The sequence below is a fragment of the Symphalangus syndactylus genome, chromosome 6, assembly GCF_028878055.3.
Source record: "Symphalangus syndactylus isolate Jambi chromosome 6, NHGRI_mSymSyn1-v2.1_pri, whole genome shotgun sequence".
NCBI lineage: Eukaryota > Metazoa > Chordata > Mammalia > Primates > Hylobatidae > Symphalangus > Symphalangus syndactylus.
The window spans coordinates 96546354-96618442 of NC_072428.2; the positions used below are offsets into that span (position 1 = coordinate 96546354).

The window sequence follows — 72089 nt, forward strand, 5'->3', positions numbered from 1 at the left end:
TCTTCATTACTGTAGCTTCATAGTTAAGTCTTGAAATCAGGTTTTGCGAGCCCTCCAACTTTGCACTTCTTTTTAAAAATTGCTTGTCTATTCTAGAACTATTGGCTTTCTGTATAAATTTTATAATCAATCTATGAATATATACAAAAAAGCCTGCTTGGATTTTTATTAGAATTGCATTGTATCTATAAATCAATTTTGGAAAAATTAACATTTTTAACAGCATTTTAGCAGTTCTCTATCCCATGAACACAGGATATCTCTCCATTTATTTAGTTCTTTTTCCTCTCAGCAAGGTTTTATAGTTATGACGCATATAAGACTTGCATATAGTTTACTAAATTTATTGCTAAACCCTTTGTTTTTTTGATGCTCTTGTAAATGGTTGTGATTTTTAATTCAATTTCCAATTGTCCATTGCTTGTATAAAAATATGCAATTAATTGGCTGGGTGTGGTGGCTCATGCCTGTAATCCCAGCACTTTGGGAGGCCGAGGCAGGCAGATCACGAGGTCAGGAGATCAAGACCATCCTGGCTAGCATGGTGAAACCCCGTCTCTACTAAAAATACAAAAACAAAATTAGCCTGGCATGGTGGCGGGTTCCTGTAGTCCCAGCTACTTGGGAGGCTGAGGTGGGAGAATGGCGTGAACCCAGGAGGCGGAGCTTGCAGTGAGCCAAGATCACACCACTGCACTCCAGCCTGGGCTACAGAGCGAGACTCCATCTCCAAAAAAAAATATGCAATTAATTTTTGCATATTACCCTTTTATCCTGAGAGCTTAATAAACATTAGTTCTAGTCACTGGGTAGATTGTTTGGATTTTTCTATGTAGATAATCACGTCATCCACAAACAAATAAAAAGACAAGCCACAGACTGGAAGAAAATATTTACAAACCACTACTGAACACCTATTAGAATGATTAAAATTTAAAAAGCTGACCATACCAAGTGTTGGTGGGGATGTGGAATGCTGGAATGCTCGGACATTGCTGTAGGGAATGTAAAATGGTACAGCCACTTTGGAAAACAGTTTGGCAATTTCTTTAAATTTAAACACATACCTAGATATGATCAAGCCATTTCACTCAGAGGTATTGACTCAAGGAAAGTGAAAGCATATATCCATGTAAAGACTATAGATGAATGTTCATAGCAGCTTTATATGAAGTAGTCATAAATTGAGACAACTCAAATGTTCATCACCAGGTGAATGAATAACTGTGGTACATCCATATAATGGAATATTACTGAGCAATAAAAGAGAATGAACTGTTGATATATGCTACAATATGGATGAATCTCTAAATAATTAAGCTGAGCAAAATAAGCTAGACAAGAGAGACAAAATACTTAATGATTTCTGTAAATAAAATTCTAGAAATTGCAAACTAATCTGTAGTGACAGAAAGTAGATCAGTGGCTGCTGGAGAGGGGGTAGAGCATGTGGCCAGAGGTGGGAGAAAGGGATTACCAAGGGGCATGAGAAACCTTTTTGGAGTGACAGATATGTTCATTGTCTTGATTTGGTGATGCATTCTCAAAACTTATGAAATTACATACTTTAAATATGTGCACTTCATTTTATTTAATATCTCAATAAAGCTATTAAAAGGAACAAAAAATGAAAACAAAAACATCTCAATACCATACAACTTTTTATTAAAAATGCCTTTTTTCATGATTCTTCATACAACTTTTCAGAGCCTGACTTGTGTTGAGTAAATTCTGTAACCCTACCTGGATTACAATAAATTATTTTACTACCTAACTTTCACTGAAGAGAATGTACCCTCTTTTTCTGTCTCACGCGCCACCGTTCTACTTTAGATTTACTGACTGAGACAGTGAAGAAAAGGACAACGGGGGATGTGTAGAGGCTGTTTCTAGAATCAGCCCATAAAATGCAGAACATGTGGCAGATGGTGATACACAGTTTTTTTCATCCAGATTGTGAAGTTCTTCCGTTGGGTCCAGTATAATAAACATTCAATGAGAATCTTCTACTTGCTCACGCCACAAGTTTGGTCCTCAGGATGCACTGATGAAAAGACAAGTTTCTGCCTTTATTTCTATACTCTCAAGAGTAGAAGCATATAGGCAAAAAGATCATATAATTATCACATGGTCAGTGCTATGATAAAGTCAGCAGAGAAGGACACTTAAGCTCATAGGGCAGGGGATGAGGCTTCCTAAAGGGCAGAATGCCAGGGCTGAGTCTTACAGGATAAGTAGGGATTGGTCACATGGGGTGGGATGGGTCTGTTGAAAAAGAGGGGAAGAGCAAACATCTGATGCAAAGATACGGAGGCATGAACAAGATGGGGTGGGCAGGATTGCAACCTTAAACATTCTATCCTGATCCAAGGGTCAATAGCAAGGCAGAATGTGATAGTGTCAGAGGTGTGTGAACCAGAGCAACTGCATCTTGAATAGCGCTGGGTAAAATAAGGCGGAGACCTACTGGGCTGCATTCTCAGACCGTTAAGGCATTCTAAGTCACAGGATGAGATAGAAGGTCGGCACAAGATAGAGGTCATAAAAACCTTGCTGATAAAACAGGTTGCAGTGAAGAAGCCAGCTAAAACCCACCAAAACCAAGATGGCCACAAGAGTGATCTCTGGTTGTCCTCACGGTTACACTCTCACTAGCACCATGACAGTTTACAAATGCCATGGCAACATCAGGAAGTTACCCTATGTGGTCTAAAAAGGGGGAGGCATGAATAATCCACTGCTTGTTTAGCATATTATCAGGAAATAACCGTAAAAATGGACAACCAGCAGCCCTCGGGGCAGCTCTGTCTGTGGAGTAGCCATTCTTTTATTCTTCTATTTTTTTTTTTTTTTTTTTTTTTGGGACAGAGTCTCGCTCTGTCGCCCATGCTGGAGTGCAGTGGCATGATCTTTTCTCACTGCAACCTCCGCCTCCCAGGTTCATGCCATTCTCCTGCCTCAGCCTCCCCAGCAGCTGGGACTACAGGTACACGCCGCCATGCCTGGCTAATTTTTTGTATTTTTAGTAGAGTTGGGGTTTCACCATGTTAGCCAGGATGGTCTTGATCCCCTGACCTTGTGATTTGCCCACCTCGGCCTCCCAAAGTGCTGGGATTACAGGCGTGAGCCACCGTGCCCAGCCTATTCTATTTTCTTAATAAACTTGCTTTCACTTTACTGACTCGACCTGAATTTTTGCAGGAGATCCAAGAACCCTCTCTTGAGGTGTGGATTGAGACCCCTTTCCTGTAACAATAGGAGGTGGCAGGACTTAAGGGTGCAGAAAATGCTGGGGATAAATTATGGGGGGCATTTAAGTCATGCCAAGGAGTTAAGAGGCTTGGACTTTATAAAAGGTGAGCAAACTATTGAATCGTTTTAAACCATAAAGCTCCATATCAAACTGTGTTTTAAAGAATACACTGATGGTTATGAAGAGAATAGATTTGCCTGGAAGAAAGTAGGAGGGTGACAAGAAAATGTTTGAGACAGGAAGATTATTTAGGGACATTGTTAAAATAATTCAGGACAAAAGATAAGGCATGCACTAAGGAGGATGAGGGATGGAAAGCTGGGAGTAGATTCCTGACACATTTGAGGTGGAATCAGTTGGTTTTGGTGTCTCTGCACTCAGCTGCCAGTCTCTCCTTATTACCCAAGAGGACCCCATCCACACATACACGATAATATCAACTCTCCAAAACCTCACTAATTTTCATAATTCTCTGTTGTCTGTAATCTTCTTTTAAATATTTTAGCATATGCACTGAGTCACATATAGGTGGGTACACTGCTTTTAATTCAAATCCTAGGGATAGTTGGTTATCATTTAAAGAAACCTAATCAGAAATAAACACTGCAAGGGGATTAGTTAGCATTTGAGAGATTTTAATCAAGAGTCAACTCTTCAAATGAAATGGCTACCTCAACACTCTCCTGGTGAATCTACATTCTAACTAAAGGGAATTAGATATACTGTTTCAGGCCGGCTGCAGTGGCTCACGCCTGTAATCCCAGCACTGTGGGAGGCTGAGGCAGGTGGATCATCTGAGGTCAGCAGTTCAAGACCAGCCTGGCCAACATGGTGAAACCCTGCCTCTACCAAAAAAAGACAAAAATTAGGCAGGTGACTGTAATCCCAGCTACTTGGGAGGCTGAGGCAGGAGAATCACTTGAACCCGGGAGGTGGAGGTTGCAGTAAGCTGAGATTGTGCCATTGCACTCCAGCCTGCGCAACAAGAGAAAGAGTCTGTGTCCAAAGGAAAAGAAAAGAAAAGAAAAGAAAAGAAAAAAAGACTATTTCATTGGTGAAACTTTAGTACTTAAGCTTTGGCTAGAATCTTGCTCTTATATGAATTAAGAATTTAAGAATTTGGTGAACACTAGCCTAACGCTCTTTGTGAGGGACATTCCTGGGCTAGGACTCCCTTTGGGTTTGTATTTTATCACTTAACAGAGAGTTCTGTCTCCTGATTCAACTAAAAGTCCAACATATTCTCCTGACACTAAAATGCTGTTACATCTATTTTGAGTGACCCTTTCATGCAATGCACTTGTCAAGTACCCGAATATTAGAGAGCTGGAAGTGTTTACCAGGAAAGGTGTGGCCATGGTTGTCCTGCCTGGTAAGACAGGCTTGTCTGTGAGGCCAAACTCCCCGCTGCACTTTCATCATAGCCCAATAGTGAGTTTGGGGGAGAAGGGACCTAGAATTCTGATTCACCTCTAAGCACTCCATGTGTATAATCTAAGCCCAATCACCTTAGATCACTTACCAACACTTCCCTTCCCTCAGAAACCTTCAAACTCACAATACTGTCCCCGCCAAATTCTGCCTGAATGGTTGGTCCCCTTGACAGCCTTTCCTGGACAGAGCTTTGTGGCCTTTCAGTCCCCAGGCAATCCATTTCCAGCTCACACCAACTCAGCTTCTGTGGGTATCTTGAGATCTCAGAATGTTACAGCTATCACTTTAATTGCCTCTCATTCTCAGATTATTTCATATGTGCTAATCTGGCCTCCCCAGCTAGATGACAAGCTTTTAGAGGATCAACATTCCCCCAGTCCCTCCTTTCCCTCCATATTTTAAATACTTACTGATCTGGCACTACCCCTTGAACTGGGATGCATAGTACTGGTGAAGAAAGCAGACACAGTTTCTGCCTACAGAATGCCCAGTTGAGTTGGGGAAAACAGACAAGAAAATGGGCAATTACAATAGACCATTATAAGTGGTAGAAATTCATCCATGCACGTATTCACTCACTCATTTGCCCATACCATAAATGTATGTTGAGTTTCCACTATGTTAGCCATTGAGGGACACAACTACTCAAGATGGACCCAGTGCTTATGGACTATAGTCCAGGAAAGAGGAAACACCGGATAAGAGAGCTCAAGGTGGATCAACTGTGACATGGACAAGAAGCCTTGCAGGAGGGGTAAGGTTGATGCTGAGTAACTCTTACAGCTGCTGGGAATCTGCAGCTCCCCCTTCTCTTTATATAGCTCAGATTCATGCTTTATTACTGGAGAAAAATAAAACCAAGAAACAAATGACACAGCATTAGCATAGATGTCATGTTGCATCCATAGTGAGAGGCACCTCCCTCTCCAGGCTGGAGTTCCCCCAGGAAGCAGCTTCTGATGTCAGAAATCCCCAGGGAATTGGCCACCTTGATGAGGGGCAAGATCCAAGTTTTCCCTTGAATAGCTGGGTGTTATTTTTTTCCTGGAACCTGCTAAGAAGCTGCAAACTACATTTATATTTAACCCCTGAGAACCCCTTTCTCTCTGAAGAACCTATTGGACAAAACATATTTCTCAGTGGGGATGAACTAACACAGAAAAATGTTACAGGACCAGTGGATTACCCCCCAAGTACCCTATCACTATTGTTAAAATAAAAACCTTAGGCAAATTAAATTTAACATCATTTAATTGAGCAAAGAACAATTCACAAATTGGGCAATCCCCAAATGAGAATAGTTCAGAGAGGCTCTGGGGGTGCCACATGGTGGAAGAAGATTTATGGACAGAAAAAGGAAATTGACATACAGAAAAAACAGCCAGATTGGTTACAGCTCAGCATTTGCCTTATTTGAACCTGTTTGAACAGTTGGCTGCCTGTGATTGGCAGAAACTTAGTGACTGGCACAAGAGCAGGTTACAGTCTGTTTGCACATCCAGTTAGGTTACAGTTCACTATGTACAGAGAAACCTTTAAGCCAAACGTAAAATATGTAAGAAGGCAGCTTTAGGCTAAACTTAATCTAACACTATTTTGCAGCCAAGTGGCTCCATGCTCCTGTCATGTTATAAGGTGGGGGAGGGCAGGGTGAACAAAGCCTGTATTCAGGCCCTAACCCTGACCACTGGCCACCCAGAGGCTAGGAGCTCTGCTCAGCCTTCTACCCAGCTCCTTCTCCCTCAGTAATCTGGCTGTTCCCAGAACCAAGTAAGAATTCTGCTGTGTGAGGATGAATCGGCAGAATTTTGCCAAAGACTGAAGTGGAAAGAACTGCTCATGCCACTTCTGTGTTATGCCTGGGGAGCCGGGGACTCATCTCCCCACTTGGCCGACTCTCAAGGTCCTTGGAGCTCTTTGCCTGTGAATTGCCTTCTGGAGGGGCTGAGCATGAAGGCTCCATCCCAAAGTACCTTGATCCAAACCATCTTTCATCTCTGCCTTAACTGCAGGCACTGCTCAGGAGAAAGGGTGGGGCAAGCTCTTTATTTAGAGGAAAGGAGTTGCATCACCAACTTGACATCTACAAACCTACTCATAAAATGACGGGTATGGAAACATGTAACTACCCAACACCAAATGAACAAATAAATACCTTACTTACATTTTCCATAGAATAAAAATGAATTTTTAGAGGTGGTGACACCTATTTAGAGAGGGTGAAGTTAGCTTGAGGATACAGTACGGTGGCCTAGTTTTACAACTCTGTGGCTGATCTTACATAACTTAACGCGAAGTCTTTGTGCTTCTGCAGTTTAGTAGTTCATCTTCTGTTTTTGCTTTATGTAGAATACATTTGGAAGGGCAATGAAAGCCACTGACAATCTTAGCATCTCACTGGAGACCATAATTTCAATCTTCTCTCATCAAGGTGGACTATCAAGTAGATATTTTAATTCCATCTCCTTTATTTTATTTTCCATTTCCTCCTGGTGGTGGTACTAGCAAGCCAATAAATTATGCTCTTAAAAATACATAATAAAAATAAAACCACCATCTATTGGTATGACACTGAATACTTAATAGAGTACTTTTAAAAACGTGTTTCTCATGTTAGGCCTTGCAGCATCCCCACTGGGGTAAGCAAGGCCAGCATTACCTCCATTTTTCAGATGATGACACCAAGGTTCAGAGATGTTGCATCTCTTAACAAAAGTCACACAAGTTGAAAGTGGCAGAGTCAGGTCTCAAATAGTTTTACTCCATGCTCCAGATATGTTTGGCTAAAATGAACAACAAAAATGAAAAACTGAGTGCCTGAATTATTCACAGTGAGATCATTAGCCCACTAAAGAGGTTAATAGTTTGTTCATTTTTAGTTTTTGATGTTTACTTCTATTAAAATCACAATGGTAAGTAACCATTTGTATTTGTCCAACCAATGACTTTCCACACCCAAAGCCATTGTTTCCCATGCATTCCCTTACAGCCTTGTGGGTGACTGGCCTGTGCACCAGTGAGACACTATAGCTCCTCTCTTGATGTTTTCTAATCATTTATTTGGAAAATAATATCCTACCAGCCATTCATTCCATTCCCTGAACATTCAAAAAGATTACATTTAATGGGAAAGACAGACATGTTGTAACTGCTCAGTGGGCTCACCTTGTCCACTGTCTAGACAGAGCCAATTTATCAAGACAGGAGAATTACAGTAGAGAAGGAGTAATTCACCCTGAGCCAACTGTGCAGGAAACAGGAGGTTTATTATGACTCAAATAAGTCTCCCTGGGCATTTGGGTTTCATAATTTTTATGGATAATTTGGTGGTGAGTTGGGGTATGGGGAGACAGTGAGTCAAGAGTGCTGAATGGTTGGGTTGGAGATGAAATCATAAGGAGTGAAAGCTGTCTTGCACTGAGTCAGTTCCTGGGTAGGGGCCACAAGATCAGATGAGCCAGTTTATCAATCTGAGTGGTGCCAGCTGATCCATCAAGTACAGGGTCTGAAAAATATCTCAAGCACTGATCTTAGGCTTTACAATGCTGATGTTATCCCCAGGAGCAATTTGGGGAAGATAATTTCTAATCTTTTGGCTAATTTGTTAGTCCTACAAAGGCAGTCTAGTCCCCAGGAAAGAAGGGGGTTTGTTTTGGGAAAGGGCTTTCATCATCTTTGTTTTAAACTATAAACTAAGTTCCTCCCAAAGTTAGTTTAGCCTACATCCAGGAATAAACAAGGACAGCTTGGAGGCTGAAGCAAGACGGAGTTGGTTAGGTCAGATCTCTTTTACTGTCTCAGTTGTAATTTTGCAACGGCAGTTTCAATCATTCCCTTTGGGTTTTATAACACCTTAATCTTAAGGTGTTGGCTAATGAAGATGGAAAAAGGACAAAGACCACTCTAACTTCTTCCCACTGACCAGGAGCATAATGGGGGTAGGTGTTGACCCCAAGGTGAGGGGTAGAACTGCTTTGCAACTATCTGAGTGTACTCACGCAGGCCTGGCTGGGATTTCCAGGCCTGTATGACAAAGACATTAGTATTGTCATCTATAGTTTTAATACCACATTTAAGTGAACCGTGTACTATAAGGTAAGTAATGAATACTAGGATAATGAGTGCAATTCCCAGTTTTAAAGGTAAAGATTTGAAAGCATTAGTCTGGGGTCTTGTAGCCCACCAAGAATTAGGATTTAGTCCAAACTGCAGAATAAAACTCAAGAACAGCTAACAACAGGTGTACTATAGTTTTTTGGAAAAATAACTTTTCTCTCTCCAGTATCCATTTTTATTAAAAGCAAATCATGATAGGACTGATTTGTATGCAAAATAAACTTTAGTCTTATAATACTTGACCTGATTACTTGCATAAAGGGCAGCAAGAATAATTATTTTTCACATAGGCTTTTTAATTGGCTTGGATGGAACTCTGTTCCATAAGAAATCTCAGATAAGACTTTTTTTAAAGCTGAGCACAGCCATGGGTTTGTACCCTCAAATACCTATGAGTTGAGTAAATTCCTTTCCTCTGGAGGTCCCAAGGTAACTTGGGGCTCCTGGGCCTGTCAGAACATGATATTATTTACTTATCACTTATCAGGAACCCTGTGCAGGGACTGTATAGACAAGGTATGAGGTCACTTTTCCCAAGGGGCTTTTATTGGCTCTACAAATCAAGTTTGATTCCTTAAAGGAAAGCAAACCATTCCAGTCAAAGCCTTGGTAAAATAACCAGTTTCTCCAATTGTGTCCTGTTACAAAAGAAAACAGATTCTTACTGCATTGAAGCAAATAACTACATTGCCATAAGTTAAGAATACTCACAAATAATTTCCAAATTCTGGAGAAATCAGGTAGAGAGAAACAAATATGCTCCAAATTTTGTTCACAGGTGTATACATTGCTCAATTGTTAAAAGCTGTAAATAGCTCAGAAGAAAAGTTTTCTTGACTCTGAAAAACAAAACAAAGGATCAGCAACATTTTAAGCAAAAAGTAAAAAAGATTATTTCAGTTTTCTATTAGTTCAGTCCGTGCAGTTAACTCCTGTTCTGTTTGATATTCATGAACGTTTCAGCTCTCCATCAGAATCCTGAAAGTTTTTTCCTCTATTCTAATGTCACAATTTCCAAAGTTATTAGAAACCTGCATTCAAGAGCATCTATTAAAGTCCTAAAGCTGATTATAAGCCGCCTTTTGAAGAGGATCAAAACCAGACAATAATTGTCTGTGGATGACAAAAACTCTTAGGACAGCCATTATTAAAACCGCAATTGACGAGGAATTTTAGTTACTTCTGTGGCATACAATAATTTTATGTAACAATTATAATTATTAATAACACACAGTAAGTCTTATCAGAATTATAGGAGTTTCTCATAATTTTGGAACACATACCAATAACACATTTAGACAAATTCAGCCCAAAGAAAGCCAAATACCATTTCATATTCAACAATGCTTCCTATATGATTTTTATACCAAATAAGCAAAATATGTCTCTTTTGGAATTCAGGGCATCAATATAAAAAAATTAATGTGGACCCAAGTTAGAATTTGACTTTGGAAAGTTTGTCAAATATAAAAAGTTTAAAATGCTTTATATCACAAAATAGGATCACAGGTCATTATAAAATAAGTCATTCATTTCACCAAAGTGATAACTCAAAAATGTCCCAAAAAAGATTAAAACCTTGACTCACTGAGAGAGGAGAGACTTAATTTACCAAATAATAAGCCCTAATAAAAACAACATGAGGCCAATTAAATTTGTTTTTCAAAATTTTATAAACAACCTATAAAATTTTAATCACATTGACCATAAGATATAATTTCAATAAGCCTTTTTATAATCTTTATAATCTTCATTAAGGAGTGGATTAATGCTCCAAGAAAACCTTGTTAATCTGACACAGGGGCTCATATGCTGGTCTTGCATCAGTGTGCCTTTGACATTAATGGTTAATTTATAGAGAAACTGAACTTATTTTATCTCTCAAAATCAGCCCTTACAATCTCACGTGCCCACCTCTTCTGCAAGGTGCCTGGGCCTTGAGGAATTGAAGAGTTTTAATTTCTGCCCCTGTGTCTCATGAAGGCAGTTTATTTTGACTGCCCTCTTCTACCTGGCCTGAAGATGAGGCTTTAATTGCTGTCAGTGTTTAAGGCTTAGCAGGATTTGGTGTCCTTTTTAGACCCAGCAGTCGGAGCCCTGTAACTCAATGGCACAAGGTCTTTAAAAGCACATGCAGAAAGATACATAGATGTAATAACATTAATTTAAAAAACCTTTTTTTAAATCTCAGTTTTTTTCTAAGCAAACCAAAACAGAATAATAATGACATAGGAATTATTTCCATAAAACATAAAATCTGTTAGGCCAGTTACCAAAAGGCAATAGAAAAGAACTTCTGCAGTGCATAAAGTATTATTTTGGAAGAAAACATTTCCTTAGACCTTTAAGAAAACATTTTTAGCATCAAGCCACAATAAACAGTTGGAACCTGAGGGGGAAAAACTTACATGAGCTGAAAATGAGTTGAACGAGATCATTATTATTTCGAGCCTTTTGAAAAAGGGGAGAGAAAACTGAAAATGATGACACAATGAAAGTTGAAATTTGGGTTAAAAAATTAAAATCTCTTATAATTTGTTAAGAGTTAATCAATCCCTTAAGAAAATTTCATTGTTCTAACCAATTATTTAGTGTATAAGTGTTTGTTAACATCGAAACCCAATCTCTAGAAAAACTATTATAACTAATTTCCCTTTAATTATAGACAACTTGATAGAAATCACTTGTGACATGCTTGGACTTCCTGTTTTATCCTAGACATCTCTCTTCCCTAAATAATTATTTTATTCTAGGACAAAATTTCCCTACAAGATTCTTTCTCATTAAAATTATTGTCCTTTTAACATTTCCTGTCAAAAATACCTCTTTGTATTTATAACTTTCTTTACATTGTTCTTATTCATGGATTACCATTACCTAATTTCATGAATAACTCTTAAATAACCTTTGAATTAGATAAAAATTATTTTCCTTTAAATAAGAACACATTTCTTGTTTTTGGAAAAATGTTTTCCTATAATTAAAAAAATGGAAATGACCCAGAGATTTAATGGATATTGTTCTTATTCATGGATTACCGTTACCTAATTTCATGAATAACTCTTAAATAACCTTTGAATTAGATAAAAATTATTTACCTTTAAATAAGAACACATTTCTTGTTTTTGGAAAAATGTTTTCCTATAATTAAAAAAATGGAAATGACCCAGAGATTTAATGGATATTGTTCTTATTCATGGATTACCATTACCTAATTTCATGAATAACTCTTAAATAACCTTTGAATTAGATAAAAATTATTTACCTTTAAATAAGAACACATTGCTTGTTTTTGGAAAAATGTTTTCCTATAATTAAAAAAATGGAAATGACCCAGAGATTTAATGGATATCTATTATTTAGCTTAATATAACTTTAGATTTTAAATTATATGACAAGATTATCTACAAGCATTTATTCTGTTACATTTACCTAACACATTAATTTATAAAAATAGTTTACTCAGATTACTTAAGAAAACTGTGATAGTTATCACTTAAAGTTATCTCCCTGTTAACCATTTTTATATCCTATGAATTTCAAGTTTTCCTAAGTAAGGACCTTAAGGTTAGATAATAGGTTTTTTTTGTTTATTTGTTTTTGCCAATACCTCAGGACTTAGCTGTTTTTATTAACTGAACAAAAAACTGGCCTTATTTATTAAATTTTACATAAACAAAGATAATTCTCTTTTGAGCTGCATTCATAGCTTTATAACCATCATGGCAAATTTTGACATTTAATAGAAATAAATAAGTTGACAATCCTTAAGCCATTGCTAATTCTACTCCACCAAAATTTTTAAACCGACATATTTATTAAAGATTTACTTAAGTAACATGAACTTGAAAAAGCATTTGGCTTAACATCTGTTTTTCTGATAAAGTATTTAAGCATTTCTAAAGTCAATTAATTAGAGCATTTTATACATTTTTAGTGGTGAAACATCATATACATGACAGATGAACACATAGACATATTAGACCCATAGATAGGAGTAGATCTTACAGATCTGTTACTGGAAAAGTGTCCCCATCCAGATCCTAAGAGAGGGTTCTTGGATCTTGCACAAGAAAGAATTTGCGGCAAGTCCATAGAGTTAAGTGAAATCAAGTTTCTTAGGAAAGCAAAAGAAGAATGAATGGCGACTCCATAGGCAGAGCAGCCCCAAGGCCTGCTGGTTGATCGTTTTTATGGTTATTTCTTGATTATATGCTAAACAAGGGGTGGATTATTCATGAGTTTTCTGGAAAAGGGGTGGGCAATTCCTGAAACTGAGGGTTCCTCCCCATTTTAGACCATATAAGGTAACTTCCTGATACTGCTATGGCATCTGTAAACTGTCATGGCACTTGGGGGGAATGCCTTTCAGCATGCAAATACATAATAACTATTGTATCATGAGCAGTGAGGACAACCAGGTCACTCTCGTCACTATCTTAGTTTTTGTGGGTTTTGGCCAGCTTCTTTACCATAGCCTGTTTTATTAGCAAGGTCTTTATGACATGCATCTTGTGCAAACCTCCTGTCTCATCCTGTGATTTAGAATGCCTAACCTCCTGGGAATGCAGCCCTTATTCAAGATGGAATCACTCTGGTTCAAATGCCTCTGACATATTTCCTGCCTCCCTTTAATAAGAGAACCCTTAATCTTAAGGGTTGTTGAGAGCTGAAGATTCATCTTCCATAACTTCTTCAGGCTGAATAGGGGCAATGATATTCCTGCCTAACTATCAGGGTCTCTTATATTTGGCATAGAGAGAAGCTCAGTCAGAAAGCGTCAATATGATGAGGGCCATTCATGACTCTGAATTCTGATAAGTGATAACTGGAAGATTAATAAGTGTTCAGTTTAAGAAAACATTGAGTAAACTTATCTTGCATTCCTGCAAAGAGTATAACAGCAAATATATTCCACAACAGTAAAGCAAAATAAGCAAAATTATCGAAGTAAACTAAATAAGAAGGTATTCCATGAACCAGGCTGATACGAAGTTGCTATATGTGTCACACATTTCAATATGGGCCCAGAATTTGAATATTGATCCAGATTTTTACATTACTCATCCTTCTTGTTTATTCTGAGCAGCAGCCAGAGATCACTTCTTGGGTCACAGGAATAAGCAGGGTTAGTTTAGATTGCAGAAAAAAAATCTCAAAAACAACAGATGAGACTAGAATCTAATAACAGGTGTACCATAGTTTTTGAAATGTAATTTTTCTCTCTCTGGCCTCCTGTTTTTACAGAAGACAAATCATGGTAAGTCTGGTTTGCTTTATTATACTTGGCCTGATTATTTTCATGAAGGGCAGCAAGAATAATTATTTTTTACATAGGCTTTTTAAATTGGCTTTGATGGAACTCTGTTCCACAGAAAGAATCTCAGATAAGACTTTTTAAAAGCCGAGCCCAGCCATGGCTTTTTACCATCAAATACCTATGAGTTGGGTAAATTCCTCTCCTTTGAGTTCCTAAGATAACTTGGGGTTTCTGGGCCTGTCAGAAAGTGATATTCTTTATTTACAACAGGTCAGCAACCCTGTACGCGTAGGAGGCCAGTTTTCCCAAGGGGCTTTTATTGGCTCTACAAGTCAAGTTTGATGCCTTAAAGGAAAGCACTCCATTCCAGTCAAAGCCTTGGTAAAATAACCAGTTTCTCCAGTTGTGTCATGTTACAAAAGAAAACAGATTCTGGCTAGGCATGGGATCATGCCTGTAATCCCACCACTTTGGGAGGCCAAGGTGGGTGGACCACCTGAGGTCAGGAGTTCGAGACCAGCCTGGCTAACATGGCAAAACCCCATCCCTACTAAAAATACAAAAATTAGCCAGGTGTGGTGGCATGTGCCTGTAATCCCAGCTACTTGGGAGGCTGAGGCAGGAGAATAGCTTGAATCCGGGAGGCAGAGGTTGCAGTGAGCCAAGATCACGCCACTGCACTCCAGCCTGGGTGACAGAGTGATATTCCATCTCAAAAAAAAAGAAAGAAAGAAAAGAAAACAGGTTCTTATTGCACTTAAGCAAATAACTATATTGCCATAAGTTAAGAGTACTTGGGTTGGCACAGTGGCTTATACTTTTAATCCCAGCATTTTGGGAGGCCAAGGTGGGCACATCACCTGAGGCCAGGAGTTTGAGACCAGTCTGGCCAATGTGGTGAAATCCTGTCTCTACTAAAAATACAAAAATTAGCTGAGTGTGGTGGTGGGTGACTGTGATCTCAGCTACTCGGGAGGCTGAGGCAGGAGAATCGCTTGAACCTCTGAGACGGAGGTTGCAGTGAGCTGAGATTGTTCCACTGCACTCCAGCCTGGGTGCCGGAGTGAGACTCCATCTCCAAAAAAAAAAAAAAAAAAAAGAATACTTACAAATAGTTTCCAAATTCTGGATAAATCAGGTAGGAAGAAACAAATATGGTCCAAATTTTATTCACAGGAATTTATTTTACCCAATTGTTAAAAGTTGTAAATAGTTCAAATGTTTTCTTGACTTTGAAAAAACAAAGGATCAGCAACATTTTAGTCAAAAAGTAAAAAAAAAAAAATTACTTTATTCTTTTATTAGTTCAGTCCAGGCAGTTAACTCCTGTTCTGCTTGATATTCATGAATATTCCAGCTCTCCATGAGAGTCCTGAAAGTTTTTTCCTGTATTCTAATGTTGCAATCGCCAAAGTTATCAGAAACCTGCGTTCAAGTACTCCTGTCAAAGTTCTATAGCTGATTATAAACCACCTTTGAAGAGGATCAAAACAAGACAACAATTGTCTATGGATGACAAAATGTCTTAGAGCAGCCACAGTCAAAAATATGACAAAGAAATTTGGTTACCTCTGTGGCATACGATAATTTAACATAACAATCATAATTATTACTGATAATGTACATTAAGTCATAGAATTATAGGAGTATCTTATAATTTTGGAACATGTACCAATAACACATACAAATACAGCCCAAAGAAAGCCAAACACTATTTCATATTTGATAATTTTTTTTTTATTTTTATACCAAATAAGCCAAATTTCTCCATTGCATTAGTATACTATTAATGTCAATCCCAATTTTAAATAAAACCTTATAGACAAATCTATTCAATCTTAATCAGTTTAACCATAAGGTAAGATTATTACAAGCCTTCCATAACCCTTTACAATATTTGTGAAAGTGCAGATCAGTGCTCTAAGAAAACCCTGTTGTACTTTTATTCCAATGTTCAATTTACAAAAAAACTCAATACTCCTTTAACTTTAGCCAATATGTTCACACACTTAATTTCTTTTACAAGATTAATTTTTCAGAAACATTCTACAACTTGCTCAAACCTTCAGCTTTTCCCTATCTAATTTGAAACAATCCTTTAACCCTTTAATCTAGGGAAAAAAATCCACATTCCCATTCCCATGCCTTTTCATCATCTTTACCAAAAACACATTTCACTTTCTTATACACTTTGCATGTAAAACTGTTTTTCCAGTATTCTCAAGTACACGTTACACTGTTAACTCTTAGTAACTTTTGGTGAAAAACCTGGTTAGTAAGCAATTCTAATTATGAACTGGGTGTGGAGCCTAGAGCAGCCAGTTTTGAGCTTGTAAAGTCTTTTAAGTGCTCAAAATAATTTTTAGAGCTAACCATGACATGAACCCCAAAATTCTTGTCCTCCAGAAGGCAGATACTAAGAGAAAGCATGGCCCGGGTGGTAACAAGATCAAGCTCCCAAGGGCATACAAGACAAGAGGGAAAGCTTATTCAGTAATTTTTTTTTTAAGAGACCTGCAGCAAACTTTGCAACTGACCAGTTTGCTGGGCTGGCTTGAACAGCAGGCTTATAGGGTTCCTAGGCCCACATTCTATCCTAAGGTACCCCTCTTTTATGACAGAACACAGAAAGGCAAATTCATAGCACAAGGCACAGATTTGATACAGCTTAAGACTGGCCTTATAAATCCTTTTTCCCATGAATCAAAACTTTGCAGAGGAGATAAACAGTCATTTTTACCATTCATTCAACCAGTTGGCATAGAGAGAGAGGCCAGCAGTGTGACTGGTACGAAACTCTCACCCTTTTGCCAGCATGTCAGGCTCCTGGGTTCCCTATCCCTAAACAGCCCTAGTGATCCGGCTCACCCACCATATCCCTGGGGGCTAAGCCACAACACAAAGGAAAATCATGAAACCACAGGCAAAATCCTCTCTATGTTGCAAGTGGCTGCCCAACTGGCTGCCTGGGGGAACAGAATTAACATTTTCCATTCCAGCCAGAGCAAAATACCTGTGACAAAACACAGACATTAGCCCCTCCACTTAGGACCCAATATTGAACTGGCAAGACTCAAATTTCTCCCCAGTTGGACTCGTCACCTTTGATCCACCCAAAGTGTGGTGGAATGATCTTCTATCAGGGGTTTCAACATGCGGTCTCTGGGCAAGATGGTTGCCCTGAGTAACAGAAAAGATAACAAAGAGAAAGGTGAGAAAGAGAGAGAAAAGCACTGCCTGCGGCAGGGTAGGGAAGGCAAGGCACTCAGGGAGGCCAGAGAAAGACCCCCCCATTGCACTTAATCAAAAAGTTCAGGCAGCTGCTCGTCGGTCACAAAGGGATCTTTTCCAGCAGTCCCATCGGCTCTCAAGTTTCCTCTATCAGGGAGGAAAAGGCTCCCAATGTCCCATGATCCTGTACATGCCTAATCCTGTCACCCACAGCCATCAGCAAAGAGTGCAAGGCAGATTAATCCAAAGAGAATACCGTATAACACCCCATGGTGCTGAACCCATTCTTAGCAGAGAGGAATTTTACTGGGGGGAGGGGGCAGTTTCTAACCCCTTAATTCTTAGGAAGGACTCTAACCTTCCTAAGTTGGGCTTCCAACCCAAGTTTGGTCAGGTGTCCTTGCCCTTATTAAGAAGGGCCTTTAACCCCACTCTGTCTTGGGAGAAACTCTAACTCCCCTAAGTTGGGCCTCTAACCCAATCCCATCCTTTACCCAGATACCCCACCACTTACCCGAAGTCAGCTGATTGGTGCTGCAACCTATTTCCTTTGTTGGGGGGGGTCTCCTCAGTATCATCCCTTTAAAGTTTGCCAGGAAGATGTTACCAGAAAGGGGTCCCAATCTAGACCCCAAGAAAGGGTTTGGATCTCACCCAAGAAAGAATTTGGGGCAAGTCCATAGAGTAAAGTGAAAGCAAGTTTATTAGGAAAGTAAAGGAAGAATGAATGGCTACTCCATAGGCAGAGCAGAAGCATGGGCTGCTGTACTGATGATGCTTATTGCTACTTCTTGATTATATGCTAAACAAGGGGTACATTATTCATGAGTTTTCCAGGAAAGGGGTGGGCAATTCCCAGAACTGAGGGTTCGTCTCCTTTTTAGACCATACATGGTAACTTCCCGATGTTGCCATGGCATCTGTAAACTGTCATGGTGCTGGTGGGAGTGTCTCTTAGCATGCTAATGCATGCTGAGCAGGGAGGACGACCAGAGGTCACTTTCATTGCCATCTTGGTTTTGGTGAGTTTTGGCTAGCTTCTTTGCCACATCCTGTTTTATCAGCAAGGTCTTTATGACCCGTATCTTGTGTTGACCTCCTATCTTATCCTGTGACTTAGAATGTCTAACATCCTGGGAATGCAGCCCAGTAGGTTTTAGCCTTAGCTCACCAGCCCATATTCAAAATGGAGTTGCTCTGATTCAAACGCCTCTGACAGTTTGAGCCATAAAGATAGCTCAAGCTTGTACCAAGTGGCCATAGAAGATTTTCCAAAGGCCAGAACCACCTCCATTCCGAGTCCCTTATGTTGGTCACCAAATTATTAACCCAAAATATGTGAGACAGGTTTTCATTAATTTAGAAAGTTTATTTTGCCAAAGTTGAGGATACATGCCCATAACACAGCCTCAGGAGGTCATGATGATATATGCTTAAGGTAGTCAGCGCACAGCTTGGTTTCATACATTTTAGGGAGACAGGAGACATCAATCAATAGATGTAAGATGTACATTGGTTCTGTCCAGAAAGGTGAGGAAGTGGGGGGTGCTTCCAGGTCATAAGTAGGTGAGAGACAAATGGTTGCATCGAGTTTCTGATTAGCCTTTCAGAAGGAGGCAATCAGATATGCATTTATTTCAGTGAGCAGAGGGATGACTCTGAATAGAATGGGAGGCGGGTTTGCCTTAAGCAATTTCCAGCTTGACTTTTTTCTTTACTGTAGTGATTTGGGGGTCCCAAGAGTTATTTTCCTTTCACAGCAGCAACACTGTGGGTCCACCTGAGAGGTTAGGCAAAGCATCATGTGGGATTTAGGGTTTGCCAGATACAGGCAGGGAAGAACATTCTAGATAGAGGAAACAGAGTATGCAAACAGAGTTGTGAAAAATCGGGCATGTTTGGCAAACTGCTAAATGTCTGTGTTACTGAATTAATAAGTACGTGTGGGGGGGTGTGTTTGTGCAAGTGTGTGTTTGTGGGCCAGGTTGGAAAAGGCTTGTGTGTCAAGCATTGAAGGTTTCATTTGGTCCCATAGCCAGTGAGATGGGCTTTTAAGCAGGAGAATGGCATGGTTGGCTCTGACGTGTAGGAAGGCAACTCTAGCGGCTGCAGGTTGGAAGGTTGGAGGCAGGGAGGACAATTAGGAGCACTTGCAGTAGTCCCAGAAATTGCAAAGAACATCAGTCTTAAGATGGGCCCAGCTCAACAGTGACAGGGCTTATGGACACTAGAAAAGAAGATACCAGCCGTAAATGGTTTAGTTGATTGACAGACGCAGAAGACTGAAAATTCCCCAGTGCTGGAAGTAGTCCCTGGGGCTTCTATACGAGGCCTTTTCCAGCAGGACTCAAGCAAGCTGCGTGTTCAGGAAGATCATTAGAAAGTGGTCAAAGAGATTTTTTTTCTTTCTTTCAAAGAAACAGTAAAACATGTAAGAAATGCTCTTAAACCATTGGGTCTCTTAGCAAGTGTAACTTCTGGTCAGAGAGGTGTACCACACAGGGGTATTAGGTGAAGAAAGGATATTTCTTTGTTTTCCTTTAGCTGAAGAAATTTCAGTATTGCTTTTGTACTAGAATTTTCTTTTCTGCAATTAATCTGCCACCTCGTGGCCTAATGAGAAATTTCAATTTCCATAGCTTGGAGAGGGAGGATTGAAGAAACAGAAGTCAATACTCTTTCACTTAATAGAAACATCGACATACTACTGACTGCCAGCACAGGAGTGCTTTCCTCTAACTATATAATGCCCTTGTTACCTGCTATTCAAAGGGTGTTTTGTGATTTCCCAAAAACTCAAAAAATAATGAGGAAGTGCTTGACTCATAGACACTTCATACACGTGTACGACTCCACAAAATGAAAACTAGAATATGGTTCTTGTATTTTAATGGGAAAAGAAAATGTCCTAAAAGCTATACAGCTTTATACAATTAATTTCAACTTCTAAAATATTGCTTAAAATAATAAAGTGAATTTGCAAATATAGATAAAACCTGGACACTGAGCAAACACCCATTAAGCTAAAATGAAAAATGAACACAAGATGGGACTGCTTTTCTGTGGCTGAGTCATAAACCTGTATGTAATAATTGATCTTCCTGAGAAACTGAGAGGGCTGCTTTTGTGAGAGATGGGTGATCTTTGAATCAGATCACTTCTTGGATTCTACACAGATCAAATAAGCCATCCTGAAATGTGTCCCTAAGTCAGGAGTGCAGTGCAGCAAGGAAGGTAAGAAGACCAGCACTGGGTTGGACTGTCACCTGCTGGATCAGGCCTTTAACCTTTTAGTTGCTGGATAATAATAGGGAGGTGGGGAGGGGAGTCCCAGAGGAGGATGGGTGCGGGGCACTAGAAAGCCAGACAAGTGCAGATGCCTGTTGCTCTTAGTTCAATCTATTCTGGCCCTCAGAAAAACTATCTAAAGAAGATGTCTTTTAATAGGTACATTCGCCTAGTACACAATACATGAGTATAAAATCATTAACATAAGACATGGTCAGAGTTTATTTTTGCTCTTTTGTGAAGCAGCGGTGTGCAAAGCAAATTAAAAGCATAAATACAACTTTAAAAGAATATTTAAACCATCTAGGTATTAATGAATTTCCCTAAGTTTCCATTTCTGTATCTTTCTGTAATGATTTTCCTAAGTTTCCATTTCTGTAATTCTGACTACACCACTGTCATTAATTCTTTAAAAAAGTCAATCACTTTGTTTTCTAGATCCAAACATATTGTTCGTACATAGTGTTAATTTAGTGTCCTCCTTTCTAATGGTAATACTTAGAATTTGTTATGTATCTTAAGTAATTGGCTTCTTTCTGAATAGGAAACAATTTCTTATAGGATTTACTTGGTAACAGTTTGTTAGCAACAAGTCTCAATGACTCTTTCACATAAGAAAGAAATGCAATGTCTTTGAAACATTGTATGCTTCTGACTTTTTAAAACTAATTTAAAATAGTGGCTTATCCCAGTCCAGATTTTATTATCATTGTTATTGTTATCATTTATTTTATTAGCAATGTATCAAAGAAAGTGAGAGCCAGAAGAAAACTGAAAGGTAATTGAGTATACTCAGCTGCTATTTGAGTCAACTCATGTCCTGAAAACCTAGTTTGATTTTGATCCACATTGATGGAGAGGTGAAGGAAACCAACTAATCTATGCAGGATCATGTGGAGAGTAAGTGTTACACAAATCATATGGAAACAAAAGTGATCACTCTTGGATCCTTCCAGAGAGAGAAGCTGATGCAGCAGGCATGGCTGCAGGGCCAACCAAGATGGCAGACGCTAGAGTTGGGTCCAGGAGGCAGGGATGAAGGTAAGTGGGACTGTCACAAGTAAACAGAGGGAAAGAACAGTGTACACCCAGGAGAGAGAACCAAGGATCACATGGTTTAGCTTTGGGAAGGACGCCAGATAAGTACATGACCCAGTCACTTCTTTCAGAGGGAGGATGGGGGCTGTGGGAAAGGATTGTGCTGTTGAGGGAGGAGGTCACACAACTTCTGTTTTTAGCCATATAAATGAAGTGAAAATTGGGTGGTGACCTGAAAAGTGGTAGAACAGTAGTTCTCCACCTTAGCTGCATATGAGAATTACTTGGGGAGCTTTGAAAAATTCTAATGCACAGATTTCTCATCTGACTATGAGAGTGGGACCCAGGCATCCTATCTTTTAGAGCTCTTTAGTGATTTCAATGTATAGTGACAGTTGCAAATCACTAGTGTAGAAAATATACTTGTGAGATTTCTAGCCCTGAGCAGATAGAAAGGCTATGTGACTTCAGAAGAGGAGATGAGACCTAGCTATTAGCCTGCATTTCTCAGCTCCATAGAAAAAAAGTACTCTAACTTGGAGGCTCAGCTTTCAGTAGCACTTGACTAATTCTGACCAGGCCCAGGGCTACATTAGGAGCTCAGTTGTCATCGGCTGGTGGGGAAGCTGGAATTAATTTTGTTGCCCACAGTTCTACCCCTGGGCAGCCCCATTCTCAGAGAGCTGTAACCTTTCCTTCTGCCTCCTGACTTTTAGATTTTGGGTTTCATTCCTCTACTTGCTGGAACTAGAACTAGGCTAAGCCTTCCAGCCAACTGTGCTGGGCCTCCCTCCTCCCTGGAGCTGGACTGTGACCCCTTATCATGGCTGCTGGCTAAAGGCCGGCCTGCACCCTGGTGGATCTCACCATCAGCTCACCATCTTGAACACCTGTGGTATCAATTCTAGCATGGAAAGAGTTGAGGTCACAGAGTCCTTGGGGACAATGGGAATTGCACCGCTGGCCCTCTCTCACTGGTGCCAGTCATAGGCCTAAGTTACTTTCTGGAGACTGAACATCCCAGTTGTTGGCCACCTCTCCTTTCCCACTGTCCACTGTTGCCTCAACACTGAACACAAATGGTCAGAGCTCAAGCAGCCAGATGAAAATTGTGCCACCCCACTGGTAGGAGGATAACATCTTCTCACTCCTCAGGGCATTCAGATGTTTTGGAGATTGAGAAGTCTGTTGAGAATCTATTTAACACAGTATTCCTCCATGAACCCATCACCTGGAATCATCAAGAAGGCTTCTGAAGGAAGGAAAGGGATGGGGTAACAAGATGTGAGTTATGAAGGTATTTGGAAGAATTGGAAAGGAGAGGGGTGCTCAGCTTAGAGAATTTTTTACAGCAACATTGGCAAAAGCATGACAGTCGAGGCTCTGCTACATCTTCCCATACCCACAGCACATGTCACCCATCAACTTCAACACCCTCACCTGCTGTGCTTGGCCTGGGCTTTAATCCTCTCAATCTAGCTTTCCATGTTTTGCTACCAATCTATCAGAAAACGATCAGCCATCCCAGGTCTAAATGAAGAAGCACATCTCTTCATCAGGGCCACCAACATAGTATAGGCGTTCATGGTTGAGAGCAGGTCAGAACAGGAAACCAGAGAAGAAGCCTGTGTTATGGAGAAGTAAACTTATTTCTCAAGGTCTTGTAGTAAAATTTAATACTTTCTTTATTTAATTATGCTCAATTCACACAATTCTCTCGTTTTTCCTAATTCCTCATTTTCCCCAGTGCCATTTCCCTTAAGTGTGGTCTCTCTCATAATCCTCCCAACCCCTCTTTCTTTTTTTTTAAATTGACTAGTGTGCTATTGAGGTGTAAATGAAAATGACTGCCTGGAAACCCCTCCTGACCCCAGGCAACCTGCCAAGTTGAGACCAAGGACAGAAAAGGCAACTGGGGAGTCATGTGACTTAGGAGTGCCTCTCCATGCTGAGTAGCCATTTGTCCCCATTTGAATCTAATTTGTGATCATTTTCCAACCCCTGCAAATACTTTAGATTCTGCAGGCACCAAATGTTCCCTGGCATGTCAAACAAAAACACAAGAATAGAACAGAAGGTTGACATTTCACCCAACCCTATGGAACAGAAAAGAAAAATATTAGAAGCTGAAAGATTGCTTTCAGTGCATGCAGTTCTGGGAAGGTTAAATCAGATTAAATGTTCTTACCTCCCTTTAAAATCTACCCAAGTACAGCATGGTTTCTATTCCTGATTAAAGCTCGTCCCATATCTCCAACTGTTGGCAAAACACTTGGAAGCACTTGGATAGTCTATTGTTACCTATGCATGTTATCACTATTCTCCTAGTCACCCCAAATTGAAACCTCAGAGCCATCATTGACGTTCTTTTCTTCTTAATCTGTGGCATCTAACTGCATCAATGACCAACAGATTCTCCTCTCAAAATGTCTGTAGATCAGCTCTCTTTATTGCTTCATTCTTAGATTACTGCAGCCACTTGATCTGACAGCCTCCAGCTTCAACTCCCTCCATTGCTAGACCAATAGTCCTAAAACTCAACTTTCCCCTGTCTAATACCCCTCTCAATAACCTCCCATGGATTCCCAAGCTGACATACAAAGCCTAAAACTCCTTAGGCTGTTATGCAAACCCTCAATAATAGACCACTGTATTTCCTATCTTCATTATTTCTAATGAGAAAAGGAAGGAACTCTTATCTGAGGAATGCAAGTCCTTTTAAATGATCAGGCCCAGAGAGTCATTCAAATGAGACAACAATCGTGTCCTACTCCTGTCCCTGTGCCCTTTGAGCTCTGTATTCATCTCTTGAAACTGCTTGCTATTGCCACAAGTGGCTCTAAATTAACCTCATAATGCTGCACCAGACACTGTAACTCACACCCTATACCTTAACAGTGTGAGGCTAATCAATTGCTTATGTTATTTTAATATAAATTCTTGGTAAACGACTCAGGAACTGCTTCTTCTTTCCCTTCAACGATGCACTTGTAACTGCTGCTAATCAGAGATTATGTTGAAGGCAACTTGAATCTGTGCTTTCAGGTTGCAATCCTTGAGCCTGGCCCAAATAAACTCTCTACTTATATTAATTTTGCATTTCTTCCTTTTAGGTTACCACTGACTATTTCCTAACAGTACACATGTGCTCCAAAAACCATGTTTTCACCCAAAGTGAGTCCCTTGTTAGGTACTTGAGTGGCCTTTTGGTTTGCTTTCCTCTTAGCGTCTAGCAGAGGGCCAAGGGAGACCCCTAAAGTTCTGGGTGTTTCTAGGAACATTTCCCCATTCTCACCTCACCACTACCATTGTATTATTCATTGTATTATTTCAAAAAGAAACAGACCAATAGAAATATATATAGGGAGAGATAACTAGATATGTAGACAAAAGGGGATTTATTATGGAATTGGCTGCTGTAATTACTGAGGCTGAGAAATCCCATGATGTGTCTGCAAGCTGGAGAACTAGGGAAGCTGGTGGCGTAGTGCAGTCCAAGTCTGAAGGCCTGAGACCTAAAGGGTCACAGGTGCAAATCCTGAAGTCTGAAGGCTAGAGAGCCTGGAGTTCTGATGTCCAAGGGCATGAGAAGAAGAGTGTCCCTGCTCCAGAAGAGAGTCATTTCACTTCTCCTTTGCCTTTTTTGTTCTATGCAGGCCCTCAGCCAATTGGATGGTGCCTGCCCACATTGGATGAGGGTGGATCTTCCTTACTTAGTCCATTGATTCAAATGCCAATCTCTTCCAGAAATACCTTCACAGACACACCCAGAAATATGCTTTATTAGCTTATTAGTCTGTTCTCATGCTGCTAATAAAGACATGTCTGAGATGGGTAATTTACAAAGAAAATAGATTTAACTGACTCACAGTTCCACATGGCTGGGGAGGCCTCTCAATCATGGCAGAACGCAAGGGAGAGCAAAGCCATGTCTTACATGGAGGCAGGCAATGAGAGAGCTTGTGCAAGGGAACTCTTATTTATAAAACCATCAGATCTTGTGAGACTTATTCACTACCACGAGAACAGCATGGGAAAGACCCGCCACCATGATTCAATTACCTCCCACTGGGTCTCTCTCATGACACATGGGAATTGTGGGAGCTAAAATTCAATATGAGGTTTAGGTGGGGACACAGTCAAACCATATCAATTAGCTATCTGGGTGTCCCTTAATCCTGTTAAGTTGGTACCTAAAACTAACCATCACAACCATCAAGGCTATTTTTATCCTTTCTTTTAGCATTGTTTGTGGATTTTCCCTCAAAAATCCCAGGTTTCCTTGTTTATCCTTTATGTTAGTCCGTTTTCACACTGCTGATAAAGACATACCCCAGACTAGGCAATTTACAAAACAAAGAGGTTTAATTGGACTTACAGTACCACGTGGCTGAGGAGCCCTTGCAATCATGTCTTACATGGATGGCAGGAGGCAAAGAGAGAGAGAGTTTGTGCAGGGGATCTCCTCATTTTAAAACCATCAGATCTCGTGAGACTTATTCTTCACTATCATAAGAATAGCATGGGAATGACTTGCCCTCATGATTCAATTATCTCCCACCAGGTCCCTCCCACAAACGTGGGAATTCAAGATGAGATTTGGTTGGGAACACAGGCGAATCATATCATCCCTCATCTCTCAGATTCTAATACCTATAGGACCCTACCCACCCCCTTTTCTGATTCTATTTCCCACTTCCTCACTTCCTGAAACAGCTTTAATGTGCCTGTAGGAACTCTTTATTCATCAGCAGCAAAATTTCTTTATGCTTGGCTTCTCTTCTGAATGTTTCCTTTCTCTTCTTTCTCTCCCTGAAAGTTGATTCTCCTCTGAGGATACAGCTGCCCTTGCAGCTTTCTCAAATTGTGGCTTCATTCTCATCCACATTCCTGTAGTCAACTGGTTAGTGTCCTCCTTGTTCTTCTTTGCTGCTTCTAGACCATTCCCTCTCCTTCCTCTTTAAAAGTATCCACGTGATATTATGTTATTATATTGTGCTACCTGCTACTGTTCCTTGTGATAGTCACCTATCAACCCACTGGTTACATTCCATCATTCCTTGAAAATTTCATCTCCTGATTCATTGTCTCATTCCTCATTTTTTTCCTGTTATGATTCTTGATTATGTCAATATAATTAATCCTCCCAATATAGTGACTCCTCAGTTCCTTGACCTCATCTGCTCCAAAGGTCACACCATCGTTCTCATTTTTAGCAATAACTTTTTTTTTTTTTTTTTGAGACGGAGTCTGACTTAACAGAGTCATACCCTATTGGCCAGGCTGGAGTGCAGTGGCACAATATCAGCTCACTGTGACCTCCACCACCCGGGTTCAAGAGATTCTTCTGCCTCAGCCTCCCAGTAGCTGGGATTACAGGTGCATGCCACCATGCCTGGCTAATTTTTGTATTTTTAGGAGAGACCTGTTTTTGCCATGTTGGCCAGGCTGATCTCAAACTCCTGACCTCAGGTGATCCGCCTGCCTTGGCCTCCCAAAGTGCTGGGCAATAACTTTAATCTGTGATATTATCCACTTCCAATTATCACTATCTATTTTGCTATTTTACTTTCTGTAGCACCTGGACACCAAGAATCCTCTAAGACACCAAAATCTACAATTTATTGTTTCCATCACTTTTTACTGACCCTTGTGCCCTACGTTTTAAAATGTCCAGTTTTTTAAGGTATAATTGACAAATAAAACTATATGATTTTAAGATGTACAATGTGATAATTTGTTATGCGTATATTTTGTGAAATGATTATTGCAAAATCCAGTTAGTTAACACACCTATCACTTCACCTCATTACTCTTTTTTGTTTTGTTTTGTTTTGTTTTGCTATGAGAACATTTAAGCAAATTTCAAGTATAAATTCAGGATTGTTAACTGTAATCATCATGCTGTATACTAGATCTCCCAAACTTACTCATTTTATAACTGAAAGTTTGTACCCTTTAACCAATATCTCCCTATAGTAATAGAAGACAAAATAAAATATATGGGTACACGTGCAGATAGGTGGCTACCTATGGTGGTGGCTTCGTAGAAGTTTTCTTCTTAGTGCTTATATTTTTTCAGTGAAATAAGATGCAAAATCTTTGGGTTAGATTAGAGATAGGACAGGTTTCCTCCACATTGTTGCCAATGCCCTGTGCCTCTCTTCTCCTCATTTACGTCCTTACTCAGGTTACTTCTATGGCCAATCATTACATTTCTGCCCTTGCTTACAACCTCAGCTCTCTTGCCCCTCTCTCATTTTGCTGTGCTGCTTTCTGTTAGAGTATAATTTGAATAAAGTTAAATCTGACTGTGACGCAAATATTAATAAGCGTAGATTAAATATTTTATTCAACTCATTACTTAATGAGGCAATTAGTAAGAAGTTATAATTGGTTCAAAGAACATTTAAGTAATTAGGTATATACAGGCAGTGCTAGGATAAAAATTGCTAGATTAGATATAAAACTGGTTAACATCCAATAGGGCCGTAAACCATGTGTTCCACTAGGCAAAAATTATTTGCATCTCTACTGGACAAAAAAAAAACTACAACTTAATATGCAACTTCACATATTACTTGGGGCCTTTAATCAATAGTTAACAGTGAGTTCAAGTAAGTACATTCCACAGGATAATCCATGGGTGGCCTTCATCCCCATATGATAAAGAAGGATATGGGACTCATATTTTTGCCTTATTTAAATAACAGCCTTAAAATCGCAAGCCTGGCTAAATTCAAGTTCTAAACTATGCTACACTTATACTGCACAAGTAAACATGCCTGGAGAAAAATCAATGTTCTCACTTCAGATTCATGATCACTAGTTTTTGGTTTGTTTTTTCCGTACCTCAGTGGATGCAAAATGATCACTAGTTTTAAGAAGACCCTTATTAACCATGATGTATTCATCGATTCCACTTGCCCTCCTACTCTCCTAGATGACTATGTCGCACTTTTTCTACCCTCAAACCTCCTACACTTCTTTTCCTATCTCTACTCTAAGCCAAAGATTTTGCATCTTATTTCACTGAAAGAATATAAGCCAGAAGAAAAATTCTACAAACTGCCACCTCCACGTGTACCCACCTATCTGCATCTGTACTCATATATTTCACTTTCTTTTCTATTACTATGGATGAACTGTCCTCCCAGAAAAGATCAAGGACTCAAATTTAGGCTTCTGACTATGGGTTAGATTAGAGATAGGACAAGTTTCCTCCACATTGTTGTCAATGCCCTGTGCCTCTCTTTTCTTCATTTACCTCCTTACTCAGGTTAATTCAAGATGGTGGGTTAAGAGGACTGGACTTAACCTTTTACCTTAAACAACTAGAAAATGAGACAAAATATATTTTAAAAGGTTTCAGGCAGGCATTTGATAACAGGAAGCACAGGACAGAGATCTCTGAAAGAAGGGAAACATTTAAATAAGATGAAGCCTACAATTGTCTGCGCTTACAGTGCAAAGGAGTTTCCAGGCCACAGTATCACAAGGAGAATACCAAATGAACCTAGCAGTCTTGCTGGGTTGAGGAAACATACACTGAAATTTGGAGATGCAAAGAGAAAGAGCTCTGGGAATCGGTAGAAAAGTCCCTTAAGTCTTGGACTCAGCACTAATTTAGACATTTGTATGTGAAAACCAGCCAAAGTTTGGGAAAGAAAACACAGGAAAAGAGGAGGTGGGACAATCCCTGGGACTCACACAGCGTTTAGAAAAATTTGTGTTTGCACCAGCCAGAGAAGAAAGGTCTCCTAATATGTGAGACATTTGGTAATGTCCTCAGAAGTGTATTGCCTTAGGAGTGGACTAAATTAGCCCTAAATTAAAGCCTTGAAAGGATCAAACTAATTCCAAGTCACTCAACATGTCTCAGAACAAATCTCAAAGATATTAAAAGCCATACATTAAATCTGACATCCAATAATGTAAAATTCACAATGTCTAGTATCTAATAAAAAAACATAGCGGGAATACGAAGGAGCTGGAAAACATGACCTATAACCAGGAAAAAAGATACAATAGAAATGACTCAGAAATTACATAGATAATAGAATTAGGAAACAACAAAATAAAAACAGCTATTACAAATATACTCCATATCCTCAAAAACAAAAGAAGAGCATGAACATGATGAGGAGAGAAAAGAGAGATTAAAAAGTCCCACACTAACTCTGTAGAAATAAAAATAATACAATATCTGAAATGAAAATACACTGGATGGCATTAATGGCAGATTAAATGCTGCAGAAAAAAAATAAGTGGACTTGAAGACATGGCATTAGAAACTACACACATTGAATATACAAAGAAAATAAATTGAAAAAAACTAAGCAGAGAATCAGTGACCTTTATAACAGTATCAAGTGGTCTAATATGTATATAATTGGAATCTCAGAGAGGAGGGTTAGGAGAGACAGAAAAAATATTTGAAGAACAGTCAAAAAATTTCCAAATGTGATAAAAATGATAAACCTACAGATCCAAAACGCTCAATAAATCCCAAACATGAAGAAAAACCACACAAGGCTCATCATAATCAAATTGCTGAAATTTAATGAAAAAGATGAAAAAAATTTAAATCAGCCAGAGGAAAAAAGATACATTCTATATAAAGGAATAAAAATAAGAATTACAGCAGATTTGCCTAAGACTTGCAAACCAGATGATATCACAAATACACTGAAAGAAAAAGGCTCTCAATTCTAGAATTCTACACTGGTCAAAAATATCTTTTAAAAATTAGGCAAAAACCAAGAGAAATTAAAGCATATTTCTAAATAAAAGCATGCACACAAAGGTTCACAGAAGTTTTATTTGTAATAGCCAAAACCTGGAAATGACCCATATGTCCATTAATAGATGAAAAAACATACAAATTATGTCATATGATATATTGATACATGCAAAATGAATGAAACTCAAAGTAATTATTCTAAGTGAAAAAAGCCAGATAGATGGGCATGGTGGCTCGTCTGTCATCCTAACACTTCAGAAGGCCAAGGTGAGTGGATCACTTGAACTGAGGAGTTCAAGACCAGCTTGGGCAAAACCCCATCTGTACAAAAAAATACAAAAATTAACTAGGTGTGGTGGCTTGTGCCTGTAATCCCAGGTACTTAGGGGGCTGAGGCAGGAGGATCCCTTAAGGCTAGGAGGTGGAGATTGCGATGAGCCAAGATGGTGCCACTGCACAGCCTGGGTAAAAGAGCAAGACCCGGTCTAAAAAAAAAAAAAAAAAAAGCCAGACAAAAATGAGTGCACACTATATGATTCTATTTACATAAAATTCTAGGAAGTGCAAACTAATCTGTGATCATAAATTAGTAGATCAGTTCTTGCCCAAGGAAGTGGTAACATGGAGAAGTGGAAAGAGGGATTACAAAGAGAAATGAAGAAACTTTGGGGAGTTACGGATCTATTCATTATTTTCATGGTGGTAATGGTTTCATAGGTGTACACACACATCAAATTTTGTTAAATTATACACTTTAAATTTGTGCAGTTTATGGTATATCAGTTATATCTCAAAAAAGTGGTTTAAAAATTAAAGCAAAACAAAAAATTTTCAGACAAGCAAAAACTGATAATTTATTGCCAGCAGACCTATGCTACAAGGAATATTCAAGAAAATTCTGGTGGAGCCAAGATGGCCGAATAGGAACAGCTCCGGTCAACAGCAACCAGCCTGAGTGACACAGAAGATGGGTGATTTCTGCATTTCTGTTTGAGGTACCGGTTTCATCTCACTAGGGAGTGCCAAACAGTGGGTGCAGGACAGTCGGTGAAGCGCACTGTGTGCGAGCCGAAGCAGGGCGAGGCATTGCCTCACTCCGGAAGTGCAAGGGGTCAGGGAGTTCCCTTTCCTAGTCAAAGAAAGGGGTAACAGACGGCACCTGGAATATTGGGTCAGTCCCACCCTAATACTGCGCTTTTCCAATGGGCCTGGAAAACGGCACACTAGGAGATAGTGTCCTGCACCTGGATCAGAGGGTCCTATGCCCACGGAGTCTCACTGATTGCTAGCACAGCAGTCTGAGATCAAGCTGCAAGGCGGCAGCGAGTCTGGGGGAGGGGCGCCCCCCATTGCCCGGGCTTGCTTAGGTAAACAAAGCAGCCAGGAAGCTCGAACTGGGTGGAGCCCACCACAGCTCAAGGAGGCCTGCCTGCCTCTGTAGGCTCCACCTCTGGGGGCAGGGCACAGACAAACAAAAAGTCAGCAGGAACCTCCACAGACTGAAATGTCCCTGTCTGACTGACAGCTTTGAAGAGAGTAGTGGTTCTCCCAGCACGCAGCTGGAGATCTGAGAACGGACAGACTGCCTCCTAAAGTGGGTCCCTCACCCCTGAGCAGCCTAACTGGGAGGCACCCCCCAGTAGGGACAGACTGACACCTCACTCGGCCAGGTACTCCTCTGAGACAAAACTTCCAGAGGAACTATCACACAGCTGAATTTGTGGTCTCAAGAAAATCCGCTGTTCTGCAGCCACTGCTGCTGACACCCAGCAAAACAGGGTCTGGAGTGGACCTCTAGTAAACTCCAACAGACCGGCAGCTGAGGGTCCTGTCTGGTAGAAGGAAAACTAACAAACAGAAAGGACATCCACACCAAAAACCCATCTGTACATCACCAGCATCAAAGACCAAAAGTAGATAAAACCACAAAGATAGGGAAAAAACAGAGCAGAAAAACTGGAAACTCTAAAAAGTAGAGCACCTCTCCTCCTCCAAAGGAACGCAGTTCCTCACCAGCAACGGAACAAAGCTGGATGGAGGATGACTTTGACGAGTTAAGAGAAGAAGGCTTCAGACAATCAAACTACTCTGAGCTACGGGAGGAAATCCAAACAATAGCAAAGAAGTTAAAAACTTTGAAAAAAATTAGAAGAATGGATAACTAGAATAACCAATGGAAAGAAGGGCTTAAAGGAGCTGATGGAGCTGAAAGCCAAGTTTCGAGAACTACGCGAAGATTGCAGAACCTCAGTAGCAGATGCGAACAACTGGAAGAAAGGGTATCGCTGATGAAAGATGAGATGAATGAAATGAAGCAAGAAGGGAAGTTTAGAGAAAAAAGAATAAAAAGAAATGAACAAAGCCTCCAAGAAATTTGGGACTATGTGAAAAGACCAAACCTACGTCTGATTGGTGTACCTGAAAATGACAGGGAGAATGGAACCAAGTTGGAAAACACTCTGCAAGATATTATCCAGGAGAACTTCCCCAATCTAGCAAGGCAGGCCAACATTCAGATTCAGGAAATACAGAGAACACCACAAAGATACTCCTCGAGAAGAGCAACTCCAAGACACATAATTGTCAGATTCACCAAAGTTGAAATGAAGGAAAAAATGTTAAGGGCAGCCAGAGAGAAAGGTCGGGTTACCCACAAAGGGAAGCCCATCAGACTAACAGCTGATCTCTTGGCAGAAACTCTACAAGCCAGAAGAGAGTGGGGGCTGATATTCAACATTCTTAAAGAAAAGAATTTTCAACCCAGAATTTCATATCCAGCCAAACTAAGCTTCATAAGTGAAGGAGAAATAAAATACTTTATAGACAAGCAAACGCTGAGTGATTTTGTCACCACCAGGCCTGCCCTAAAAGAGCTCCTGAAGGAAGCACTAAACATGGAAAGGAACAACCAGTACAAGCCACTGCAAAAACATGCCAAATTGTAAAGACCATTGAGGCTAGGAAGAAACTGCATCAACTAACGAGCAAAATAACCAACCAACATCATAATGACAGGATCAGATTCACACATAACAATATTAATGTTAAATGTAAATGGGGTAAATGCTCCAATTAAAAGACACAGACTGGCAAACTGGATAAGGAGTCAGGACCCATCAGTGTGCTGTATTCAGGAAACCCATCTCACGTGCAGAGACACACATAGACTCAAAATAAAGGGATGGAGGAAGATCTGTCAAGCAAGTGGAAAACAAAAAAAGGCAGGGGTTGCAATCCTAGTTTCTGATAAAATAGACTTCAAACCAACAAAGATCAAAAGAGACAAAGAAGGCCATTACATAATGGTAAAGGGATCAATTCAACAAGAAGAGCTAACTATCCTAAGCACCCAGATTCATAAAGCAAGTCCTGAGTGACTTACAAAGGGACTTAAACTCCCACACAATAATAATGGGAGATTTTAACACCCCACTGTCAACATTAGACAGATCAACGAGACAGAAAGTTAACAAGGATATCCAGGAATTGAACTCAGCTCTGCACAAAGTGGACCTAATAGACATCTACAGAACTCTCCACCCCAAATCAACAGAATATACATTTTTTTCAGCACCACACCACACCTATTCCAAAATTGACCACATAGTTGGAAGTAAGCTCTCCTCAGCAAATATAAAAGAACAGAAATTATAACAAACTGTCTCTCAGACCACAGTGCAATCAAACTAGAACTCAGGACTAAGAAACTCACTCAAAACCGCTCAACTACATGGAAACTGAACAACCTGCACCTGAATGACTATTGGGTACATAATGAAATGAAGGCAGAAATAAAGATGTTCTTTGAAACCAACGAGAACAAAGACACAACATACCAGAATCTCTGGGACACATTCAAAGCAGTGTGTAGAGGGAAATTTATAGCACTAAATGCCCACAAGAGAAAGCAGGAAAGATCCAAAATTGACACCCTAACATCACAATTAAAAGAACTAGAAAAGCAAGAGCAAACACATTCAAAAGCTAGCAGAAGGCTAGAAATAACTAAAATCAGAGCAGAACTGAAGGAAATAGAGACACAAAAAACCCTTCAAAAAATTAATGAATCCAGGAGCTGGTTTTTTGAAACGATCAACAAAATTGATAGACCACTAGCAAGACTAATAAAGAAGAAAAGAGAGAAGAATCAAATAGATGCAATAAAAAATGAAAAAGGGGATATCACCACCGATCCCACAGAAATACGATCTACCATCAGAGAATACTACAAACACCTCTATGCAAATAAACTAGAAAATCTAGAAGAAATGGATAAATTCCTCGACACATACACCCTTCCAAGAGTAAACCAGGAAGAAGTTGAATCTCTGAATAGACCAATAACAAGTTCTGAAATTGTGGCAATAATCAATAGCTTACCAATCAAAAAGAGTCCAGGACCTGATGGATTCACAGCCGAATTCTACCAGAGGCACAAGGAGGAACTGGTACCATTCCTTCTGAAACTACTCCAATCGATAGAAAAAGAGGGAATCCTCCCTAACACATTTTATGAAGCCAGCATCGTCCTGATACCAAAGCCTGGCAGAGACATAACCAAAAAAGAGAATTTCAGACTAATATCTTTGATGAACATTGATGCAAAAATCCTCAATAAAATACTGGCAAACCAAATCCAGCAGCACATCAAAAAGCTTATCCACCATAATCAAGTGTGCTTCATCCCTGGGATGCAAGGCTGGTTCAACATACACAAATCAATAAATGTAATCCAGCACATAAACAGAACCAAAGATAAAAACCACATGATTATCTCAATAGATGCAGAAAAGGCCTTTGACAAAATTCAACAACCCTTCATGCTAAAACTCTCAATAAATTAGGTATTGATGGGACGTATCTCAAAATAATAAGAGCTATCTATGGCAAACCCACAGCCAATATCATACTGAATGGGCAAAAACTGGAAGCATTCCCTCTGAAAACTGGCACAAGGCAGGGATGCCCTCTCTCACCACTCCTATTCAACATAGTGCTGGAAGTTCTGGCCAGGGCAATCAGGCAGGAGAAGGAAATAAAGGGTATTCAATTAGGAAAAGAGGAAGTCAAATTGTCCCTGTTTGCAGATGACATGATTGTATATCTAGAAAACCCCATTGTCTCAGCCCAAAATCTCCTTAAGCTGATTAGCAAATTCAGCAAAGTCTCAGGATACAAAATCAATGTACAAAAATCACAAGCATTCTTGTACACCAATCACAGACAAACAGAGAGCCAAATCATGAGTGAACTCCCATTCACAATTGCTTCAAAGAGAATAAAATACCTAGGGATGCAACTTACAAGGGATGTGAAGGACCTCTTCAAGGAGAACTACAAACCACTGCTCAATGAAATAAAAGAGGATACAAACAAATGGAAGAACATTCCATGCTCATGGGTTGGAAGAACAATATTGTGAAAATGGCCATACTGCCCAAGGTAATTTATAGATTCAATGCCATCCCCATCAAGCTACCAATGACTTTCTTCACAGAATTGGAAAAAACTACTTTAAATTTCATATGGAACCAAAAAAGAGCCCGCATCGCCAAGTCAATCCTAAGCCAAAAGAACAAAGCTGGAGGCATCACACTACCTGCCTTCAAACTATACTACAAGGCTACAGTAACCAAAACAGCATGGTACTGGTACCACAACAGAGACATAGATCAATGGAACAGAACGGAGCCCTCAGAAATGATGCCACATATCTACAACTATCTGATCTTTGACAAACCTGACAAAAACAAGAAATGGGGAAAGGTTTCCCTATTTAATAAATGGTGCCGGGAAAACTGGCTAGCCATATGTAGAAAGCTGCAACTGGATCCCTTCCTTACACCTTATACAAAAATTAATTCAAGATGGATTAAAGACTTAAATGTTAGACCTAAAACCATTAAAATCCTACAAGAAAACCTAGGCAATACCATTCAGGACATAGGCGTGGGCAAGGACTTCATGTCTAAAACACCAAAAGCAATGGCAACAAAAGCCAAAATTGACAAATGGGATCTAATTAACATAAAGAGCTTCTGCACAGCAAAAGAAACTACCATCAGAGTGAACAGGCACCCTACAGAATGGGAGAAAATTTTTGCAACCTACTCATCTGACAAAGGGCTAATATCCAGAATCTACAATAAACTCAAACAAATTTACAAGAAAAAAACAAACAACCCCATCAAAAAGTGGGCAAAGGACATGAACAGACACTTCTCAAAAGAAGACATTTATGCAGCCAAAAAACACATGAAGAAATGCTCATCATCACTGGCCGTCAGAGAAATGCAAATCAAAACCACAGTGAGATACCATCTCACACCAGTTAGAATGGCCATCATTAAAAAATCAGGAAACAACAGGTGCTGGAGAGGATGTGGAGAAATAGGAACACTTTTACACTGTTGGTGGGACTGTAAACTAGTTCAACCATTGTGGAAGTCAGTGTGGTGATTCCTCAGGGATCTAGAACTAGAAATACCATTTGACCCAGCCATCCCACTACTGGGTATATACCCAAAGGACTATAAATCATGCTGCTATAAAGACACATGCACATGTATGTTTATTGCGGCACTATTCACAATAGCAAAGAGTTGGAACCAACCCAAATGTCCAACAACGATAGACTGGATTAAGAAAATGTGGCACATATACACCATGGAATACTATGCAGCCATAAAAAATGATGAGTTCGTGTCCTTTGTAGGGACATGGATGAAACTGGAAAACATCATTCTCAGTAAACTATCACAAGGACAAAATACCAAACACCGCATGTTCTCACTCATAGGTGGGAATTGGACAATGAGAACTCATGGACACAGAAAGGGGAACATTACACTCCGGGGACTGTTGTGGGGTTGGGGGAGGGGGGAGGGACAGCATTAGGAGATATACCTAATGCTAAATGACGAGTTAATGGGTGCAGGAAATCAACATGGCACATGGATACATATGTAACAAACCTGCACATTGTGCGCATGTACCCTAAAACCTAAAGTATAATAATAAAAATAAAAATAAAAATAAATTAAAAAAAAAATTCTTCAGGTAGAAGAAAAATGACACCAGATTGAAATTTGAACCTACACAAAGGAATAGAAAACAAAAAAAAAAGATAAGTATATAAACAAATATGAGGGTTTTTTCTAAGTTAAAAAGTCTTAAAAAATGATTGTCTAAAGTAAAAACAATAACAATATAGTAAAAGTTTCATTCATATGTGGAAGTAAAATGTATGATAACAGTTGCATAATGGATGGGAGAGAAAATAAAACATACCTTTGTAAGAGTCATATGTGAAATAATACAATATTTGAAGGTAAACTTTGATAAGATAATGATATATATTTGAAAACTTAAAGAAATGATGCAAAACAAACTAATGAAATATAGCTAATAAGCCTACAAATGGAATATTTTCAAAAAGCCATTCAATCCAAAAAGGGAAAGGGAGAAACAAAGAACAGATAAGATAATTGGAAAAAATAGCAAAATGGTAGATTTAAATTCAACTAGATTGAAAGTCACATTAAATGTAAATTGTCTACACATTCCAAAGAAAAGGCAGAGATCTGTCAGACTGAAAAAAACACACAAGATCTAACTTCATACTGTCTAGAAGAACACTACTTTAAACAGAATGACATTTAGAGGTTAAATGTAAAAAGGAAAGAAAATGATATGCCACCATAATATTAATTAAAAAAAACAACTGGAATCAGCGGCTATATTATCCTCATAAAGTGGACTTCAGAACAAGGAAAGTTGTTAGACTATTTCATATTGATAAAAAGGTGAATTCATCAAGAGGATGTAATGATCCTTGCAAAGTCAACCTCATACCTATCAACTAGATCCCATTCCCATTAACTCATTCAAGGACAACACTTGAGCAAATATTCTGACTCCTGTAGCACCATTTTTTTTCCTGTTTACTAGAACTTTTGCATTAGCATATTAAGAAGCTGTCATTTATTTCAAAACAAATTAACCCTTTTGTGACCACAGATCATTCAGCTAATATTCAACTCTTTTTTCTTTAGATAAAATTTCTAGAAAGTGTTGTTTATACTTGCTTTTTCCAAATCCTTTCCTCTCATCCTCTTTTAAATCCATTCTCATAAGACCTTTGCCTAACAACTGTACTAAAGCTGCTTTTGTCAAGCTCACCAATAACCTTTACCTAATTAAATCCAATAGTCAAGTCTCAGGCCTCACTTCCTTGATCTAACAATAGGATTTGACGGAAGTCATCACTCCCTACTTCTTCATAAGCTTTCTTTTGTTTGGCTTCCAAGACTCCATACCCTCTTGGTTTTCTTCCTGTTTCCTTCTTTTTCTTTCCTGATTTATTCCTGACCTCTTACTATTACAGTGCTCTAGGGATCAGACTTTGGCCCTTTTCTTCCCTCTATCTACACTCACTTCCTTGATGATCTCACTGGGTCTCACAGCTTTAAATACCAAACATATGCTTGCTAATGACTTTCAAAGTTATATCTCTAGCCTAAACCTCTCGCCTGTGATAGAGACTTATATACCTACTTGCCTATTCCAATATCTCTGACTAGATGTTTAATGGGGATCTCAAATTTAACGTGTCAAAAACTGAACTTCTTATTCCTTCCTGCAAAATATCTACCACACCCCAAGGCTTCCCCGTGTTAGTAATGGCACTTCCACTTTTTGTAATGATTTGCCAAAAACTGCGGTGTCCTCCTTTAAGCCTCTCTTTCTCTTATGTACTACTGCCTAGTTCCTATGCTATAAGAAAATTCTATCAGTTATATTTCCAAAATATATCCAGAAGCCAACCATATCTTACCTTCTCCACCACTGACACCTAGTTCAAGCCACAATTATCTTTCACTTAGATTACTGCCAGAGCCTCCAATTTGTCTCACTGAGTCCACCCATGACCCTCTTCCATTTTTCAACACCAGCAGGCAAAATAATTTTTTCAAAATATAAGTTATTTCATTCCTTCCTTCTCAAAACTCACGACCAGCTACCATATCACTTAGAATAAAAGCCATTAAATCACTTTCACTTAAAAATCTTTATCTTGGGCTCTGCTGCTATGAAATCCAACCTAAGACAAGCCAGAGGTTATCGGTAAGGTACTGACAGAAGAAAGTTGTCAATTTAAAATCCTACACTGAAATAAGGAGATATTGAAAAGAGTCATATGGATGGACCTATGATAACCTTTGTATTAGATATTAATGCCCACCAGAGAGCACCTATTGCAGAAGTAGAGTTAAACAACCAAGTGGACAGGATGATTCATTCAGTAGATGTTAGCCAGGCTTGGTCCTTGGCAATCTCCGTGCTGGCAAATTAATGGAGTAGCTATGGTGGCAGAGTTGGTGTCCATTAATATATGTGCACCCAAGTGCACTGGCTTCAGCTCACTGAGACTGGTGCAGCAACTACTATTTCTCAGTATTGACCAGACAGTGGCAGGGTCCAGTGCTGAGCTCCCAGTATGGCACCACCCCTTGAGAAGCTCAACCAGCCACCTAGTGGCAAGATTTTGTTTTGTTTTGTTTTGTTTTGTGTTTTTACATCTAACTCCTTTAGCCTGAAAAAGGTAACAACACCTCCTAACTGGGATTGACATGTCAATCAATCCGTGGCATACATTTGCCCTTCTCTCCTCCAGTGCCTCAACCAGTATTGCTAGCTAGTGGCTCATAGTTTCCAAACTGCTGGCAAGGGAGCCCATATAATATCATCTGGGACCAAGAAATTTTTCAGCAAAGAAGATGATCCAGGGAGCACTTTTCCTGTCACATTCTGCATTATCCAGAAGCTGCAAGCCAGCCTAATAGAGAAGTGAGGCAATCTCCTGAAGGCACATTGAAATACTGGCTTGGAAATGCCACTATCTGGGGCACTATCTTTCAGGACATTGGGTATGTCTTAAACCAATAGCCATAACATGGTACCATATCCCCAGAAGGTGGAATACATGGATTTGAGACCAAGGCACAGAAGTAGAAGTGGCCATATTTATCAGCACTCCCAGTGACTCACTTGGGAAACTGGTACTTCCTATTCCACAATGTTAGCCTCTGTAGGTCTGAAGACCCTGGTTTCCAGAGGCAGATGCTTCTACCAAAAGGCACTATCTTACTAAATTTAGTTATGGCAGCTACCTGGTCACTTTAGGTTTCTCATGCCAGTATATCAGCACTCATAAACAGCAGTTATCATACTGAAAAGGATAATTGACCCTGATCATTACAGCAAAGTGGGGCTCTGGATACATATGAGAGAAGGGAAAAATATGTTCGATGCTCAGACAATCCATTGAATCATTTCTTTGTACTCCCATGCTTAGTTCTAATTGTAAATGAACTATCTGGGCATGGTGGTCTGTGCCTGTAATCCCAGTTACTCAGGAGGCTGAGGCAGGAGGATCACTTGAGCCCAGAAGGTTGAAGCTGCAGTGAGCTGTGACTGCACCTAGGTTACACTGAACACTGAAGGCTGGGTGACAGAGTGAGAACTTGTCTCTAAAAATAAAAATAAAAAAAGGTAAATGAGCAAATACAGGGACCACAACTTGACAAATACATGGCAACTAGGGACCCAGTCCCCTCAAGGATGAGGATCTAGGCCCACCAGGTATACTAACTAGACTAGCAAAAGTGTTCGCCAAAGTTAAGAATGAGTGGTAGAGGAGACAGTTGATGAGTATCAGTTTAGGCTTCAGGACAAATGGAAACAGTTGTACCCTCCAGCATCCAACATGTTATCAGATGTAATGTTTATGTAACGGAATCAGACAGTATATTAACTTCTGGGCTGGACAAACACTTATGGGCACTCTGGACAGGGTAATAGAATGTTGTCTCTTAAAATCTATATTCTTTAAGTACATTTGAATCTACAGTCTTTACATATATTTAAATCTATAGTCTTCATGTATTCACTCAGAAGGGATACTAAGCACTATGTGGATGGAGGTTAGAGATGATGACTGATCAAATTACTTAACATTCCTATAGTTTCATTAGGGTTTTCTCTGCAGACAATCATGTTAATAAAAAATGGAACTTTTGTTTCTTCATCTCTAATCCTCATATACTTTCCACTTTTTTCCTCTCTTATTTGGTACCTAGGCATTCCAGTATAATGTTGAATAGAAATGGGGAGAGTAAGTACCCTCGATTTGTTTCTGATTTTAGAAGAAAATCTCAACATTTCCTCCATTACACATGGTGTTTGCTGTAGGCCTTTTGTAGACATCCTTTATCAGATTAAGAGAATGTTCTTCAATTTCTAGTTTTAATTTTTTTAAATCATGAAAAGCTGTTGAATATTAGATTTTTATAAATATCTATCAAGATAATCATATAATGTTTCTCCTTCAATCAGTTAATGTACTAAATTGCATTAATAATTGTTCTCACATTGACAGAACACTGTATTCTTGAATAATCACATCTTGCTTATGATTATCCATTACTTGGGTTGATTTACTCATATTTCATTTGTGATTTTTGCATCCATAATCATAAGTGTGATTGACCTGTACTTTTTCCTTCTTTATCACATTTTATTGCTCTGCTATCCTTACATTTATTCTGTTTGGTTTTGATATCAAGGTTATTCTAGTGTCATAAATAAATGCTTAGCTCATTTATTTTCAGTCTTTATGTTCTTTTGATATCATTTAGTTCTAATTTTCCCCTAATTTCCATTATATTCCTTCGTAGACCCATGAATTATTGAGAAGGGTATTTTTTGGCATTTTTGTTTCCTGTATTTTGGAGCTCTGTTGTTGAATATGAAAATATTTATATTGTTATGTATTCCTGATGTATTAATCCTTTTATTATCATGAAACACCCCCTTTATTCCTACTCTTTTTTTGTTTTAAAGTCTGTCTAGCTGATATTTGTATAGTTACTCTGGTTTTCTGGCTACTATTTGCATGATGTATCTTTGTTCATCTTTTTGCTTTGAACCTATTTCTGTCTTTAAATCTAAAGTGTGTCTCTTACATAAAATATATTGGATCATGCTTTTCTAAAAAAAAAAAAAAATCCAGTCCAACAATCTTTGCCTTTGAAGTCCATTCACATTTAGTGTAATTATTGACATGTCTGTCATTTTCTATTATTTCTGTCTCATATCTTCTTTTCTGCCTCCTTTTGTGCTAAACAAATATTTTTTAATGTACTGTTTTGATTCATTTGTTGACTTTTTGACTCTATGTTTTCAGTTATTTTCTCAGTGGCCAGGATTATAATGTGCATCCTAACATCATATATGTCAGGTTAATACTGACAGAATTCTCATAAAAATTTGCCCCAAGGTAGATTCATTCCCTCCCTCCTTCTTTGTAATTATTGCCATATATATTACATCTCTGTCTGCTGTAAACAAATAATACAGTATTATAAGTATTGTTTTGTGAAACCTATGTTTTCTTTGTTTTCTTTTTATTTTATTATTATACTTTAGGTTTTAGGGTACATGTGCACAATGTGCAGGTTTGTTACATATGTATCCATGTGCCATATTGGTTTGCTGCACCCATTAACTCGTCATTTAGCATTAGATATATCTCCTAATGCTGTCCCTCTCCCCTCCCCGCACCCCACAACAGTCCCTGGAGCGTGATGTTCCCCTTCCTGTGTCCATCAGTTCTCATTGTTCAATTCCCACCTATGAGTGACAGCATGCGGTGTTTGGTTTTTTGTCCTTGCGATAGTTTACTGAGAATGATGTTTTCCAGTTTCATTCATGTCCCTACAAAGGACATGAACTCATCATTTTTTATGGCTGCATAGTATTCCATGGTGTATATGTGCCACATTTTCTTAATCCAGTCTACGGTTGTTGGACATTTGGGTTGGTTCCAAGTCTTTGCTATTGTCAATAGTGCCGCAATAAACATACGTGTGCGTGTGTCTTTATAGCAGCATGATTTATAGTCCTTTGGGTATATACCCAGTAATGGGATGGCTGGGTCAAATGGAATTTCTAGTTCTAGATCCCTGAGGAATCGCCACACTGACTTCCACAATGGTTGAACTAGTTTACAGTCCCACCAACAGTGTAAAAGTGTTCCTATTTCTCCACATCCTCTCCAGCACCTGTTGTTTCCTGACTTTTGAATGATGGCCATTCTAACTGGTGTGAGATGGTATCTCATTGTGGTTTTGATTTGCATTTCTCTGATAGCCAGTGATGACGAGCATTTTTTCATGTGTTTTTTGGCTGCATAAATGTCTTCTTTTGAGAAGTGTCTGCTCATGTCCTTTGCCCACTTTTCGATGGGGTTGTTTGTTTTTTTCTTGTAAATTTGTTTGAGTTCATTGTAGATTCTGGATATTAGCCCTTTGTCAGATGAGTAGGTTGCAAAAATTTTCTCCCATTCTGTAGGTTGCCTGTTCACTCTGATGGTAGTTTCTTTTGCTGTGCAGAAACTCTTTAGTTTAATTAGATCCCATTTGTCAATTTTGACTTTTGTTGCCATTGCTTTTGGTGTTTTAGACATGAAGTCCTTGCCCATGCCTATGTCCTGAATGGTATTGCCTAGGTTTGCTTCTAGGGTTTTTATGGTTTTAGGTCTAACATGTAAGTCTTTAATCCATCTTGAATTAATTTTTGTATAAGGTGTAAGGAAGGGATCCAGTTTCAGCTTTCTACATATGGCTAGCCAGTTTTCCCAGCACCATTTATTAAATAGGGAATCCTTTCCCCATTTCTTGTTTTTGTCAGGTTTGTCAAAGATCAGATAGTTGTAGATATGCGGCATCATTTCTGAGGGCTCTGTTCTGTTCCATTGATCTATGTCTCTGTTGTGGTACCAGTACCATGCTGTTTTGGTTACTGTAGCCTTGTAGTATAGTTTGAAGTCAGGTAGCGTGATACCTCCAGCTTTGTACTTTTGGCTTAGGATTGACTTGGCAATGTGGGCTCTTTTTGGTTCCATATGAACTTTAAAGTAGTTTTTTCCAATTCTGTGAAGAAAGTCATTGGTAGCTTGATCGGGATGGCATTGAATCTATAAATTACCTTGGGCAGTATGGCCATTTTCACGATATTGATTCTTCCAACCCATGAGCATGGAATGTTCTTCCATTTGTTTGCATCCTCTTTTATTTCATTGAGCAGTGGTTTGTAGTTCTCCTTGAAGAGTTCCTTCACATCCCTTGTAAGTTGGATCCCTAGGTATTTTATTCTCTTTGAAGCAATTGTGAATGGGAGTTCACTCATGATTTGGCTCTCTGTTTGTCTGTGATTGGTGTACAAGAATGCTTGTGATTTTTGCACATTGATTTTGTATGCTGAGACTTTGCTGAAGTTGCCTATCAGCTTAAGGAGATTTTGGGCTGAGACAATGGGGTTTTCTAGATATACAATCATGTCATCTGCAAACAGGGACAATTTGACTTCCTCTTTTCCTAATTGAATACCCTTTATTTCCTTCTCCTGCCTGATTGCCCTGGCTAGAACTTCCAGCACTACGTTGAATAGGAGTGGTGAGAGAGGGCATCCCTGCCTTGTGCCAGTTTTCAGAGGGAATGCTTCCAGTTTTTGCCCATTCAGTATGATATTGGCTGTGGGTTTGTCATAGATAGCTCTTATTATTTTGAGATACGTCCCATCAATACCTAATTTATTGAGAGTTTTTAGCATAAAGAGTTGTTGAATTTTGTCAAAGGCTTTTTCTGCATCTATTGAGATAATCATGTGGTTTTTGTCTTTGGTTCTGTTTATATGCTGGATTACATTTATTGATTTGCGTATGTTGAACCAGCCTTGCATCCCAGGGATGAAGCCCGCTTGATCATGGTGTATAAGCTTTTTGATGTGCTGCTGGATTTGGTTTGCCAGTATTTTATTGAGGATTTTTGCATCAATGTTCATCAAGGATATTGGTCTGAAATTCTCTTTTTTGGTTATGTCTCTGCCAGGCTTTGGTATCAGGACGATGCTGGCCTCATAAAATGTGTTAGGGAGGATTCCCTCTTTTTCTATCGATTGGAATAGTTTCAGAAGGAATGGTACCAGTTCCTCCTTGTGCCTCTGGTAGAATTCGGCTGTGAATCCATCAGATCCTGGACTCTTTTTGGTTGGTAAGCTATTGATTATTGCCACAATTTCAGAGCCTGTTATTGGTCTATTCAGCGATTCAACTTCTTCCTGCTTTAGTCTTGGAAGGGTGTATTTGCCAAGGAATTTATCCATTTCTTCTAGATTTTCTAGTTTATTTGCATAGAGGTGTTTGTAGTATTCTCTGATGGTAGATTGTATTTCTGTGGGATTGGTGGTGATATCCCTTTTATCATTTTTTATTGCATATATTGGATTCTTCTCTCTTTTCTTCTTTATTAGTCTTGCTAGCGGTCTATCAATTTTGCTGATCTTTTCAAAAAACCAGCTCCTGGATTCATTGATTTTTTGAAGGGTTTTTTGTGTCTCTATTTCCTTCAGTTCTGCTCTGATTTTAGTTATTTCTTGCCTTCTGCTATCTTTTGAATGTGTTTGCTCTTGCTTTTGTAGTTGTTTTAATTGTGATGTTAGGGTGTCAATTTTGGATCTTTCCTGCTTTCTGTTGTGGGCATTTAGTGCTATAAATTTCCCTCTGCACACTGCTTTGAACGTGTCCCAGAGATTCTGGTATGTTGTGTCTTTGTTCTCATTGGTTTCAAAGAACATCTTTATTTCTGCCTTCACTTTGTTATGTACCCAGTAGTCACTCAGGTGCAGGTTGTTCAGTTTCCATGTAGTTGAGCAGTTTTCAGTGAGTTTCTTAATCCTGAGTTCTAGTTTGATTGCACTGTGGTCTGAGAGACAGTTTGTTAAAATTTCTGTTCTTTTACATTTGCTGAGGAGAGCTTTACTTCCAACTATGTGGTCAATTTTGGAATAGGTGTGGTGTGGTGCTGAAAAAAATGTATATTCTGTTGATTTGGAGTAGAGAGTTCTGTAGATGTCTATTAGGTCCGCTTGGTGCAGAGCTGAGTTCAATTCCTGGGTATCCTTTTTAACTTTCTGTCTTGTTGATTGGTCTAATGTTGACAGTGGGGTGTTAAAATCTCCCATTATTATTGTGTGGGAGTCTATGTCTCTTTGTAGGTCACTCAGGACTTGCTTTATAAATCTGGGTGCTCCTGTGTTGGGTGCATATATATTTAGGATAGTTAGCTCTTCTTATTGAATTGATTCCTTTACCATTATGTAATGGCCTTTTTTGTCTCTTTTGATCTTTGTTGGTTTAAAATCTATTTTATCAGAGACTAGGATTGTGACCCCTGCCTTTTTTTGTTTTCCATTTGCTTGGTAGATCTTCCTCCATCCCTTTATTTTGAGTCTATGTGTGTCTCTGCACGTGAGATGGGTTTCCTGAATACAGCACACTGATGGGTCATGACTCCTTATCCAATTTGCTAGTCTGTGTCTTTTAATTGGAGCATTTAGCCCATTTACATTTAAAGTCAATATTGTTATGTGTGAATTTGATTCTGTCATTATGACATTAGCTAGTTATTTTGCTCATTAGTTGATGCAGTTTCTTCCTAGCCTCGATGGTCTTTACAATTTGGCATGTTTTTGCAGTGGCTGGTACCAGTTGTTCCTTTTCCTGTTTAGTGCTTCCTTTAGGAGCTCTTTTAGGGCAGGCCTGGCGGTGACAAAATCACTCAGCATTTGCTTGTCTGTAAAGTATTTTATTTCTCCTTCACTTATGAACCTTAGTTTGGCTGGCTATTAAATTCTGGGTTGAAAATTCTTTTAAGAATGTTGAATATTGGCCCCCACTCTCTTCTGGCTTGTAGAGTTTCTGCCAAGAGATCAGCTGTTAGTCTGATGGGCTTCCCTTTGTGGGTAACCCGACCTTTCTCTCTGGCTGCCCTTAACATTTTTTCCTTCATTTCAACTTTGGTGAATCTGACAATTATGTGTCTTGGAGTTGCTCTTCTCGAGGAGTATCTTTGTGGCATTCTCTGTATTTCCTGAATCTGAATGTTGGCCTGCCTTGCTAGATTGGGGAAGTTCTCCTGGATAATATCTTGCAGAGTGTTTTCCAACTTGGTTCCATTCTCCCTGTCACTTTCAGGTACACCAATCAGACGTAGGTTTGGTCTTTTCACATAGTCCCATATTTCTTGGAGGCTTTGTTTGTTTCTTTTTATTCTTTTTTCTCTAAACTTCCCTTCTTGCTTCATTTCATTCATTTCATCTTCCATCTCTGATACCCTTTCTTCCAGTTGATCGCATCGGCTACTGAGGCTTCTGCAGTCTTCATGTAGTTCTCGAAACTTGGCTTTCAGCTCCATCAGCTCCTTTAAGCACTTCTCTGCATTGGTTATTTTAGTTAAACATTCATCTAATTTTTTATCAAAGTTTTTAATTTCTTTGCCATTGGTTTGAATTTCCTCCTGTAGCTTGGAGTAGTTTGATCGTCTGAAGCCTTCTTCTCTCAACTCGTCAAAGTCATTCTCCGTCCAGCTTTGTTCTGTTGCTGGTGAGGAACTGCATTCCTTTGGAGGAGGAGAGGCATTCTGCTTTTTAGAGTTTCCAGTTTTTCTGCTCTGTTTTCTCCCCATCTTTGTAGTTTTTTCTACTTTTGGTCTTTGATGATGGTGATGTACAGATGGGTTTTTGGTGTGAGTGTTCTTTCTGTTTGTTAGTTTTCCTTCTAACAGACAGGACCCTCAGCTGCAGGTCTGTTGGAGTTTGCTAGAGGTCCACTCCAAACCCTGTTTGGCTGGGTGTCAGCAGCGGTGGCTGCAGAACAGTGGATTTTCGTGAACCGCAAATTCAGCTGTCTGATCGTTCCTCTGGAAGTTTTGTCTCAGAGGAGTACCTGGCCGAGTGAGGTGTCAGTCTGTCCCTACTGGGGGGTGCCTCCCAGTTAGGCTGCTCGGGGGTCCAGGTCCCACTTTAGGAGGCAGTCTGCCCGTTCTCAGATCTCCAGCTGCGTGCTGGGAGAACCACTACTCTCTTCAAAGCTGTCAGACAGGGACATTTAAGTCTGCAGAGGTTACTGCTGACTTTTTGTTTGTCTGTGCCCTGCCCCCAGAGGTGGAGCCTACAGAGGCAGGCAGGCCTCCTTGAGCTGTGGTGGGCTCCACCCAGTTTGAGCTTCCTGGCTGCTTTGTTTACCTAAGCAAGCCTGGGCAATGGCGAGTGCCCCTCCCCCAGCCTCGCTGCTGCCTTGCAGTTTGATCTCAGACTGCTGTGCTAGCAATCAGCGAGACTCCGTGGGCATAGGACCCTCCGAGCCAGGTGCGGGACACAATCTCCTGGTGTGCTGTTTTCCAAGCCCATTGGAAAAGAGCAGTATTAGGGTGGGAGTGACCCGATTTTCCAGGTGCCATCTGTCACCCATTTCTTTGACTAGGAAAGGGAACTCACTGACCCCTTGCACTTCCTGAGTGAGGCAATGCCTTGCCCTGCTTTGGCTCGTGCACGGTGCGCTGCACTGACTGTCCTGCACCCACTGTTTGGCACTCCCTAGTGAGATGAACCTGGTACCTCAGATAGAATTGCAGAAATCACCTGTCTTCTGCGTCGCTCACGCTGGGAGCTGTATACTGGAGCTGTTCCTATTCGGCCATCTTGGCTCCACCCCCCATACGCTCTTCTTAGGAGGATACCAGATCTACTGGATCAGGACTGTATCTTATGATCTGATTTAACCTTTGTTACTTCCTTATAGGCACTATCTCCAAATACTGTCACGTTGGGGATTAGAGCTTAAACATGAATTTTGGAGGGATATAATTCAGCCTGTAGCAATCTTCTAATCAAATTACCTTTTCACTGCTTTTCTCTCCCTTTTTGAATTTTTTCTTTATTCTAGGTGAGTTCCACTTTTACTGAATCATTTCAACATTTCTTGCCATCATGTTTTTTATTTCTAAGAGCTCTTTTTCAATTTTTTGATTATTTTCCTTTATTTCACTGTTTTTTTATTGATGTATTTTATCTTTCTGAAAATATGATAGATTTTTTTAATCCTGCTACATGAATTACTTGTATTTTTTACTAAATGACTTTTTTTTTCTATTTACTTTGTACTCGCGGCCTCTCAAACTGGAGGCTTTTTCAAATATTTGGTGATCTTTGGCAATCCCTTGTCATATAAAAATGAGGCACAAAAAAAAATCTTAGAGAGAACGAGGCTTGTTGACTAAGTAGCAAGAAGACTTTTTTATTATGTGATCCCCAGATGTCAATATTGATCTTTTCTCTGGGTCTGCTTAGTGTTACACTAGTTAGTTTAGCTAGGATAAGGCAAGGTTAGCTACAGGAAAAGAAAAAATAAAAAGAATAAAACAACTCTGTGACTTAACACAATAAATATTTATCATTCCCACTATATGTCCAATGATAATTGGTGATGGGCTCTGCTCCAGTCACAGAATTACTCCAAACCATCTTATGATGTCACTGTTCCACCAAGATACCTCATTTGTCATAGCAGAAAAAAAAGCAAGCATGGAAAATTGCACATTGTCTGTTGAATGTGTCCACCTGGAAGTAGTATACATGACTTGTACTTTTACTTAATTGACTGAAGCAAATCGTAGGTCCACACCTAGCCTCAAAGAGTGGGAAAGTACAGCCCTCCCAAGTGTCCAAAAGGAGAGGGTAGCCAGAAATACTGGAGAGCAGCACCGATGTTTACCACAATGACTGATTCATTCTCTTAAAAGTAGTACTCTTGCATGCCTGTAATCCCAGCATTTTGGGAGGCTGAGGCAGGCGGATCACGAGGTCAAGAGATTGAGACCATCCTGGCCAACATGGTGAAACCCCGTCACTACTAAAAATACAAAAATTAGGTGGGCATGGTGGTGCGTGCCTGTAGTCCCAGCTACTAGGGAGGCTGAGGCAGGAGAATCGCTTGAACCCAGGAGGCAGAGGTTGCAGTGAGCAGAGATCATGCCACTGCACTCCAGCCTGGGCAACAAGAGTGAAACTCCATCTTAAAAAAAAAGAAAAAGCAAGCTTGCAGTCCTCATTCCTCCTCAGCAGATATTATACAGATACTCAACATCCACTTGGTGAAGTATTGATAAATTGCTTCTTTTACTATTTTTTTTTCTGATGAAGTATGTTGACTAACTTAAGGAGAACTTAAGAAAAATTAGATGAAAACAAAAGGATTCCTCTGCCTGCTAAACTTTTTATTGTTGTAAGAAAGCAACAAACAAGCACTGAATTTCTATTTTTTCCATCATCCTGTGTCTTCCTAAAGTCATTCTTAATTTCATCACAGCACCACTGACGAGGCAAAGCCAGGGTGGAAATGAAGGTGACAGTAAGCCGAAGTGTAACTTGGAACTGGCTGTGGCCAGCCTCCAAGTGACCAATTTTGTAATTTATTAACTTTATGCAGCTACACACAAAAGGGAGTGAAGATTGCAAAAGAGGCTCTGCTAATAGCAAAGTCTTTTAGGACCTAGAGCTGTGAACTACAAACAGTTTATCTTCAAATGCCCAGGAAGTGATGGTAGAACTCAGGTTGCCTGACAGAAGCAATTTAGATTCTTCAGCAATAGAGGAGAGTTTGAATGTGAAGACATTCTCCTCTCAAACTTATAACACCTTGAAGAGTGGACAAATCCCAAGCATTACCATTTTGGGCTACCAGGCACAAATGTGATTGCAAACCAGACAAAAGTGTCCCCACAAGTTCATGAGCAGATTTTAAAACCAACCTGTTCCTCTGCCTCTGGTTTCAAAGAAACTAATTGCTCAGGATGCACACAGATGGTGTCTGACTCATTGTTTCTTTCCTTCATGTTACTGGATGTTAAATTAGTAATGGCAATAACCACATATATTCACAGAGCAAATGTATGAAGCTAAAATTAGAATCTTTGTCATGCAACATTGATTTGTTACAGAAGTTGGAGCTAGATTGGCCAGCAAGTGAATGTTTCAGCCTTGTCACTCCAAGTCTTTTTGAGCCCTGAGCACAGACAACCCTAGCTTCATTGACCTTTATAAATGGAGAGTCGCTGAGAAAGCTTCTAGTCCACTGCCAGGCCTCCAGCTGTGGCCTTCCAGTTCACACGCCCCTCCTCAGCTCAGACAACTTAGTGCTCTATGCACTTGCTGCTGTGCAGGGGACCTCAACACTTCTAGAATGCAGTACAGAAGTTGCCGTTTACATCTTTAAGGTCCTAGACATGTGGCAGCTTATTTGCTAACTGAAGTCGCCACACTGATCAGTCATTGGATGCAGGCCACCCTGGGAAAGGGTGAGACATTGGAATAGGTAGCTTTCTGCAGAGGGGACAATCCATAAAGGGGCTGACAGTTGAAGGCTGTTGGCCCATGACATTCTCAGGAGCTGGGGCAATGAGGCTTCACTGATGGGGGAGCTGGGCAGTGCATCCTTGTGTCTAGCACACAGCTACTTCAAGTCATTTTTCCCAGAAGACTCTTCTATCACAATTCAAACTTCTTCAAATTTCTGCCTGAGATAAACTTTCTCCAGAGTTTTCAGACCAACATCACTTGCCCCAAACTCTCCACCCCTTCTCATGATCAGTCTCATTGTTTCTCCACTTTATCTGATTTGTCACACTGTCTCATGGATATCTGTCCCTAGATGGGTAAGCTTACTTCTACATTTATGGTTATTTTCACTTAGTAGCTTTTCTCCACTGTTTACAATAGTCGGCTCTGTCTCTACAAAGAATCAGGCTCCAAATAATGAAATGTTGGCTGAACATGTCCTACTTTTCATCTTCTGAACATGTAGAGTACACAGGGTTCCAAACTATAGTTTGCTCCCGCAGAGTTGGCTTCCTTTGTGTTTTTCCTGAACCAAACTCAATCCAATTTACTACAAAAAGTGTGTTCCTGTCAGTTCACTCCAGTCACATGAGAAATAGATTGGCCTTTCTAAGGGAGAGGAGGAATCATTTCCCAAAATGATAACAGAAACAAAGCCAGCCAGGGTTAGAAGACTCCTTTTAAATCCCCTCCTCCTGACAATAAATGAGAAGAAGAGTCGATAAAATCATTCCCCACATTCCACATAGTAGCCTCAGCAATATTATGCTTCACTGGGCAAAACAGCTTCGAAGTGTCTGCTTTTACCTAATAGCACCTAAGTGCACTCTGAGTGCCTTCATTTCGATGATTAATCAAGAAAAAACTCGATGATTAATCAAGAATAAACTCAATGATTAATCATTTCAATACTCTGTGACTGCATTCCTTTGGTGCTCCATGTACAATAGGACAAATTAGGTAATAAACTTTCTGGCATTTATTCCATTCAATTGAATACCTCTCCACTTTTTTAGCTGTAATCTCTGACGTTATCTAACATAAGTGGTCTGCACGGGAATTGTGATTTTTTTCCTAACCTAGTTTCTTTTCCAAGTAAAGTTACATCCTTAAAGGTTCATCCACTCCTCACCAGGGCACTAGACAAAAACTCAGCCTTGATTTTCTCTCATCTTTGAACAAGTTGTTTTGCTACCTCCAGTTCCTGGTAAAATCCCCCTGCTGTTTGTTCATGAGGCTTCCACACTACACATGAACAGAAAATGCATGGAGAGACTCCAGAACAAAATGAGATCCAAAGTGACTTGCAAGCAATGCTTGGGGAAGAGAAAAGGGGGAAGAGATATTTGAAAAGTTACATTAATAGAAGAGGTATGTATGCTCCCCAAATTATCTCTGTTTCCATGTGCTTTGCAGAGAGGGAAAATCAGATTGACATTTGGAACTTTTCTTTCTTAAGAAGATAATTACCACTAACTCTTCATCAAAGAGGCATCATTTTGAAATTTTTTTCTGGCTGCCAGGATTAGTTAATATGATAACACATGCAGTTTCTTTCTCTCTCTCTCTCTCTCTCTCTCCTCCCTCCCTGCCTCTCTTTTTCAGTCTCTTGCAATCAAAAACATACTTGATCAACACATCCAGCTAGGGTTTAAGGTGTAGTGTGGAAGAGGACAGCAGTTTTTCTCTGGGATGCTACTTCATGCGTGGAACACAAAACGGAGTGTGGTCACTTCTAATAAGCTATTTGACTTAGCAAAAGCTAATAATGAGAAAAAAAGATTTTGTTGTTTTTATTGTGGCTGTTATTCAGTCACTAGAAGTTATCATATTATTATGTAGGGCCTTAAAAGTTATTGAGACTCTATGGACAATGGAAAAGACACCAAAAATGTAAAGTAGTTAAGACATGTTCTTGCCCTTGAGAAATATAACATAGATTTGGAAGAACTTGAGGTTGAAAGAAAATTTAACTGCTTTTTGGGTTTGGCAGGATCTTTAGAGATCTCTCACTTCAGTAGGGGAGAATGCAGCACTGAGAGCAAAAGTGACTTGTGGTTTGTTTAGAATCACTGAGCAGAAATGGAACCAGAAGTTGGATCTTCATATTCCTAGCTCAGTGTACTTTCTATTACTCAAATTGCCTTCATGGTCTCCAGTGACAGTCCATTCACCCTAAGATAATTTTTTTCATCTAGTTTCATTTAAATGTCAAGAAAAATATTTCAGACATACAGAAAAGTACCAAGAACAATATACTGAGACTCATGTACCTACTCCCCAACTTAAATAAAATATTATAGTCATAATTAAAGCCCTTTTTATATCCATTGTTAATCCCTTTCCTCTATATCCCCCCAAGATGTAATCAGTATCCTGAATTTGCTGTTTATCATTTCCATGAATATTTTAAACTTCACTACATATGTATATATTCACAAATAATATATTGTATTACTTTGCATGTTTCAAAGCTTTATAAATGATGTCATACTGTAAATGGTATTCTGTGCCTTGCTTTTTTCACTCAACCTATTTTTGAGATTTATGGATATTAATATATGTATTCTAGGTCTGTGTTGTTGCTATATATTGTAAGAATATACATGTATTTATTTTTCTGCTATTTTTTGTTCATCGACATGTAAATTGGTTCCAAGTTTTTGTAATTTCATGAACATTTGCATACTGTCACCTTGGACACACTGAAGATATATACTAGGAGCCAAGTTACTAGGTCACATAGTATGAGCATCTTTAAATGTACTGGATTCCAATGTCAGATCTAGAAACCTAGCTTCACTGGATTTGGTCTTCTAAATCTATCTGCTTACTTGCTGTATTAGCCAGGGTTTCCCAGGGGAACAGAATAGAATATATCTATACACGAAAGGGAGTTTATCAGGGAGAATTGGCTCACACGATAGGCCATCTGCAAGCTGGGGAAGAAAGAAGCCAGTAGTGGCTCAGACCAAGTCCAAAAGCCTCAAAAGCAGGGAAGCCAATAGTGCAGCCTTGGGTCTGTGGCTGAAAGCCCAAGAGCCCCTGGCAAACCACTGATGTAAGTCCAAGAGTCCAAAGGCCAAAGAGTCTGATATCCAAGGGCAGGAAGCATCTAGCACAGAAGAAAGATAAAAGCCAGAAGACTCAGCAAGCCAGCTTATCCCACCTTCTTCCACCTGCTTTGTTCTAGCCGAGCTGGCAGCTGAGTGGATGAGGCCCACCCACATTGAGGATGGGTCTTTCTCTCCCAGTCCACTGACTCAAATATCAATCTCCTCTGGCAACACCCACACAGACACACCTAGAAACAATACTTTACCAGCTATCTGAGTTTCCTTCAATCCAATGAAGTTGACACCTGATATTAACCATCACGCTTGCCATATTGCTGACTTTTCAGCTAAGTGCAAGTTTGAGATTTTAATGATGGAAGAGCTTGACACACGTAGCTACCTTTTGAAGACTGAAGATGCAGGATTAGTTTGCCTACAGTTATCACTGGTTGGAAATGCAAGGAGACAGAAGTCTTCGTATTGAGCTGGTTAATTTCGAGGCTTATAGTGAGCTCCAAAGAGAGAATCAGAACATGTAGCTTTGAATGGGAGATTGTCCCTTTGTGTCATCCTGTGGACATGGTAGGGGATACAAGTAGAGCCAGCCTTCCAGGAAATGTAGTAAATATCAACCATGTGACACAAATTGGTTGGTGCTGCAAAGGTCCTGACAAAGTCTTGCCCTGTGGTTGTCTGTGAAACGCCACAATTCGTTAATGTAGTCTTCCACTAAAATGCAAACAACTGGACAGGAGGGTTCAAGTAAATTATCAGTGTGTTATTTATTTAAATCTTAATATGAGAGCAATGGTGGTGGTGGTGGTGGTGGTGGTGGTGGTAGTGGGGGGTATGTGTAAAATTTTAGACCACATTCCAAATTGTCGGCATTTTCTGAATCATCAAAAGTTTGTGTGGATCTTGTTTGGATCCTGATTCAGTTAAAACAACCAGAGAATGCTATTGTTGAGAGCATTATGGAATATGTCCTGTACTGGCTAGTATGTGATGTTAAGGAATTATTTTGTTAAATGTGAAAATGACATTTTGTTTTGTGTTTTGTTTTTTTTGGAGGTTTTTTTTTTTTTTTTTTGAGACAGAGTCTTGCTCTGTCACCCAGGCTGGAGTGCAGTGGCGCGATCTTGGCTCACTGCAACCTCTGCCTCCCTGGTTCAAGCGATTCTCCTGCCTCAGCCTCCTGAGTAGCTGGGACTAAAGGCACGTGCCACAACGCCTGGCTAATTTTTTGTATTTTTAGCAGAGATGGGGTTTCACCATGTTAGCCAGGATAGTATTGATCTCCTGAACTTGTGATCCGCCCACCTCAGCCTCCTAAAGTGCTGGGATTACAGGCATAAGCCACCATGCCTGGCCTGTAGTGTTTTTTTTTTCTTTTTTTTTTTAAGGGTCACCTCTGGAAAATTTACAGATGGCATGATATGATGTAAGGTGGAAGATGAAAAAAATTGGCAGAATATTGGTGATTGGTACATCAGTATGTGGAGGTCATTCTATCACTTGCTTGACTTCTGTGCATGATTTAATTTTTCCTGTAATAAAAACAAAAATAAATCTAAAAACAGAATTTCACTGGGTTTGGGTGTCAGACAATCTGGTGCATTGAAAGTAAACAAAAAGACAAGGGGCCTGCCCAGAGGGAAGAACTGGGGAGGGAGGTAGGAAACCAGTGAGAACACATCACCTGTCTGCCCATTATGTACCCTCTCAGCCCTGGGCCAATTTCCCCCAAGGCCCATAGGAAGTTTACTGCTTAGAATCCCCAGTGAGCTGCCTCAAATTTGGGATTAGGAAGAACAATGTTTCCCCATTACTGTGGAAAGTAATTTCTATTCTTCGTGTGTGGCATTTTCCCGTCATTGCAAGCACCTCTGCTTTAGGCCTTCGTCCCTGGAATTGCAGCTTTATTTGCCTGTAAAGCAAGGAGATGAACTAATAGAAATGAACTATGCTTATCATTTCTGAGAAGTCAGCAAAATCTAGAGGAGCCTCGAAAAAAGAGACTGTCTACGGTTCAGCTATATGGATCAGCAGGCATTTGAAATCCAACACATAGATGAAGAAAATCATAAAGGCTGAACTTAGGGGGAGAGTGGGGAATCTGTCTAATGGATGCAGTCTTCTTTGTTACAATAAGGTTAGACTCCCTGTGGTTGCTTATTTTCAGGTATATTTGTTTTGAAAAAGACTGACGAGAGTTAATAAATTAAAATACATGAAGTAGGTACAATCAATTTTTTTTTTTTTTGAGACAGAGTCTCGCTCTGTCACCCAGGCTGGAGTGCAGTGGTGCAATCTCGGCTCACTGCAAGCTCCGCCCCCCAGGTTCACACCATTCTCCTCTCTCAGCCTCCCCAGTAGCTGGGACCACAGGCGCCTGCCACCACGCCTGGCTAATTTTTTTTGTATTTTTAGTAGAGACGGGGTTTCACCGTGTTAGCCAGGATGGTCTCAATCTCCTGACCTCATGATCTGCCCACCTCAGCCTCCCAAAGTGCTTGGATTACAGGTGTGAGCCACCGCACCTGGTGGTACAATTAATTTTTTTAAAGTATGTTCTTTGCAAAGTCAAGAAAACAGGCAAACTACTCAAAAGAAATAAAAGGAGAAAGCACAATTACACCAAGAAATGACAAAAGGGAAATTTCTATTGAAAGAAAGCAAATCTTTAACGCCTAAAAGATTATTTTAAACAATTCTATGGCAATAAATTAGAAAACCTAGATGAAATGGATAATTTTCTAGGAAAATATAATTTATCAAAATTGAATGTAGTAAAGGTCAAAGAGAAAACATTATGGAGAAAATTAGGAAGGAGGTACAACTCCCCCAAAGCACCAGGCTCATGTGATTTCACAGAGATTCTACCCAACCTCCAGAGAGCACATCCACCCAATGCTGTTTGAATTTTTCCAGAGCAGAGGTAAAGAAGGAAAACTTCCGATACTTCTAATCAAATGAATAAAGCATCAATAGCTAAACTCAATAAACACTGTTTTAAAAAGTACATCTGGAAATTTAATATTTGATAAAGATGACGTATCAAGCCACTTAGGAAAATAGCCATATTCAGAACAAGTACTGAAACAATTGATAAACCATTTGGAAAAACTTAAAATAGAATCCATACTTTATACTATACACTAAGATAAACTCCAAATAGCTCCAAATAGATCAGCAACCTAACTGCAAAAAAAAAAAAAAAAAAAAAGAAAGAAAGAAACCATGCAATACTTGAAGAAAACATAAATGAATTCATCTATTAACTGGGAATGGGGAAAATATAAAAATAAAATAATACTATTAAATCAAATATATTGAAAATATTTTGCATAGCAACGAACATCATAATCAAATTGAAAAGAAAAAGTTTCAACTGGGAGTAAATACTTGCTATTTCCACTATAAAAAAAATGACTATTCTCCTCAACATATAAAGAGCTCTTAAAAATCTAGAGGAAGACTGGAAACCTATGAAAATGTTGAGCAAAAGACCTGAATGAATATTTCTGACAAAAATAAATGTAAATAGCAATTAAATGAACCAAAGATCCACAAACTTCATTCAGGTGGAAAATATAAATAAAACTTCACTGATAAAATATTTCTCAGATTGGCAAAGAATTCAAAAGTTTGGCAATATACTCTGTTGTTGAGGGAATAGAGAGGCATACATGCTGTTCGGAGTGGAAAACTCCATATGAAGATGAATTTGGCAAAATCTAATAAAATTATGTGAGAATTTAACCTTCAACTCAGCAATTCGACTTTTACACTCTATTTAGTAGATACAACCCCAGACAGACAAAATAACATATGCACAATGTTATTCATTATGGTACTTTTTGTAATATCAAAAGATTCTAAACAACTCAAACCTCTACTAATATAGAACTGGTTGAATAAACTATAGTTATTTCCACACAATGATGTACTCCCTAGCTGTAGGAAAAAAAAAGAAAAAGAAAAAAGAAAAAAATCTCTGTGTACTAATATGGAGTATTTGGCTGAAAACAGCAAGATGCAGAGTGATGTGTGTAAGTATGCTTCTTCTGTGTTACAAAGGAAGCAAAAAATGATAGGTGGATAATAGATAAATAGTAGAGAGCAAGATTTGCTTATTATTTTCCAAATGAAACACTAGAAAAATAAATCAGAAGCTAACAAAAGAGGCTCTCTTATGTGAGAAAGAGAGTGGAAGGAATAAGGATGGAAACAGTACTTCTCTGGGGATTCTTTTGTATATGGTTTTGAACCACATAAACATGTCCCTGTGCTAGAAGATCTCACTTAAAGCTCCATGATGTGCTGCCTTGACATCTGATAAGATCAGGAGGGGCTTGCACCGTAAGTTCCCCTCCTGACCCTGCTTCTGCAGATAAGTTCCTCTAGCTAAGCAACGCTTCTTACGAAAGGGACAGACACAGTTCCTGCTTATTCCTGAGCAGAGGGTTTTGGTTCCCTACCAGTCCACAGAATTATTCAAACACACATCTTCCTATGGGAACCCGGGGCACTTTGCCCCCTTGGTGCTACAAAGCCTGCCTCCCACAGCTCCTGGCTGTTCACTCTATTCCTGAGTACTATCCCTGTGTGACACTCCCTGTGTGGCCCTGCACGGTGTGCTGTGGCCTGCTCCCCCAGGCCATGAGTATACATCACTAATAAACTGCTGCCAATCTCCTTTGCCCAGGGTCAGATCGTGTGTGTTCAGCCACCCCCATAACTCTACGGGGGGTATCTCTCCATCACCAACGGGGTGAATAGGAGATGATTAAAGCATTTACATATTGAAAGCAAAATGAAACTTTAAAATAGCCAAACTATTGAACTGAAAACAAACTAAAAAAGGAACCTGAGAGTATAACAAATTGATAAGGTAAAGAATTACTTCAGTTGACTTTTCACTGTTCATTTCAGTGGAATATGTTCCAAGATTTAATGGTATTAGCACTATAATTTTGAATTAACTTATGTATTTGTAGGATAGAGAAAGCTAGGAAACATATTATTAAGGTCCAAGATTTTCAGTGGGAATGAAGAGATACAAAGAAGTTTAGAAAAAATGTGATATTAAATTTTACTTACAAATATCGATGAAAATTCATGATTTTCAAAATGACATATACTATATATATAGTGTCTCTGTCCATTGAAAGGGTTTCAAGCAATGTCATTCTGGTAGGAATAAGCACTGATAGTCCAATTATCTTGATTTTCATATACTATTCTCCAGTTACAGGAACCAAGGCTTCTTAGAGAAATGGCTACAGTACCAGTACAGAACATTGTATTGTTCCAGAAAGCACAGAAGTCCTCAATTATCACATGCATGCCAACTGAGAGGAACTACCGCTGGTAATATCTGGAATAATTTAAACATCAAAAGAATAATGACTGTAATTCATCGAACACATTGAATAAGTAAAAGTCCATGGTTATACTCCAAAAGGGGGGGAAAAAACTAATTTGCTACCATTAAAGGTGACATATCATCCCCTTATTCAGAAAGTTAGTTATTAAAGAGTAACTAAAATTTATCCTCCATTTTCAGGAGACATTATAGTTCGTCCTCAGTTGATGAGGTGGAAGTTTTAAAACAATTTTTTTTTTCTAACAGAGAAGAATGCCAGATAATGAGTGTAGGAGGAATGAGAGAATTAGAAAATTACCCATATTGCAGTCTCCAATAAGCTAATTTATTGAGGCAAAGATTACCAATAAATACTAAAACCAATAAGTAAAAGGTTGGTGGGAAACAGGACATTTGCTCTGTGCCAGGTGATCTGGCAATGGCAAAGGGAAAACATAATTTCTATAGTGGAAAGATCTGACTGTCATTCCCTTAACCTAGTGATCAAATTAGCATCTCTAATGTTGAAGCAATGAGACACGTGCCTGCTAATATGATGCAATGTGAGCTATGTAGCATCATCTCTGTAGTATCCTTACCCAAAATATTTAACCTAAATCAATTGTCTAGCATTTTAAAATTGCTGTGTCATTTAAAAAAGAGTGCTAGGTTGGAAAAAAAAATCAATGCATGACTTTATCTAACTTGGAAGAAACTAGTAGAGATGATATTTTTGGGACAATAGACAAAATTTAATTATGGATCAGGTATTTGATAGAAAATTATTAAATTTAAGTGCAGTAATGGTATTATGGCAAAAGGAAATTTTCTTATTTTTAGAAGATACAGGCTCAATTATTTATGATAAAAGGATCATGATATTTGCAAATTATTTTGCAATGGTTAAGCAAATGTTAGATGACAGAGCAAATATAGCAAAATGGTAATAATTTTAAAAATGTGGATGGTGGGTATGTGACATTGATTCACTATTCTTTCAACTTTTCTGTGTAAATAAAAATTTTTATAATAAAAATTAGAAAAGATATTTGAAATATTTGTCATTTTACATCATCTACTTTAATTTAAACACAACAGAGTCCCTTTAACTTCCAAGTAAGACTTGGTGTAGTTTGCAGCTGACCTGTGTTCCCACTGAGAAAAACTAAACAAACTGGGTAAAATTCAAAAATCCTCTGTTTGAAGATTGCTGATGCAATAGAGATGAGAGGGCATGGGATTCCAGAACAAGGATAATGGTGGCAAAGTGTGCTGACTCTGCAGGCTTTTGTCCCTGGGGGTATGTGCCAAATCTGGGCTCAGGTCAAGAAGCTGAGCACCTAGACTTTGAGCACAGGGTCACTGATGGGGACAGAGATACCAGAGAGAATTTGGGTGGTCTCATGGGGCTGAGAGACAAAACTAAAGCCAGGGAGCCTGATGTCCAAGTAGGAAGGGAAGGTGTATTAGTCCGTTCTTACACCGCTAATAAAGACATACCCAAGACTGGGAAATTTATAATAGAAAGAGGTTTAATTGACTCGCAGTTCCACATGGCTGAGGAGGCCTCACAGTCATGGCGGATGGTGAAAGAAGAGCAAAGTCATGTCTCACATGTCAGCAGGCAAGAGAGCATGTGCAGGGGAACTCTCCTTGATAAAACCATCAGATCTCATGAGACTTGTGCACTATCTTAAGAACAGCAGGGGAAAAACCCACCCTCATGATTCAATTACCTCCCACTGAGTCCCTCCCATGACACACAGGGATTATGACAGCTACAGTTTAAGATGAGATTTGGGTGGGGACACAGCCAAACCACAACAGAAGGGTAGAGAACTGAGCCTAACACATGGACTGTTTTCTCCCCAAGACATTCACAGAATTCTGAAGCTGGGACACTAGGCTAAACATCTAAGAAGAAAACCTCTGAAAAGTTGAGTGGGGTTTTCTGCAGTCTCACACTAATGCAGATGAACATTAGAGTTCGACTTCCAGAGGAAGGTGCTCCAGTGAAACACACCAGTCTCACAGTCAAAAGACCTTGAAAACTATACTTTAGGAACAGAATAGAATCAGAGGTAGGCACAGCCTTCAAGAACGGCAACAAGCTCAACTCTTCCTAGTCACTGATTGGTTTAATGGGATCAGTTATCCCTGTATCTCCTGAGCAGAAGACAGGATAAATCTTCTCTGAGGGAAGTTATCATCTGGATCCTTTACAATGGGTGCCACACGTCTTAAATTCTGTATTTGGATGACAATGCCCAGAAGCATAAAAATAAACATTCTTCCTTTGTGCCTTTTTTAAGAACAAGGAAAACTTTCCCATCCCTAAGCCTCCCAGCTGACTTCTACTCACCTCTCTTTGCCCATGTCTAGCCCAGTCATTTGACAAGGGTAATGAGATGACCATAAGTGGCTTCAACCAATTAAGGTTCACATCATTCTCACCCCCAATGGAGCTGGAAAAGGACCCAGGCTCTTTTAAAAGATAAGGCTTCTTAGAAGAGGATTAACCCAATCATGGCTTTATTAGCAAGGAGGGACGGAATGGCAATTGAGTAGACAATAAAAAATATTGCCAAGTAATTATCAGCTATCAACATATGACCTTGGGCAAGCTATTTTATCTCTCTGAGTCACACTTTTCTCATCCATAAAATTCAGTGTTCTCACTCATAGGTGGGAATTGAACAATGAGAACACATGGACACAGGAAGGGGAACATCACACACTGGGGACTGTTGTGGGGTGGGGGGAGGGGGGAGGGATAGCATTAGGAGATATACCTAATGCTAAATGACGAGTTAATGGGTGCAGCACACCAACATGGCACAGGTATACATATGTAACAAACCTGCATGTTGTGCATATGTACCCTAAAACTTAAAGTATAATAATAATAAAATAAAATAAAATAAATAAAAAATAAAAAAAATTCAGATAATACCTCAAAAGTCTTCTATATGTATTAATAAAACATGTTTCTAATTAAAAAAAACTTGCCAATTGTCTAGTATATTTTTAGTGCTCCAGTGATGTTGAATATTACTATTCTATCATGGTTTTGAATCTCTTTTTAAGGCATGTTTCAGTTGTTGTGGTCTTTTACGCATAACACCCCAAATTCAACCTAGTTGTCAAGCGTCTGCTGAACAGCCCAGACAGCAGGACTAGTATCTATTTCATTCTTGCTTTTCTACATGCTACTCTAGAAACTGATACCCTGACACATGGGTTCACGGTCAGGAAGATGGGCCAGCAAGGTATGAGCTGAAACCCACCAGGGATTCACCATTGCCCTCTAACACCTATTCATTCTCTGATCCTCAAATTCTGCCTCTAACAATTTTCTAATTTATGACTTTTAAACCTCTTGGGTTGAGGGATTCAGACATGAACCAGTGAATATAAGCATCCACAGGATAAATTTGGCACATGTTCCAAGAGTTCCATTTTTCCTATAAGATTTGGAGTGGGTAGGGATGCAGAACTAAATAATAAGATTTATACATCAATCAAATTTAATGAAGTAATCTAAAATAGTATGTTATTTTAACATCAACATAAACAGAATATGGAGAATAAAACAAAATTGTTGTGGATTATACAAATTAGAATGTAAGACTCGAAGAAGATTTCCTTTTGGAGTGGCTGATCAAACATCTTCCACTCCCTTTAGGGTTTTTGCTATAGGAAAGATTAGAAGCATCATGCTTCAGATTAAATATGGATTCTGGACTCTTTTTAAAAATGCAAATGCTAAACTGCCTATTGTGTTTAGCAGAGAATTTTTCTCTTTGATTAACAGAAGTGATGGGGAAGCATGCTGGCAATGCCTACCTGTGGGAGAGGAAGCAATCCCCCAAAAGCTGGAATAAATGGTCTCAGATAAGGGAAGGAGGGAGCAGTAGACACAGATTTGCCTAGGGCCACAGTCTAGATTTGGTGAAATCCCACAGGGATGAGACAACAGGAAGCAGAGGCTGAGTATGGATTTTGGTATCAAATAATGTGGCGGTGCCCCTGGTCAATGTAAAGTAAGCCTTAGTTCTTCCTATTGCCCAGTGGACAAAACAGAAACTCCTCTATTGTGTTTGTGGTGAGAATCAAGTTAAGGAAGATAATGTGGACAAAGTATTTAGCACAGTTCTGATGCATAAAGTTTATTATTTCCTGGTGCAAAGTATTTAGCACAGTTCCTGATACATAAAGTATTTATAAATGTGATATAAACTATAAGCCTACATTACTGACTTGAGAGCTCAAAAAGCCTCTTTCTATAATTATTGAAGCCAATGTCTAGAGCGGTGATTCTGTGATCACTAGTATGTTATTTCTCTCTTACAAGGGTGAAGGCGGAACATGCCCTACTGTTATAATCCTAAGAATACCAAGGGCATATTTTATGCAAGGGATTATCCCAAGAATGGGGTAGTTTGGTCTTATCCTCAGTCATGTAGCTAATTACTATTGGTAAACCAAGTCAACAGAGGAGAGATGATCCCTTTGCTAGTTAGTTGGTATAACAATGTGAGCTGGATAAGAAGATAGTGGGGCTAAAAAAGACAAATCAGACATAGACCTGCTTTTAAAATAATTTAGCTTCCAGATGGGAAGGTGAGACATGAGTCTCATTAACTCCTGGGCTCTAGTAAAGTGCTAAGTTCTCAAAGTTAAGAATAAAATACCACAGGAGTTAAAAAGAAACTGCAAGTTGTCCGTACTTCAAAGTCAAACTATTTACAAAGGAAAGGGATCAAGACTTAATGGAGGACTATGTTAGTCGAACGATCACAGTTATAAGGAACAGAAACACACTTGGTTCACTTCAAGTAAGGCTGCCATTTTTGAAATTCTTAATTTTTGAACAAAGAACCTCCCATTTTCATTTTTCACTGGGCCCTGCAAATTATTTAGCTGGTCTTCAATGGAACCCAGGGTTCAGGAAAGTAGGTTGGGAAGAGGAAGGGTCTATGAGTACAAGATAATCATCCTCGTAATCCTGGCTCCTACTATGCACGCCCACTGTTCCTACCACTGCGAACTAATTAACTCACCCTATACTGAACATATCTTGTATGTGTTGCTTAATTATGGCTTTTGCTTGCTGAAAACTTCTCAAAGACCTATGGCCTCGTGGCCTCTTTTCCTGCCTTCTACGAACTGTGCAGTTCCTCCTTTAGCTCACATTAAAGCTGCCTAAGAAGGAATATGATTGGTCCAGTGTAGTCAGATCCCTAGTGGACAAAGCTCTTTTCTGCTCACCTCAGAATCTGCTGGTCCATGCTCCAGGGCCAGCCCAGTTAGCAGTGGCAGAGGAAGAGGGAGGGGGGCACAGATTACAAGGCTGGGGAGTTACAATCATGTGACCATTTGCGGTATTTCCCTCAGAAGTGGAGTTATAGGTGGTAATCCCCGTAGAAAGGACTGTAGATGTGGCCAGAGTCCTAAGACCTGGCCTATCTGGAAAAGGGAGATCACATTTTGGATTGCCTTGAAAGATCAGTAAGCTATAGACACATGCAGATGGGCAGGAAGATATTTCAGGGGGGCTGAGACATGGAGGCAGGGAAGTACCAGCCTAGGGAACAGGGTGGCTGCAACCAAGGGTATGTGAATTGAGAACTTAACACACAGCTAAGGGATCTTAATTTTATTTGGTTTTCAGTGATAGAATGAATAGAAACCAATAGCAAGAGTTATCTTAATTTTTACTTCTTTGCCCCTAGGAAAGTCACTATAAAGCATTCTGACAAATCCCCATGGTGTAAGCTCATTGGGTTGAGGGCTCATCTATCTCTGCTTCTCCCTGGCTTTCCTATCTGTGTGAGGAACACAAGCTGCCCGCCAGCCAGGGAACAGATGCTCAATCTGGCTGGAAGCTCCTCTGCCTTCTTCCAGACACTGAAATTGGACACAGCTACAAACACGAGGCACCTTCTAAGCACAGGTCCCCAAGGGTCTCAGTGCCTCTTTGGGGATGTCTTATCTGACAACAAACTGCAAGGGTCTAGCTAAATGGTGTTGGCGTTACAGCATTCTAGGGTTTCTCCAAGTTACTTGGCTTTATTTCCACCCAACCACCTGCAAAAATGCTTTTCTGTAGCAGGAAAAAGTCTCCTGAAATTCAACCTGTTTTTGTTTCCTCAAACATCTCTGTGCATGAGGTAGTGCAGTGAGGGAATTAAATATCGCAGTTCAGTTCCATTTGCAGCTGCTGGGCTGGAAGCTGGGGATACACAGTGAATAAGACCTGCCTCTATTTTTGTGGTTTTCACAGCCTCAGTGAGGATAAATGACAATGCTAATGACAATCACTAACACATGGCATAACAAACTAGGCACTGGGCCCTGGTCTCCTGCTGACAGTAACTCATTTCATCCTCACAACACCCCTATAAGGTCAATACTACCTTTATTCCCATTTCACAGATGAGGACCACAAACATACTATGCAATAATGAGAAAAGCTACACCAGAGATATGGTTGAAGTGCTCTGAGAGCAAAGAGAAACTTGACAAATTTTGCGACTAAATTTATGGTTTCACAAGGAAGTAACAACTGAGCTGATGCTTGAAATATCTAAAGGGTTTGTTTCTTCAAGCTAGAAAGGACAAGAGATGATTCCAGGCATAGGGAACAGCATAAGCAAAGATGCAGAGGCACAGAGTATGTTCCTCCTGGACTAGGCACATCTATTCTGGCTGAACCCAGAGTGCATAGCGCCTAGACTGTGGAGAGGGGCTGGCGTTGATGGGGAGACTGAGAATATGACTCAAGCTCATGCATAGAAATTGGGACTATTCTATAGAGTACCAAGAAGTATCAGGTGCTTGGGGGATAAATAGCTCGAGCAATTGTTTTTACAAGAAAGCTTTGGCAGAAGAAGGGAGAATAGATGGGAAGTAGGGCTGGAGGAAATAAAGGACAACGGAAGAGCCAGGTAATGGTTTCCATAACAGATTTGAACGGTTCAAACCGAAGCAGCGACAGGGGAGGAAATACATTCAACATACCCTCCAAGGGTAATGCCGATGGCTGGTATTGAGCCCTTGTAGGAAAAGGAAGGCAGAATGCAAGGTGGTCAGAACTGAGGTGATGAAACAGGAGTGGGTAAGTGTGAGGACACCTGAAGGAAAAAAGAGTAATTAAACGTCAGTTTGTTACCTGTTGACCACAAGATTGAAAGAAGCCCGATCAAAACGCCTTGCTTTGGCAGAGGGGACAGGAGATTGGGGAGCAGTGAAAGGACTCCAGAGGATGAGGACAAGGAGGATGAGGAGATAAGAGAGGTGGAAGATGAAAGTGTGGGGTCAGAACAGGATGTGAGCTGACACGAAGTGCAGGTGAAGGCCGGGAAAGCGGCCCTCCCTCAGCCCCTGGAACTCCTCACTCCAGCCACAGGGACCATGGCTGTTTCCAGGGGGAACCAGGAACAGGAAAGGAAAAGGAATGGGTGGACACAATCACAGTCCTTGGTGACAAAAAATGAGACAACATCTCCTTTCACCTCACCTCTCCAACCTTAGTCTAAGGCTCTCTTCATCAGCACAAAATGATGATGGGGGAAGAAGAGTGAGGAAAGCACCTTCAATTTTATTGCTATTGCAAGTGGCTGAGAGGGTTCACTCTTAAATCACAAAGTGAAAAAAAAAGTTTTGAGTGGCAATTATGTAAAAACATTACAAGGCTTCCCACCTTCTTAAACAGTAAATGCATGCATACATTAACTAATAAACGTTTATATAAATGTATATTTGAAGTCCTAATAATTATTCTGACAAATGGGATGTTTTCAGTGAATTGGCAGATATTATTATTATTATTATTTTTTTTTTTTTTTTTTTTTTTGAGACGGAGTCTCGCTCTGTCGCCCAGGCTGGAGTGCAGTGGCGCAATCTTGGCTCACTGCAAGCTCCCCCTCCCGGGTTCACGCCATTCTCCTGCCTCAGCCTCTCCGAGTAGCTGGGACTACAGGCGCCCGCCACCACGCCCGGCTAATTTTTTCTATTTTTTAGTAGAGACGGGGTTTCACCATGGTCTCGATCTCCTGACCTCATGATCCGCCCACCTCGGCCTCCCAAAGTGCTGGGATTACAAGCGTGAGCCACCGCGCCCGGCCTTGGCAGATATTATTAATAGCATTTCAAATTTTCTTGATCACTTAGGATTATGACTACAAAGATAAATGTGTCTGCACTACAATGATGCCTTGTGCTAAGGTATAGAAAGTTTCTGGCTCAGAGAAGTCCCACCATAAACAGGAGGCTACGATGGCTTCAGATGGTCATGCCATTGGAGGTCTTGAGTCTTCTTCAATAACACATATTCTGCCTTCTCTATAAGATTAGCTTTCCTTGTTGCCTGTGCTCAGCACAGCATGAAGAGAGGAAGCATGGCGGAGCTGGGTACCAAGGATGTTGCAAGAGATATGGGGCCACAAACAGAGTGGGAGCTGGAGAAAACCCAGAGAAGCTGCTGACAACCATGCCAGTCCCCTGCCCATTCTGCCTCTTGCCTAGGTCTGACAAAACCAGAGAAATTAAATTGTTTTTCACCTTTGATTTTCTTCATCCCCACAACAGACACCAGTGTGGTAAGCACAAAGTCAGTAGGTCTGACTTACAAGAGGCTGAACACCCTGTTCTATAAATGTCTGTGAAACCAAAATAACTCATCTTTAGTGGCCAAATTTTAACAATTATAAACAGCTTTCTACTTTTAGTTTAGAGTCACTGGCAAAATTTTTGTTTTCCAGGTTCCACCATTGAGAAACATTTTTCCAAAAATACAAACAATATATGTGTGTTACGGGAAATACAAATATGCACAAAGAAGAAATTAATTCACCAATAATCTCATCCCCCAGTGAAAACAACTAATATAACATGTTATGATCTTTACATATAGACATTCATTTTTTCTTATTTTTTGGAATCATATACTTTATACTATTTGCAATTATTTGTTTCTGACCTGTATTTTGTGTCTACATTAATAAGACAATGAATATAATTTTACATCCTTTTTATTACATAATATTTTCCTATTGAATATTAAGTGACTATTTTATTCTAATCTGATCATATTCATTTACACTTTTCCACCTTAAATTTCATTTTCTGTATCCTCACCCTCTTGAGTCCATACCAATCTGTGCTTTTACTTGCCCAGGTCAATAGGACCTGTGTGTTTCATCCATGGGCCATTACTTCCCTCTCTTTAGGAAAGTCCAGGCTCACATTGATGCAGCCTGTGATCTTCCTCTCCCCACACCTCCAGCCACGTGCCCACTTCCCCAGACTCTCTCAGTTTCTGCTCACAGAACTGGTTCATGTTCAGCCACCTAGCTCTTTTGAGAAGGATAGCTTGTTAACAAAACCATACTGCTCCTGTTCACATAAGGCATGACACAGAGGAAAATCTTTCTTTTTCAGGCCACGCCTGCAAGTCTGATCTTTCCCAATCATCTTTCTTGGTGGATCATAGTGTGTGTTCAACAAATATTTGTTGAATGGATGAATGAATGACTGAGTGAATGAATGAATTAGAGCTTTACATCTTGGAAGAAAAAAACATGATCTACTGTCAATTCCACATTATCGTGGTTTTTCTCTATTTAAACCACAGATAAAGAAAGAGTGGTTGGCACACTCTTCTGCATAAGAAGTATAAAGCAACTGATCATCAATATCATCTAATTATAGAGCTAAAGGAGTATTAGAGTAATTATGCATAATAAGTTATCCCTATTCTTATGAGATGTCAGATCTAAAGTCACTTTCTAGGTGTTATTTTAACAATCATACCCCTGCCCAACACACATACATATCCTCTATCTCTACTTCTAAGCTCTTAAACCAGCTTCTATCATAACCTCAGCAAAGAGCTCCCATGATGGAGACTTACCTATTTTGGAATAACTTTGGATATGGTTACAACCTTAATGAGAATCATAATTTATAGGAATAGTAAGTCACCTAAATGTTAGAACAATTGACTGTAGAAAAAAAGGTAGGTACTTTTAATCCATTTTACCTTACCTGGAAATCATTTATAATGTAGAATTTTACATCCACATGAGTCTTACTGTTATTTCCCATAGGTCAATAACTGGACTAACATTTCTAAATCTAGACATCTGTTGGCCTTGAAGAACTGGTAGAGACAAAATGTTGGCTATTCAGAGAAGGTTGAAAAAAATGGAATATAGGATAAATCATGCTGTCATCCTGCAATGGTGCTAGTTATTTGGAGTAGAATTTAAAATTATAAATCTTCACTCACAATTCCTCAACTCACAGCCTCCCCCAACAATTATTGGACAATATGATTTCTAAGAAAATTGTAGACTCTAAAATTTAATGATTATATATTTAAATTTTTATGTAAGATGACCTTAGATAATACAACATAATATGTATATCAAGGAAATGAGGGGGAGATATTGAGGAGGGAGCCACCAAGAGGAGCTGCTTTCAGGAATGGGTGGAGAATAAGAGAGGGATAAAGTGAATTGAAGAAGTATAGAAACTATATATATCTTAATATTTTAAAATAAAAAACAAAAAAGGAGAAGCCTAAAACTTTTAAAAGTTACTTTTGTTGGAGAGGCTATGCTTTTTTACCCCAACACTGCTCTAGTACTAAAAAATATAGTTCAAGACTTTATACGCATTTCATTTGTAGAAGTGTTTGGAAGATTTTTGATAAGATAAACAGTTTAATGGAAAGTCTAGGACTCTGGAGAGCTGAGATATAAAATAATAATAATAAATGATACTAATATTAGCTGCTATTGTTTTCTGAGCACTTGCTAAGTACCAGGCATTATGCTAAGACATATATAACCTCAATTACTCTTTACAACAATCATAGGTAGAAGTTATTATCATCCTCTTTTATAGATGAGACTCTAGAGAGCTAAGACATAAAAATAAGAATAAAAACTGATACTAATATTAGCTACTGTTTACTGAGCATTTACTAAGTACCAGGCACTATGTTAAGACATATATAACCTCAATGAGTCTTTACAACAGTCCTTCATAGAGGTTATTCTTCTCTTTGATACATGAGGGGTCTGAGGCTTTGAGAGATTTAGGAAACTGTCCAAAGTCTCACAGCTGGTAAATGCTGATGCATGGTTTGCTTTATTGCCATGTAGTTTATGCTTTTTTTCTAGTCATGAATGGCAACATAAATGTATCTTTTTCAAAAAACCCATGACTTTCTCCATCACAGACTGGGCTTGAGTCTTTGCTCAGGCACTTCCTGGCTTTCACCTGGAGCAAGTAATTCAAACTCTCCTTATCTGTTACATGAAGAGATATTAATATCTACTTCTTCAGATTGTTGGGGTGATTAAATTACCTAAGATATTTAAAGTGCCTTACCTTGACCCTAGCATGACAAGGGTTAGTCATTACCTGTGCTGATGACACTAGTTCACCAGTTTCCTGCGTGGGCAGGGATAACCCCCGAATCTTTACTTTTGATTTTTATTATTTAAAAAATTATAATTAACAAAGACTGTATATATTAAAGGTATACATAATGATTTATGTACACATTGTATAATGATTGTTACAGTCAAATTAATGAACACATCCATCACTACCCATGCTGTACATTAGATTCCCAGAATGTGTATATGGTGTAACTGAAAGTTTGTACTCTTTGATCAACAAATCCCCATTTTCCCCACTCCTCAGCCCCTGACAACTGCCCTTCTACTCTGTTTCTATGAATTTGATGTTTTTTAGATTCCACATATAAGTGAAATCATGTAGTATGTGTCATTCTGCCCTGACTTATTTCACATAACATGAGTCCACCAGGTTCATCCACATTGTCACAAATGACAGTATTTCCTTCTTTTTAAAGGCTGAATTTAAAATGATTTTAATTTTAAAAGATTAAATTTCTTTATCCATTTGTCCACTGATGTACATTTAGGTTGTTTCCATATCTTGGCTGTTGTGGAAAAATGTTGCAATAA

General features: G+C 39.4%; 1 long non-coding RNA gene across 1 annotated transcript; it reads right to left on the reverse strand.

The window, feature by feature from the left end:
* Nucleotides 1–1661: 1661 nt before the first annotated feature.
* On the reverse strand, nucleotides 1662–60087 carry LOC134737032 (uncharacterized). Its single transcript, XR_010121568.1, has 3 exons — nucleotides 59817–60087; nucleotides 9515–9642; nucleotides 1662–2044 (listed from the first exon to the last, which is right to left on the reverse strand). It is a non-coding gene; the product is annotated as an uncharacterized lncRNA (long non-coding RNA).
* Between the last annotated feature and the right edge of the window lie 12002 nt (nucleotides 60088–72089).